The sequence below is a fragment of the Oncorhynchus masou genome, unplaced genomic scaffold, assembly GCF_036934945.1.
Source record: "Oncorhynchus masou masou isolate Uvic2021 unplaced genomic scaffold, UVic_Omas_1.1 unplaced_scaffold_1184, whole genome shotgun sequence".
NCBI classification, from domain to species: domain Eukaryota; kingdom Metazoa; phylum Chordata; class Actinopteri; order Salmoniformes; family Salmonidae; genus Oncorhynchus; species Oncorhynchus masou.
In genome coordinates this window covers 78,328-150,416 of record NW_027001609.1, presented here as the reverse complement: position 1 = coordinate 150,416, position 72,089 = coordinate 78,328, and the positions used below count along the sequence as shown (strand labels likewise).

The 72,089-nt window shown below is 44.3% G+C and overlaps 2 protein-coding genes and 1 pseudogene across 3 annotated transcripts; 1 reads left to right on the top strand and 2 right to left on the bottom strand.

Annotated features, from left to right (window-relative positions):
• Positions 1-11,689, bottom strand: part of LOC135529564 (uncharacterized) — a 13,552-nt pseudogene extending 1,863 nt beyond the window's left edge.
• Positions 11,690-23,589: 11,900 nt separating this feature from the next.
• On the bottom strand, positions 23,590-41,026 carry LOC135529563 (uncharacterized). Its single transcript, XM_064958237.1, has 13 exons — positions 40,859-41,026; positions 35,834-36,051; positions 35,313-35,456; positions 34,912-35,026; positions 31,250-31,451; positions 29,679-29,820; positions 29,267-29,422; positions 29,130-29,185; positions 28,826-29,001; positions 28,306-28,706; positions 27,361-27,457; positions 26,887-27,097; positions 23,590-23,831 (listed from the first exon to the last, which is right to left on the bottom strand). The coding sequence occupies exons 1-13, from the start codon at positions 40,991-40,993 to the stop codon at positions 23,665-23,667; spliced, it is 2,220 nt and encodes a 739-aa protein (XP_064814309.1). The 5' UTR covers positions 40,994-41,026; the 3' UTR covers positions 23,590-23,664.
• A 2,247-nt stretch (positions 41,027-43,273) lies between these two features.
• arfgap2 (ADP-ribosylation factor GTPase activating protein 2) lies at positions 43,274-66,369 on the top strand. 2 transcript variants are annotated; one of them, XM_064958235.1, is made up of 15 exons: positions 43,274-43,388; positions 46,561-46,679; positions 46,980-47,052; positions 47,163-47,294; positions 48,868-48,951; positions 49,087-49,195; positions 49,392-49,454; positions 49,795-49,839; positions 52,596-52,648; positions 52,971-53,107; positions 53,535-53,666; positions 56,354-56,482; positions 57,781-58,057; positions 64,608-64,697; positions 66,283-66,369. In XM_064958235.1, the coding sequence occupies exons 1-15, from the start codon at positions 43,317-43,319 to the stop codon at positions 66,346-66,348; spliced, it is 1,581 nt and encodes a 526-aa protein (XP_064814307.1). In that variant the 5' UTR covers positions 43,274-43,316; the 3' UTR covers positions 66,349-66,369. The 2 variants fall into 2 exon arrangements, with proteins under 2 accessions (XP_064814307.1, XP_064814308.1); XM_064958236.1 differs by lacking the exon at positions 49,795-49,839 and having other exon boundaries at positions 43,275-43,388.
• The last annotated feature ends 5,720 nt before the right edge of the window (positions 66,370-72,089 follow it).

The following is a 72,089-nucleotide window of genomic DNA, read 5'->3' as shown; positions in this document are numbered from 1 at the left end:
TGGGGTAGGTGGGATGGTAGTCGGGGTTGTCGTACGGCGCCGCTCTGCAGGACTCCACGAAGAGCTCAGTGTTGTTCACAGTGGACACGGCCTCGATGTCCATGTAGATCATCTGCTTCACCTCCACGTCTATCGGGTAGTCACGGGGATCCACCATGTTGGCGAACTGGCTGGTCTGGTAGAACTCGAACTGGTAGGTGAACGTGCCGAAGCCTTTCTCCAGCACTGTGATGCTGTCCCTGTGTGCAGTGAAGCCCAGGGACACGTTGCCACGTTTGGCGTACTGGCAGTAGAACTGAAACTCCACCTGGTGGTGCCTGGTGATGATGTCGTTGGGGTTGTCGAAGGTGGTGATTTGGTTCTTGAAGATGAGGTTGTCGTCGTCTTCCTGGATTGAGAGAGATGGAGAGGAAAATCATCTAGACAGTTACATTTGTGGGCACTGAACTTTACACACATCACCAAGATCAATCGTTTCAGTTTTGATATTGCCGTGAACCTCTTGGGGTTATGAGTGAGCATGTTGGTTTCTCTTTTGATGCAAAACTGTTCTGAGGGAAGATCTTCCCACAGGCAGCATAAATCCACCCCTCACCAAAACACTACATCTTGACCGTCTCTCTGAGGAAACCAATTCAAGATCTGTCAGCCTAGCTGGTGCCTTGGGGTGAATATCCCCTCGAACCAGGTTCAATATAGAGAACGCAGACAGACACACAGGAGTGAATGGGTCTCACACAAAGAGGAATACTGTACATGTGTCATCCCACTATAATATTGACATCTCGGAGGCCTCACCTCTATCTGAGTGCCACAGGCATTGAGGGGGATGACTCCAATGATGTGGGTGCTGTTAGAGAGGCGTTGCAGGTCGCAGGCAGAGTTACTGGGATCGTTGAGGCGGAGGTGGTCCTCGTGAATTTCAGTAACAGAGGACTTCTCCACTTCTACCGTCATCTTGGTCTCGTCACACACCACCTTGGCTTTGACTGTCACGGGAGATATTTTCTTATTGTTGTATTTCTTATCTATCTTTTGCATAAATGTCTTAATCAAAACAATCCGACTGTGACCCATGATTTGAGTTGGTTGGGCTCATTTCGAGTTTCATTTTTATCTTTCCTTCATGTTTGGTGATTTCAGATGTGTTGTCTAGGTATAGTATGTATCATACAGTATACACAGCTTCATCTGTTATCAAAGTGCACAATTATACAATCACACGCCACACCATATTGTCCAATCACACACCACAGCATATTGTCCAATCACACGCCACACCATATTGTCCAATCACACACCAGAGCATATTGTCCAATCACACACCACAGCACATAGTCCAATCACACACCACACCATATTGTCCAATCACACACCAGAGCATATTGTCCAATCACACACCACAGCATATTGATAGTGAAAGAATGTACAAACCCTTTCTGCGTCCGACCTCCACCACAACACACCTCATCTCAGATTGATAGACACTAGATCTGAAAGTGTTAGAGAAGATCAGGGTGAACAATGGCACAATATTATCATTACATGTATTATTAGTCTCTCTCGCTCATGTGAAATTAAATATCATAAAAAGAGGAAACTCCAGAGGGAAGTAGCACAACATACAGGAAGTAGCAGAACACACAGGAAGTAGCAGAACGCACAGGAAGTAGCAGAACATACAGGAAGTAGCAGAACACACAGGAAGTAGCAGAACACACAGGAAGTAGCAGAACATACAGGAAGTAAAAGAACATACAGGAAGTAGCAGAACATACAGGAAGCAGTAGAACATACAGGAAGTAGCAGGATGTACAGGAAGTAGCAGAACATACAGCAAGTAGCAGAACACACAGGAAGTAGCAGAACATACAGGAAGTAGAAGAACATACAAGAAGTAGCAGAACATACAGGAAGTAGCAGAACATACCGGAAGTAGCAGAACGCACAGGAAGTAGCAGAACATACAGGAAGTAGCAGAACACACAGGAAGTAGCAGAACACACAGGAAGTAGCAGAACATACAGGAAGTAAAAGAACATACAGGAAGTAGCAGAAGGAAGTAGAACGTACAGGAAGTAGCAGAACACACAGGAAGCAGCAGAACATACAGGAAGTAGAAGAACGTACAGGAAGTAGCAGAACATACAGGAAGTAGCAGAACACACAGGAAGTAGCAGAACATACAGGAAGTAGAAGAACATACAGGAAGTAGCAGAACACACAGGAAGTAGCAGAATACACAGGAAGTAGCAGAATATACAGGAAGTAGCAGCACATACAGGAAGTAAGCAGAACACACAGGAAGTAGCAGAACGTACAGGGAGTAGCAGACTCCTGGACCCGTACAGGAAGTCACAGAACATACAGGAAGTAGCAGAACATACAGGAAGTAGTAGAACATACAGGAAGTAGCAGAATTACAGGAAGTAGAAGAGCAGTTCTGGTGATGTTTCTAGCATTATAAAACATAAGACCTACCCAGAAAGCCCCTCAGTGATGAAGCAAATGGGGAAATACTCCCCCAGATTGTCCCGGATGGGTGTCCATTGGAAGATGACAAACTCCCCTGGGTAGTCATGTGATTGGTGATGTTCAGAGGTCCACTGACAATGACATCATTAATCCTAGAAAGGAGATAAAACGTAAAAGGTAAATGCTAAGTGGGATCCTTGGATGACCCAACCCTGAATCCGAACCCTAACCTTAACCTCTCCCCTAACTTAAACTACTGTACACATCAATGATGTCGCTCTTGCTGCTGAGGATTCTCTGATCCACCTCTACCAAAGACGATACCATTCTGTATACTCCTGGACCTTCTTTGCTACTCAAAATGACTCTGTATTAACTAACCTCCAGATGAGCTTAAGAAAAGGCAACGCCATTATTTTCAACTCTCCTTGCTAATGAGTGGCCTCCAACTGCTCTTAAATGCAAGTAAAACTAAGTGCATGCTCTTCAACCGATCGCTACCAGCACCTGCCCACCCGTCCAGCATCACTACTCTGGACGGTTCTGACTTAGAATATGTGGACATCTTCAAATACCTAGGTGTCTGGTTAGACTGTAAACTGTCCTTCCAGACTCACATAAAGCATCTCCAATCCAAAATGAAATCTATAATCAGCTTCCTATTTCGCAACAAAGCATCCTTCACTCATGCTGCCAACCACTGCGACCTGTATGCCCTCATTGGCTGGCCCTCGTTTCATATTTGTCGCCAAACCCACTGGTTCCAGGTCATCTATAAGTCTCTGCTAGGTAAAGCCCCGCCTTATCTCAGCTCACTGGTCACCATAGCAGCACCCACCCGTAGCACGCGCTCCAGCAGGTATATTTCCCTGGTCACCCCCAAAGCCAATTCCTCCTTTGGCCGCCTTTCCTTCCAGTTCTCTGCTGCCAATGACTGGAACGAATTGCAAAAATCACTGAAGCTGAAGACCCATATCTCCCTCACTAACTTTAAGCACCAGCTGTCAGAGCAGCTCACGGATCACTGCACCTTTACATAGCCCATCTGTAAATAGCCCACCCAACTACCTCATCCCCATACGGATATTCATTTCTTGCCCCTTTGCACCCCAGCATCTCTACTTGCACAATCATCTTCTGCACATCTATTAATCCAGTCTCTATCACTCCAGTGTTTAATTGCTATATTGTAATTACTTCACCACCATGGCCTATTTATTGCCTTACCTCCCTTATCTTACCTCATTTGCACACACTGTATATAGACATTTTTATTGTGTTTTTGACTGCATGTTTTGTTTATTCCATGTGTTGTTTGTGTTGCATTGTTTTGCTTTATCTTGGCCAGGTCGCAGTTGTAATTGAGAACTTGTTCTCAACTCGCCTACCTTGTTAAATAAAAGGTGAAATATATGTATATTTTTATTTAAAAAAAAACTTTACCTAACCTTAACCCTTTACCTTAACCGTTTTTAAATTGCAATTTATGTGGGGTGACATCAGAGTTGGACGTCACAAGCATCTCACTTAGCAAAGAGACAGCCACACCAATCCAGATCATTCACAGAAAATACAATATACTCTTAATTGGAAAACTTTTGGTTTTCTTAGAACTTTTGGTGAATTTATACAGTAGGGTGACATAAGCAAAATAATTGATTGCAGAAGAAAATATTTGTAATCGCTGAAAAAGTACTACAGGTGATAACATTTTTAGATATAGCCAGGATGTGTTGTTAAAATCAGGACTAAACTGTTACAGCCAGGATGTGCTGTTAAAATCAGGACTAAACTGTTACAGCCAGGATGCACTGTTATAGCCAGGATGCACTGTTATAGCCAGGATGCACTGTTACAGCCAGGATGCATTGTTACAGCCAGGACTGCACTGTTATAGCCAGGATTCATTGTTACAGCCAGGATGCACTGTTACAGCCAGGATGCATTGTTGACTGTAACAGCCAGGATGCATTGTTACAGCCAGGACGGACTGTTACAGCCAGGATGACCTGTTACAGCCAGGACGGACTGTTACAGCCAGGAGGACTGTTACAGCCAGGATGCATTGTTACAGCCAGGACGGACTGTTACATCCAGGATGACCTGTTACAGACCAGCCAGGACAGACTGTTACAGCCAGGATCTATTGTTAAAATCAGGACTAAACTATTACATCCAGGATCTATTGTTAAAATCAGGACTAAACCGTTACAGCCAGGATGACCTGTTGCAGCCAGGACGCACTGTTACAGCCAGGATGACCTGTTACAGCCAGGACGGACTGTTACAGCCAGGACAGACTGTTACAGCCAGGATCTATTGTTAAAATCAGGACTAAACCGTTACAGCCAGGATGACCTGTTGCAGCCAGGACGCACTGTTACAGCCAGGATGACCTGTTACAGCCAGGACGGACCGTTACAGCCAGGACAGACTGTTACAGCCAGGATCTATTGTTAAAATCAGGACTAAACTGTTACATCCAGGATCTATTGTTAAAATCAGGACTAAACTGTTACAGCCAGGATGACCTGTTGCAGCCAGGACGGACTGTTACAGCCAGGATGACCTGTTACAGCCAGGATCACTGTTACAGCCAGGATGACCTGTTACATCCAGGATGCATTGTTACAGCCAGGATGACCTGTTACAGCCAGGATGAGGACGGACTGTTACAGCCAGGTTACAGCCGGACTGTTACAGCCAGGATGACCTGTTACAGCCAGGACGATGACTGTTACATCCAGGACGGACTGTTACAGCCAGGACGGACTGTTACAGCCAGGATCTATTGTTAAAATCAGGACTAAACTGTTACAGCCAGGATGACCTGTTGCAGCCAGGACGCACTGTTACAGCCAGGATGTTAAAACCTGTTACAGCCAGGATGACCTGTTGCAGCCAGGACAGACTGTTACAGCCAGGATGACCTGTTACAACCAGGAGTTCAAGCACTAGAAATATAATCCTGGGTACAATACTGCATTATAGACTATCATGTCTCTTACGTTGAGTGTGTAGCCTCGGCCTTGACCCTGAACTCCAGCTCTTTGTTGACCTCGGCGTGGAGATGTTCTCCGTTGTGTGGTGTCGGCTGCACGAACCTGGGCAGGTACATACCCTCATCGCAGGACGGAACACTAGAGTCCACTGAAGTGGAAAAGAACACAAACGTACACAAGTAAAGGCCAATACTTCACAAATAAATGCCATGTTTGATGTTGTTTATAGAATAAATATGTCCAATCCTCCATCCAGGGGAGGCAGGTAGCCTAGTGGTTAGAGCGTTGGGCCAGGGGGGGTGGCAGGTAGCCTAGTGGTTAGAGTGTTGGGCCAGGGGGTGGTTGTATAGTGGGCCAGGGGTGGTGGTAGTGGGCCAGGGGAGGTGGTAGTGGGCCAGGGGGTGGCAGGTAGCCTAGTGGTTAGAGCGTTGGGCCAGGGGGTGGTTGTGGTGGTTAGTAGTGGGCCAGGGGGTGGCAGGTAGCCTAGTGGTTAGAGCGTTGGGCCAGTGGGCCAGGGGGGGGTGGCAGGTAGCCTAGTGGTTAGCCAGGGGTGGCGTAGTGGGCCAGGGGGTGGCAGGTAGCCTAGTGGTTAGGCGTTGGGCCAGGGGGTGGTTGTAGTGGGCCAGGGGGTGGTGGTAGTGGGCCAGGGGGTGGTGGTAGTGGGCCAGGGGGTGGTTGTAGTGGGCCAGGGGGTGGTTGTAGTGGGCCAGGGGGTGGCAGGTAGCCTAGTGGTTAGAGCGTTGGGCCAGTGGGTGGTTGTAGTGGGCCAGGGGGTGGGGTGGTGGTAGTGGGCCAGGGGGGGTGGTGGGCCAGGGGGTAGTGGGCCAGGGGGTGGCAGGTAGCCTAGTGGTTAGAGCGTTGGGCCAGGGGGTGGTTGTAGTGGGCCAGGGGGTGGTGGTAGTGGGCCAGGGGGTGGCAGGTAGCCTAGTGGTTAGAGCGTTGGGCCAGGGGGTGGTTGTAGTGGGCCAGTGGGGGGTGGCAGGTAGCCTAGTGGTTAGAGCGTTGGGCCAGTAGTGGGCCAGGGGTGGGGTGGTGGTTAGAGCGTGGGCCAGGGGGGGTGGTTGTAGTGGGCCAGGGGGTGGTTGTAGTGGGCCAGGGGGGGCCAGTGGGCCAGGGGTGGCAGGTAGCCTAGTGGTTAGAGCGTTGGGCCAGGGGGTGGTTGTAGTGGGCCAGGGGGTGGTGGTAGTGGGCCAGGGGGTGGCAGGTAGCCTAGTGGTTAGAGCGTTGGGCCAGGGGGTGGTGGTAGTGGGCCAGGGGGTGGTGGTAGTGGGCCAGGGGATGGTTGTAGTGGGCCAGGGGGTGGTGGTAGTGGGCCAGGGGATGGTTGTAGTGGGCCAGGGGGTGGCATGTAGCCTAGTGGTTAGAACGTTGGGCCAGTAACCAAAAAGTTGCCCTGTTTAATCCCCGAGCTGATTTGCCTAGTTAAATAGGCAAAGGTTCAATAAAAATAAAAAATCCAATGCATTGTTAACCATCAGAAGAGGAGTCTCTCACCCAGAAGAGAGAACTGCAGAGGGAGTTTGCTGAGGGGAGCAGTGGAGGGATACAGGCTTCCTGGGGTGGTGGTGGTCCAGGTGGTGGTGGTAGTGGGCCTGGTGGTGGTGGTAGTGGGCCTAGTGGTGGTGGTAGTGGGCCAGGGGGTGGTGGTTGTAGTGGGCCAGGGGGTGGTGGTAGTAGTGGGCCAGGGGGTGATGGTAGTAGTGGGCCAGGGGGTGGTGGTAGTAGTGGGCCAGGGGGTGGTGGTAGTAGTGGGCCATGGGGTGGTGGTAGTAGTGGGCCAGGGGGTGGTGGTAGTAGTGGGCCAGGGGGTGGTGGTAGTAGTGGGCCATGGGGTGGTGGTAGTAGTGGGCCAGGGGGTGGTGGTAGTAGTGGGCCATGGGGTGGTGGTTGTAGTGGGCCAGGGGGTGGTGGTTGTAGTGGGCCAGGGGTGGTGGTTGTAGTGGGCCAGGGGGTGGTAGTGGGCCAGGGGGTGGTGGTAGTGGGCCAGGGGGTGGTAGTGGGCGGGGTGTTGGTGGTGGTAGTGGGCCAGGGGTGGTTGTAGTGGGCCTGGTGGTGGTAGTGGGCGGGGTGTTGGTGGTGGTAGTGGGCCAGGGGTGGTGGTAGTGGGCCAGGGGGTGGTGGTAGTGGGCGGGGTGTTGGTGGTGGTAGTGGGCCAGGGGGTGGTTGTAGTGGGCCTGGTGGTGGTAGTGGGCGGGGTGTTGGTGGTGGTAGTGGGCCAGGGGGTGGTTGTAGTGGGCCAGGGGGTGGTGGTAGTGGGCCTGGTGGTGGTAGTGGGCGGGGTGGTGGTGGTTGTAGTGGGCCAAGGGGTGGTTGTAGTGGGCCAGGGGGTGGTTGTAGTGGGCCAGGGGGTGGTTGTAGTGGGCCAGGGGGTGGTTGTAGTGGGCCAGGGGGCGGCGGTGGTGGTTTGGCTCCACCACCAAGGAGAAGGAGCTGTGGTGGTTTGGCTCCACCACCAAGGAGAAGGAGATGTGTTGGTTTGGCTCCACCACCAGGGATAGGAGATGGTTGTTTGGTAGCTGGCGCGTCGGCGTCTCCCTGCATGAAGCGGTGCCCTGGAGGAACTAGAGCCATCGGTGTAGGACAGGGTGATGTGTTGGTTAGGAAAGTCCTCTACAACTAGCTCAAACCCATAGACGCCACTCGTTGAAGTGGAGCCGTATTGTAAGGAGCAAGAGCCCTAACAGTGAAGAGGTTAGAACAGAAATGGAATAGCTGGTTAAGACCAAAGACAATATATCAACAATCACATGAGATTCAAGGTGTTGAAAATAACTGCCCACACCAACCTGATCCAGGTAGAAACCTGGAGGCTGATCACACCTACTGCACTCAGGTCTGACCAATCCGTATCTGCATCTGACACGATCACCGTCAGGGTCAAAGGCCATGAGGTTGTAGGACCTCTGACAGTTCTGGGGAACACTACAATGACAGGAGTCAGAAATACAACATATGAAATGAGTAAATTCTACGGGCTCTATTTGAACAAACCTAACACAATGGTCAGTCTAAGAGCTGGCAGTAGAGCTACAGGTTCGGAGGCGCGTCAGAAATATTTTAGCTATTTTCACCACCACAATTATATGTGCAGTTGCTGGCAGTGGTGCAAAAGGGGCTGAGCCTTGATTTGTATTTATGTATTTTATTTAACCTTTATTTAACTAGGCAAGTCGATGAATAAACCAGTTGTGGGTGTATCGAGGCTTGACCCCTCACTGGCCAATCAGAACGTGTTCCATGGATAAACATGTGGTTGCTTCAAGTTGTGTATTTACGGTATTTTATATATTTATTGTGATGTCATCAACTCCAGTTAGAACGTTCGTCCGTTACAGCCTAGTTAGTTAAATAGGCTGATCCATGTTTACAGAAAACAGCATGTTGAACATGTTTACAGTCCACATTGTTCTAATTGTATCGCTTCAGTATGGAAATGAACATAGGCTATAGCATGTGCAGTGATATAGGGGCAAGGCCTACTGTAAATTGCAGTCTGGACATGGAAATGCCAAACGAAGTCAATTAGCGAGATCAATTTAACTAGGCTATTGATAAGGCCTGAAAAGACAGTGTATATTTCTAATCAAATTCTAATAAAAACAAAACAACAACTTGTTTAAATAGGCTAAATGTCTGAATACAGTTACAGCCACCATAATAAATAGCCCAGAGGGTTTGTTTTTGTTGCACAACATGATAATATCTGGCTAATGATCGGGGCCTGGAGAAAAAAGAATGGACCGGTGTGGGGGCTGCCCCTGGACACACGTCAAATATGGCCCTCCGCCCACTTTAACACAAATGAGCTGAAGTTAAACCGGTCAATTGCTGATGTCAGGGTTGGAAAATGCTATTGCGCTTTTTTTTTACATAACAAAATTGCTAATTAACTTGAGTTTGACACTTGCGCCTCCTTACCGCCAGCCAAGAATGTAGGAATAGTCTAATTAGGATTTCAATAACCTATATTGTATATATAAATAAAACTGATCGGGTCAAAGAGGTAATGTTTTGGGAGTCAGAAGGTTGTTACCGTATGAAAGGAAGAATGGCTGTGACTGGAGATCTGTTGGGTTCACCAGTATCAGATCTTGTTCCCAGATCCACTTGTGTTTCCAGGCTCCAATATCCAAGACTGTTTACTGTTGGGATCCAACAGCAGCTGTTTTGTCTGTTACAACAACAAACCATCTTTAGGTAAGTGGTCACTTGGGATGGAATGTTATCAAACCCAACATAGCAATATCATTTACCGAGTGTCTTCGTCACAGTCTTTGAAAAGAAACTCAGAGGGGAGTCTACCTTGAAGAGGTCATTTTTAACAGTATAGCTAAAACCATTTTACCAGATATGAGTTTAACATGAGTCATTGTGCACAATGCATGTTCAATAAATTGAATACATATATTTCATAACAAACTTGCATCAATTGAAAAGGTTTATCACTGGGGATATTTCTGGTCTCGACTGTTTCAGTTTCACACCACTGGTTGTTGTAACCACTCCGTCCTCTGCTGCTGCTGTCAATTGTGCCTCTGACATCGTTGACAGAAGAGCCGCAGTTCCCCGAGGAACAATACCAGCGAGAGTAATCACACCAATCATGGGTATTCTTGTAGCGTAAATCCACCTGGGGAACAGAAAGTCACATTGTAATGGGGCAATAAAACGTCATTAGACTGATGAAGTTTGATTTAACGCTGTTGTTTTGGAACAGCTTCGGTTAGATTTGAACTTGAAACTGATCGGTTACTAGTTCAATGCTCTAACCACTAGGCTACGCTACCGCCGGTTCTATGAATCCCCTGTTAATTTCTCTAATGGCAAAACGTCTGCAACATGCTTTAATTGAAAAGTAGGTGGGTTGTCATTTTTTCCCCTCTAAAATACAAGAATAAATGTATCTGCAAAGTAGGGAATTGTTATCAAAAACAACCTTAGCTTGTCCGAGTCAAGCGTGGCATTTGTCATGTAATTAAGGAGGTAACGGCTTGGAGATGGTTCTAAGTCCATGTCTAATATGATCTGAGTGGCTGTATGGAGAGAGCGCCAGAAATACACTAACTTACTGCATTGACAGAACCGGTGCACAACGGTTCCTTTCTCTGTCCTACACACATGCACCATATCTGCTCAGAGTTTAGACCAGTGAAACATGTTCACCTGTTATTTTCAGACTGAATAAAACATAACAAATGGAAAAACAAACACATTTAGAAATATTAACTTGTGTTATTTATTCCCTTCTGAAAATACCAGGTGCTCATTTTGCATTGATGCAAAAGCTGACTACATCTCTAATGTATTTATTCTATAGCCTCTTATTTCTCATTCATTTGATAAGAACAAAACTTTGCACACCATGAATTAAAGCATAAATAGTCATATGCTATATAAAACAATACATGGTGATTGAATATAATTGATCTAAAGTCACAATTATTGCAATCACTCTTATTAGTATAACCGTATTACAATGAATTGTATTGGAATAGACGTGATGTGATTCAACATTTCTGAAGAGTCCAACCAAATGCGAATACACTTCAGAATCAAATCAAATAAAAACATTTGTAATTATTTGTCACCTGTGCTGAATGCAACAGGTGTAGGAGTCCTTACCGTGAAATGCTGAGTGACGAGCCCTTAACCAACAACGCAGAGTTTTAAACAAGTAAGAACAATTTGCTTAATTAACTGAAGGAAAAATTGTAACCCAATAAAATAACAACAACGAGGCGATATATAAGGAGTACCGGTACTGAGTCAATGTGCAGCGGTACGGGGTAGTCGAGGTAATTGAGGTAATATGCACATGTAGGTACTAGGGATAAAAGAGACTATGCATTGAGAATTAACAGATAGTAGCAGCATATGTGAAGGTGTGTGTGTGTGTGCGTGCGTGCGCGTGCGCGTGCGTGTGTGTGCGCGTGCGTGCGTAAAAGATCAGAATTGGGAGCAGACAATGATCCCCTGAATATCTCTCACCTTGAATGTTCCGTCAGTGTTCCTCCCTTTGGGGGTGACAGACATGGAGCCTCCATAGAAGTGTGCCGCTGAAGCCAGGGAGACCAGTAGCAGCAGATGCAACAATACCGGTGTGGAGGAGGACATGATGCCTGGTTCTCTCTGGAGGATTCCTCTCTACCTGTCTGCCTCCAGCATCAACCTCCAAACCTTTATACCTTCTCATTCCTCCATTCAGGAGGAATGTCAGAGCAGATGCCAAAATTGTTTCCTTTGTATCTCACCCTGGACATGTTCTCTTCATGACAGGTGTAACTAGTTTTATTGAACAGGGAAACAAAGATTAAAATACCTTTACATAATAACCTAAAACGAAAGGGGAAATAAAGTTGTGAGTTAGAGTAATTCTGTATATCTTGAACTTGTCTCTGCTAGTCTCGTACATTGGCCTGATTTACATTTTCTATTTGCATGTTAGTCATTTAGCAGACACTCTGATCCAGAGCCACTTACAGGAGCCATTAGGGTGAAGTGCCTTGCTCAAGGGCACATCGACAGATTGTTCACCCGGTCGGCTAGTAAGCATTTGCACCAGTATTATGCACTTACAACACATGAAAGGTATTTAAATTAAATACAAATACATGATGAGACTAAATAATCAAGATTAAATTAAGAAAGATTAAGGTTAATACAAGTATTTCACACCAGAATGTTGGTTCATTTCAATGACATGTATTTCACAACTAGTGTTGTTACCACTGTAGATAATGGTGAGTTTATTGATTCATGAGTAGGTTTTCATTATGTGTTTGGTTTGGGTTATTGTGTCTGTGGGGAAACGGCCACAGAAATTCAAAATGAATGGTACATGATGCATACGGATCATAACGGTGCAAAACTTACCTATGAAATGATAATGAATTGGTCCTGCTACAGATTACTTTGTAAATACATCCTTCATTCCCTCCTTGGTAGGCTGGCTAGGTGAAAACAGCCATCCACTACCCTTTCACCAATACAATCCATATTCACCCATGGTATTGCTCCTTGAGGTGTTCTAATTCTCTTTCCACGCCTGTTACCATGGTGAGGATTACACAAACACAAAAAGGATGCTTTTCACGGTAATTCATGACAATCCCCTTTAAATCAACGTGTGAGTCAAAACAATGTTTTTATACTTCTGCTCTGTCCCTATCAGATGTTTTTCTGTTTTACATCGTTTAACTGGCGTGGGTCTGTTGGAATCCACCTGACTGACATTAAGACAGGTGATTTATTATCTAAGCTCTTTTGTCAAACATCATGCGAGGTGAAAATTGCTTCTTGAATGAAATAACACATGAACAATAGGTCAAAGGTGATTTTTTTTTCATACCCTGCCCCATTGTTTTCATTAAATGTATGATGCTTCAGGAATGTTCCACAGGACTTGTTTGAGATGACACCGATAGCATGCAGACAAATGGCTTCCAAAGAGACGCTTAATCTGTTGGACAATACCACCTCAAAATAAACCTCTACATAACCACTTGACCTTACAATACTAATACTAAATACTTACAATAGCAAAGGTTGATCTGCACGATAGAGACATCAACTCAACCAGACACTATGTGTTTTATAGATATTGAAGTGAACTAATTAATTCATACTACAGATTGCAATTGGAGGTAAATACACCTGTCTCCTTATATCTGAGTGAATTCAGTAGCTTTTCACACTCATGCACATTAACACAGATCATCACCAATCACCCAAACACGGAGTGTCATGTGGACTTCAGTTGAAATAACAAGGGTGTTTCTCGGAACAAAACTCTGTGCCTGTAAACTGGTGACTATCCGTCAAGTTAAGGTTCATTCAATCAATCATTAGTTTGTGCCATACAGTGTGTGTTGGTCGTCCCAGTGTTGGTCTGCTGCTACCCAGGGTCCGTTCTGCCTTACAGTAGACTAGGTGAAGCTCATGACTGAGGAAGTGTTTTGTAACACATTGTTAGCAATTCAATCCCACACAGTCACTCAAGGCATTCATCTGCAGACAATAGGGACCGATCAGAAACGCTGTTTCTGGAAACAGAAACAGCTCGAGCGCAGTGAGGTTGGATGGAGAGCATTTGTGAACAGCAGTTTTCAGTTCTTTCCACAGATTCTCGATTGGATTCAGGTCTGGACTTTGACTTGGCCATTCTAACACCTGGATATGTTTGTTTTTGAACCATTCCATTGTAGATTTTGCTTTATGTTTTGGATCATTGTCTTGTTGGAAGACAAATCTCCGTCCCAGTCTCAGGTCTTTTGCAGACTCCATCAGGTTTTCTTCCAGAATGGTCCTGTATTTGGCTCCATCCATCTTCCCATCAATTTTAACCATCTTCCCTGTCCCTGCTGAAGAAAAGCAGGCCCAAACCATGATGCTGCCACCACCATGTTTGACAGTGGGGATGGGTGTTCAGGGTGATGAGCTGTGTTGCTTTTACGCCAAACATAACGTTTTGCATTGTTGCCAAAAAGTTCAATTTTGGTTTCATCTGACCAGAGCACCTTCTTCCACATGTTTGGTGTGTCTCCCAGGTGGCTTGTGGCAAACTTTAAACAACAGTTTTATGGATATCTTTAAGAAATGGCTTTCTTCTTGCCACTCTTCCATAAAGGCCAGATTTGTGCAATATACGACTGATTGTTGTCCTATGGACAGAGTCTCCCACCTCAGCTGCAGATCTCTGCAGTTCATCCAGAGTGATCATGGGCTTCTTGGCTGCATCTCTGATCAGTCTTTTCCTTGTATGAGCTGAAAGTTTAGAGGGACGGCCAGGTCTTGGTAGATTTGCAGTGGTCTGATACTCCTTCCATTTCAATATTATCGCTTGCACAGTGCTCCTTGGGATGTTTAAAGCTTGGGAAATCTTTTTGTATCCAAATCCAGCTTTAAACTTCTTCACAACAGTATCTCGGACCTGCCTGGTGTGTTCCTTGTTCTTCATGATGCTCTCTGCACTTTTAACGGACCTCTGAGACTATCACAGTGCAGGTGCATTTATACGGAGACTTGATTACACACAGGTGGATTGTATTTATCATCATTAGTCATTTAGGTCAACATTGGATCATTCAGAGATCCTCACTGAACTTCTGGAGAGAGTTTGCTGCACTGAAAGTAAAGGGGCTGAATAATTTTGCAAGCCCAATTTTTCATGTTTTTGATTTGTTAAAAAAGTTTGAAATATCCAATAAATGTCGTTCCACTTCATGATTGTGTCCCACTTGTTGTTGATTCTTCACAAAAAATACAGTTTTATATATTTATGTTTGAAGCCTGAAATGTGGCAAAAGGTTGCAAAGTTCAAGGGGGCCGAATAGTTTCGCAAGGCACTGTACAACATAGAATGCCCACTCAGATCACACCCTGACCAAACAAAACATAGAAACATACAAAGCAAACTATGATCAAGGCGTGACAGTACACCCCCCCCCAAGGTGCGGACTCCGGCCGCAAAACCTGATCCTATAGGGGAGGGTCTGGGTGGGCATCTGTCCGCGGTGGCGGCTCTGGCGCTGGACGTGGCCCCCACTCCAACATAGTCTTAGTCCCCCTTAGTAGCGTCCTTTGAGCGGCGACCCTCGCTGCCGACCTTGGACTGGCAACCCTACTAAAGGGCCCCACTGGACTGAGGGGCAGCTCCAGACTAAAGGGCCCCACTGGACTGAGGGGCAGCTCCGGACTAAAGGGCCCCACTGGACTGAGGGGCAGCTCCGGACTTAAGGGCCCCACTGGACTGAGGGGCAGCTCCGGACTAAAGGGCACTGGACCAGCTGGACTGAGGGGCAGCTCCGGACTGAGGGGCAGCTCCGGACTGAGGGGCAGCTCCGGACTGAGGGGCAGCTCCGGACAGGGGCAGCTCTCCGGACTGAGGGCAGCCGGACTGAAGGGCAGCTCCGGACTGAAGGGCAGCTCCGGACTGAGGGGCAGCTCCGGACTGAAGGGCAGCTCAGGACTCAGGACTGAGGGGCAGCTCAGGACTGAAGGGCAGCTCAGGAGACTCAGGACTGAGGGGCAGCTCCGGACTAAAGGGGACTGACTGAGGGCAGCTCCGGACTAAAGGGCCCCACTGGCAGGGCAGCTCAGGACTGAAGGGCAGCTCACTGGACTGAGGGGCAGCTCAGGACAGGGGACTGAGGGCAGCTCCGGACTAAAGGGCCCCACTGGACTGAGGGGCAGCTCTAAAGGGACTGAGGGGCAGCTCCGGACTGAGGGGCAGCTCCGGACTAAAGGGCCCCACTGGACTGAGGGCAGCTCCGGACAGCTCCAGGACTGAGGGGCAGCTCAGGACTGAGGGGCAGCTGACTGAGGGGCAGCTCAGGACTGGGGGCAGCCGGACTGTGGGGCAGCTCAGGACTGACTGAGGGGCAGCTCAGGACTGAAGGGCAGCTCAGGACTGAGGGGCAGCTCAGGACTGAAGGGCAGCTCAGGACTGAGGGCAGCTCAGGACTGAGGGCAGCTCAGGACTGAAGGGCAGCTCAGGACTGAAGGGCAGCTCAGGACTGAAGGGCAGCTCGGGACTGAGGGGGCAGCTCAGGACTGAAGGGCAGCAGACTGAGGGCAGCTCAGGACTGAGGGGCAGGACTCCAGGACTGAGGGGCAGCTCCAGACTGCTCAGGGAGGGGCAGCTCAGGACTGGGGGCAGCTCCGGACTGAGGGGCAGCTCAGGACTGAGGGGGGCAGCTCTGCACAGATTGAGGGGAGACTGAGGGGCAGCTCTGGACAGACGGGGGAGAGCTCTGGACAGCGCTGGAGAGGAGGAAGGCTCTGGCAGCGCTGGACATGCGTTAACACCTGTAGGCAGAAGACGGAGAGACAGCCTGGTGCGGGGGGCTGCCACCGGAGGGCTGGTGTGTGGAGGTGGCACTGGATAGACCGGACCGTGCAGGCGCACTGGAGCTCTTGAGCACTGAGCCTGCCCAACCTTACCTGGTTGAATGCTCCCGGTCGCCCTGCCAGTGCAGCGAGGTGGAATAGCCCGCACTGTGCTGGCAGACAGACATGGAAAACAGGTGTGGGGAATAAGTCCTGAGGGGAGACATGACGTAGTACCAGGACAGTGGCTGATGGTAAAACAATATGTAACGGACACATTAGGGCCATCGGGACATGCTTACTTTGAGAAATCATGTGAAATATCCATTTCTCTTGAAACAAGGACATGTTACTTTTACTTTTTTGTTTCCTTCGTTACAGGTTATGAGAATCTATCATCTGAAGGTGAAACAATACCTGAAACGATTTAATTTAATTTATTTTTATTTAACCTTTATTTAACCAGGTAGGCAAGTTGAGAACAAGTTCTCATTTACAATTGCGACCTGGCCAAGATAAAGCAAAGCAGTTTGACACAAACAACAACACAGAGTTACACATGGAGAAAAACAAACATACAGTCAATAATACAGTAGAAAAATAAGTCTATATACAATGTGAGCAAATAAGGGAGGTAAGGGAGGTAAAAGGGGGGGAAAAGGAGACATGGTGGCAAAGTAAATATAATATAGCAAGTAAAACACTGGAATGGAATTTGCAGTGGAAGAATGTGCAAAGTAGAAATAGATATAATGGGGTGTTAAGGAGCACAATAGATAAATACAGTAGGGGACGAGGTAGTTGTTTGGGCTAAATTATAGATGCGCTATGTGCAGGTGCAATAATCTGTGAGCTGCTCTGACAGCTGGTGCTTAAAGCTAGTGAGGGAGATAAGTGTTTCCAGTTTCAGAGATTTTTGTAGTTCATTCCAGTCATTGGCAGCAGAGAACTGGAAGGAGAGGGGGCCAAAGGAAGAATTGGTTTTGGGGGTGACCAGAGAGATATACCTGCTGGAGTGTGTGCTACAGGTGGGTGCTGCTATGGTGACCAGCGAGCTGAGATAAGGGGGGACTTTACCTAGCAGGGTCTTGTAGATGACCTGGAGCCAGTGGGTTTGGCGACGAGTATGAAGTGAGGGCCAGCCAACGAGAGCATACAGGTCGCAGTGGTGGGTAGTATATGGGGCTTTGGTGACAAAACGGATGGCACTGTGATAGACGGCATCCAATTTATTGAGTAGGGTATTGGAGGCTATTTTGTAAATGACATCGCCGAAGTCGAGGATTGGTAGGATGGTCAGTTTTACGAGGGTATGTTTGGCAGCATGAGTGAAGGATGCTTTGTTGCGAAATAGGAAGCCGATTCTAGATTTAATTTTGGATTGGAGATGTTTGATGTGAATCTGGAAGGAGAGTTTACAGTCTAACCAGACACCTAGGTATTTGTAGTTGTCCACATATTCTAAGTCAGAACCGTCCAGAGTAGTGATGCTGGACGGGCGGGCAGGTGCAGGCAGCGATCGGTTGAAGAGCATCACCTGTGAAGTGTTCATTAGAGACGTCCTTATCAACTAGTGGAACGGAGGGAGATTTCCTCACTACCAGCAGACTGTCAGAACATCACTTCTATGTGGGACTGATACCAGTGTGGAAGAGCTGGTCACTTTTAAAGGACTTGGTGAATGACTACCTTACCAATAGGACGATTGAATATTATTGTCTTGTAGGTAATAATATGTTGGGTGAGTTTCCTCCTAATACAGGATGTGGTAGGAATCCTAAAGGACATCATTATTACACCTGTTAATACATATGTTCTGTAACTTTGTTCCAAATCGATTTCTTCTTGCAATAGCAAGTAAAATATGCCCTTTTTGTGTTTTATAGAAATGCCAGGTGTTTCATGTGAATGACTATGATTCTAGTGGTCTATTTCCCCGCCAGTGCATTCTTTCAGAACAAATTGGATAAAAATGAGTGAAATTTGTCATGCAATATGTAAGAATTGCCGCAGCAAAAATCATTACTTGTCATGACAAACATTTATGGTATGACAAGGAGTGGCAAGGAGTGGAGTGTTAGCACAAACAGACTGGACTTTCCAGGCTGAAATGTTCTGTTTCCGTGTGAATTGTTGCACGTTATGTTGGCAAGCAACTGATTGTAAAGCATTTAAATGAGTCAACAATACCTGTTCCAGTAAACGCTGTCGAAATACCTTTTCCCGTAAACGATGCAATAGACTGACATGATGGACAACGCTTACCTGAAAATGGATATTGACACCTCACTGCAACAGGAACTTCCTTGTGCAGCCATGAAGAGAAAAGGTTGTGAATTGTGAATTATTGTGTCAAGCGTGTCATGTTGGCTATGAGCCGATCGAATCGGAAAAGGACTTTTCAATGAAAGAATCACTCATATGTCTGGAATTTGTAGGCCTACCTGTGTCTAGTTCGTTAGGACACACCACATCTGTCCGTCTCTCTCTCTGTCTGTCTCTCTCTCTCTCTCTCTGTTCGTCTCTCTCTCTCTCTGTCCATCTCTATCTCTTCTGTCCTCTCTCTGTCCATCTCTATCTGTCCATCTCTCTTGACACCTCACTCTCTCTCTGTCTGTCTCTGGCTAAGCCGATCGAATCGGAAAAGGACTTTTCAATGAAAGAATCACTCATATGTCTGGAATGTAGGTCTACCTGTGTCTAGTTCGTTAGGACACACCACATCTGTCCGTCTCTCTCTCTCTGTCCATCTCTATCTCTCTCTCTCTGTCCATCTCTATCTCTCTCTGTCCGTCACTCTCTCTCTCTCTGTCCATCTCTATCTCTCTCTGTCCGTCACTCTCTCTCTCTGTCCATCTCTATCTATCTCTCTCTGTCTTTCTCTCTCTCTGTCTGTCTGTCTGTCTCTCTCTCTCTCTCTGTCCGTCTCTCTCTCTCTCTCTCTCTGTCCATCTCTATCTCTCTCTGTCCGTCACTCTCTCTCTCTCTGTCCGTCTCTCTCTTTCTCTGTCTGTCTCTCTCTCTCTGTCCGTCTCTCTCTCTCTCTCTGTCCTTCTCTCTCTCTGTCCCTCACTCTCTTTCTGTCTGTCTCGCTCTCTGTCCCTAACTCTCTCTCTGTCCCTCACTCTCTCGCTGTCCCTCACTCTCTCGCTGTCCCTCACTCTCGAAATATCCTAAAACACAAGGTCAAATATACACTGGTGTTGCTTACCAAAACGATCTTGAATGTTCCTGAGTGGCCTAGGGACAGTTTAAAGTGGCTTGAAAATCTATTGCATGACTTAAAAATGTCTGTCTAGCAATGATTAAGAACCAACTTGACCTAGCTTGAATAATTTTTTATTGAATAATGTGCAAATATTGTGCAATCCTAGTGTGCAAAGCTCATAGAGATTTACCCAGAAATACTGTAATCACTGCCAAAGGTAATTCCAACATGTATTGACTCAGTGGTGTGAATACTTATGTAAATGAGATATTTCTGTATTTCATTTTCTATACTTTTGCAAAACTTTTCTAAAAATATGTGACTTTGTCATTATGGGGTATTGTGTGTAAATGGGTGAGAGTGAGAAAACTATTTAATCCATTTTGAATTCAGGCTGTAATGTGGAATAAGTCAAGGGGTTATTGTGATGGAAATATTCAAGGGCTCACATTACTGCAGGTGTATTCATGTACCTATTTTTTGACAGTTTTGGTGAATTAGTGTTTATTCCAGTGGCACTGTAGAATATGTACAGTATTAGCAGACTAGTGGTGGAAAAAGTACACAACAGTTATACTTGAGTAAAAGTAAAGAAACCTTGAGAAAACAACTCAAGTAAAAGTGAAAGTCACCCAGTAAAATACTATTTGAGTAAAAGTCTAAAAGTATTTGGTTTTAAATCAACTTAAGTATCAAAAAAGTAAATGTAATTGCTCAAATATACATTAAGTATCAAAAGTAAAAAATAATTTCAAATTCCTTACATTAAGCAAACCATACAGCACAATTTTCTATGTTTTATTTATTTTACTGATAACAATTTTCCTGTCCTGCTAAGCATTCAAAATGTAACACGTCTTCTGGGTGTCAGGGGGGAAATTCTGGAGTAAAAAGTACAATATTTTCTTTAGGAATGTAGTGAAGTAAAAGTACACGTTGTTAAAAATATGAAGTCAAGTACAGATACCCCCCCAAAACTACTTAAGTTGTACTTCAAAGTATTTTTTACTTCACACCACTTTAGCAGACTCAGAAACTAACCAATAGAGAGAGTGGCAGGTAGTAGAGGTCATGACATAAACTAACCAATAGAGAGAGTGGCAGGTAGTAGAGGTCATGACATAAACTAACCAATGGAGAGAGTGGTCGTAGAGGTCATGACATAAACTAACCAATAGAGTGGCAGGTCATGAGGTCATGACAAACTAACCAATGGAGAGAGTGGCAGGTCGTAGAGGTCATGACATAAACTAACCAATAGAGAGATGGCAGGTAGAGAGTGGCAGGAGTGGCAGGTAGTAGAGGTCATGACATAAACAAACCAATAGAGTGGCAGGAGTAGAGGTCATGACATAAACAAACCAATAGAGAGAGTGGCAGGTAGAGGTCATGACATAAACAAACCAATAGAGAGAGTGGCAGGTAGTAGAGGTCATGACATAAACTAACCAATAGAGAGAGTGGCAGGTAGTAGAGGTCATGACATAAACAAACAGTGGCAGGTAGTAGAGGTCATGACATAAACTAACCAATAGAGAGAGTGGCAGGTCGTAGAGGTCATGACATAAACTAAGAGGTCATGACATAAACTAACCAATAGAGAGAGTGGCAGGTAGTAGAGGTCATGACATAAACAAACCAATAGAGAGAGTGGCAGGTAGTAGAGGTCATGACATAAACTAACCAATAGAGAGAGTGGCAGGTCGTAGAGGTCATGACATAAACTAACCAATAGAGAGAGTGGCAGGTAGTAGAGGTCATGTCATGACATAAACAAACATAAACAAACCAATAGAGAGAGTGGCAGGTAGTAGAGGTCATGACATAAACAAACCAATAGAGAGAGTGGGTCGTAGAGGTCATGACATAAACTAACCAATAGAGAGAGTAGAGGTCATGACATAAACTAACCAATAGAGAGAGTGGCAAGGTCGTAGAGGTCATGACATAACTAACCAATAGAGAGAGTGGCAGGTCGTAGAGGTCATGACATAAACAAACCAATAGAGAGAGTGGCAGGTAGTAGAGGTCATGACATAAACAAACCAATAGAGAGAGTGGCAGGTAGTAGAGGTCATGACATAAACAAACCAATAGAGAGAGTGGCAGGTCGTAGAGGTCATGACATAAACAAACCAATAGAGAGAGGTCATGACATAAACTAACCAGGTAGTAGAGGTCATGACATAAACAATAGAGAGAACCAATATAAACTAACCAATAGAGAGTGGCAGGTAGTAGAGGTCATGACATAAACTAACCAATAGAGAGAGTGGCAGGTAGTAGTCATGGTCAATGACATAGAGGTCAACATAACCAATAGAGAGAGTGGTCATGGTAGAGTAGAGGTCATGACATAAACTAACCAATAGAGAGAGTGGCAGGTAGTAGAGGTCATGACAGAAACAAACACATTTAGTTCTTGGGACCAAAAGGTTCTGTCTGCATAAAGATGCTTCTGAGATAATTGGCTTTACATTTTCCTCGTTGATTTGAACGGTGTCAGCTATTTTTATCTTGTATTCTTCTGAACTTAACATGAATTGGGGTATTTAGAGTAATATATATATAGGTTGAGAACATTGAACAGAACAAGGCTAAATGTCAATAACTCAATTCGGACAAAAATACAGATAGACGCTTAACAAACATTGAAGTAAAACAAGCATATATTTGGGTTTCTGATGGGGGCACAACACTTGAACTAAACTCATGAGGAATTTATAAATATTCAAGAATCAATAAATATCCTACATTTATTACTCATAAAATGATGGCCCCTTTTAAAGCAATGAATCATGTTTGAATGAGTGGTGAGGCAGAGAACAGTATAAAACAGTATTTTTGCCTAAAATGTATTTAATCAATGCAGACTTATTTGCATAGTTAATGTTATTCAGTATTCTAGTGTTAATAGTTCAATTGTATTCAGGATTCTCAACAACAACCAATTTCTTCCACTTTCTTGAGTCAGGTATCAAACAGTTGTATCAAACAGTTGATCTAAAAATGTAGTTCATGTTATTGTATTCAGTATGTAAACTAGTGTTAAAAATGTTGAGTATAAAAGTTAATTTGTGTAGTTAAACCAACTAAACTAGTGTTAATTTGTGTATCTGTGTAGTTCATGTTAATTATTGTATTCAGTATGTAAACTAGTGTTAATTTTGTAGTATGTTAATGTATTAAACTAGTGTTAATTTGTGTAGTTAATGTAAACTAGTCTGTATTCAGTAAACTAGTGTTAATTTGTGTAGTTAATGTTACCGTATTCAGTATGTAAACTAGTGTTAATTTGTGTAGTTAATGTTATTGTATTCAATATGTAAACTAGTGTTAATTTGTGTAGTTAATGTTACCGTATTCAGTATGTAAACTAGTGTTAATTTTTGTATTCAGTATTCATGTTATTGTATCATGTTATTGTATTCAGTATGTAAACTAGTGTTAATTTTATTGTGTAGTGTTAATGTATGTAAATTGTATTAATGTTAGTATTGTAAACTAGTGTTAATTTGTGTAGTTAATGTTGTATTCAGTATCTAAACTAGTGTTAATTTGTGTAGTTCATGTTAGTATTCAGTAAACTAGTGTTAATTTGTGTAGTTAATGTTATTGTATTCAGTATCTAAACTAGTGTTAATTTTGTAGTTCATGTTCTAAACTAGTGTTAATTTGTGTAGTTTGTATTGTAATTGTATTCTAGTGTTAATTTGTTGTTCATGTTATTGTAAACTAGTGTTAAGTTAATGTTACTAGTGTTAATTTGTGTAGTTCATGTTATTGTATTCAGTATCTAAATTTCGTATTTGTATGTCTAGTGTTAATTGTATTGTAAACTAGTTAATGTTACCATGTTATTGTATTCAGTATGTAAACTAATGTTATCTAAACTAGTGTTAATTTGTGTAGTTCATGTTATTGTATTTAAACTAGTGTTAATTTGTGTAGTTCATGTTATTGTATTCAGTATAATTTGTAGTTCATGTTATTGTATTCAGTATCTAAACTAGTGTTAATTTGTGTAGTTAATGATATTGTATTCAGTATCTAAACTAGTGTTAATTTGTGTAGTCTTCATTTGAAAGATGTGCTTTACTTTTGGTAAAACCAGAAGTGACCCTGGTCAGGCACAAATCCAGTTATATTTCTCTAATCATATGCAATGAGAGCCTCGTGTTCTTCAGCTCTGCTCTTCTTCAAAAAATAGACCACGACCACAGTCAACAGAATCAAGGTCATGATGAACAGCCCGGCAAAGACTATGGTTCCCATGTCCGATCTGAGAAAATATGGAGCTTCCACGTCGACAACAGGAGCTGCAATCAACAGCAAAAACAACCAAATGATGTCATCAGAGTAATGGGAGTTTATATTTGTTCATTTAGGAAAAAGCAGGCAAGGAAAAGCAGTCATGAAAAGGTATTGGGACACAGTCCATCCAGTCAGCATGTTCAGGGTTCTGGGTTCTGTTTTAGGTCTGGTTAACCCTATAACCTAATCCTAAATGCTTCAACATAATTGTCTGGGACATACGGGTGTTTTTCTGGTCTAATCCTGATCAGAATGAATCCTTAATAAGAGGGTGAACGTTATTTATAATAGTGGTAACATGGAGAAAGTCAGACCACCCTGAAATGAAAATGGATGGCCCTCCCATCAGCAAGGGATACACTACGAGGCCAAAAGTATGTGGACACCTGCTCATCGAACATCTCATTCCAAAATCATAGGCATTAATATGGAGTTGGTCCCCCATTTGCAGCTATAAATGCCTCCACTCTTCTGGGAAGGATTTCCACTAGATGTTGGATCATTGCTGCGGGGCCTTGCTTTCATTCAGCCACAAGAGCATTAGTGAGGTCGGGCCCTGATGTTGGGCGATTAGGCCTGGCTTGCATTCAGCATTCCAATTCATCCAAAGGTGTTGGATGAGGTTGAGGTCAGGGCTCTGTGCAGGCCAGTCAAGTTTTTCAACACCAATCTTGACAAATCATTTCTGTATGGACCTCACTTTGTGCACGGGGGGCATTGTCGTGATGAAACAGGAAAGAGCCTTCCCCAAACTGTTGCCATAAAGTTGGAAGGACAGAATCGTCTAGAATGTCATTATTCTATGCTGTAGCGTTAAGATTTCCCTTCACTGGAACTAAGGGGCCAAACCATGAAAAACAGCCCCAGACCATTATTTCTCCTACACCAAACTCTACAGTTGGCCCCACGCATTCAGGCAGGTAGCGCTCTTCTGGCATTCGCCAAACTCAGATTCAACCGTCGGACTGACAGATGGTGAAGTGTAATTCATCACTCTAAAGATCGCGTTTCCACTGTTCCAATGGCGGCGAGCTTTACACCACTCCAGCTGACGCTTGGTATTGCACATGGTGATCTGAGGCTTGTGTGCGGCTGCTCAGCCATGGAAACCCATTTCATGAAGCTCCCAAAAAACAGTTCATATCCTGACGTTGCTTCCAGAGGCAGTTTGGATCTCGGTTGTGAGTGTTGCAACTGAGGACGCGCTTCAGCACCCGCTGGTCCGTTCTGTGAGCTTGTTTGGCCTTCCACTTCCCGGCTGAGCCGTTGTTGCTCCTCGGTGTTTCCACTTCACAATAACAGCACCTATAGTTGACCTTTAGCAATGCAGTAACTTGACGGACTGACTTGTTGGAAAGGTGGAGTCCTATGACGGTGCCTCTTCAGTAAGGCCATTCTACTGCCAATGTTTGTCTATGGAGATCGCATGGCTGTGTGCTCAGTTGCATACACCTGTCAGCAACGGTGTGGCTGAAATAGCCTAATCCACTCATTTGAAGGGGTGTCCACATACTTTTGAATATATTGTGTATTTTCAACGATTTCAGTTATTTTACCGAGTTACAGTAAATCAATCAATTTAAATAAATACATTTCCTCCCTAATCTATGGATTTCACAACTGGACAAGGGCAGAATTTCCTTCTCAAGCTGAACAGAACAGAACATAGGCTATAGGCTAGTCTGACCGCAAGTTGGTGCATTTGTTGGACTAGGCCTAATCAAACAAAACATTTCAGAGGAAGCCTTTGACTCTCTTCCTGAACTGCCACCATAGGCCTACAGAGCACAGCCATTGGTTAGGATGGGCCTACAGAGCACAGCCATTGGTTAGGATAGGCCTACAGAGCACAGCCATTGGTTAGGATAGGCCTACAGAGCACAGCCATTTGTTAGGATAGGCCTACAGAGCACAGCCATTTGTTAGGATAGGCCTACAGAGCACAGCCATTGGTTAGGATAGGCCTACAGAGCACAGCCATTTGTTAGGATGGGCCTACAGAGCACAGCCATTGGTTAGGATGGGCCTACAGAGCACAGTCATTGGTTAGGATGGGCCTACAGAGCACAGCCATTGGTTAGGATAGGCCTACAGAGCACAGCCATTGGTTAGGATAGGCCTACAGAGCACAGCCATTGGTTAGGATGGGCCTACAGAGCACAGCCATTGGTTGAGCACAGCCATTGGTTAGGATAGGCCTACAGAGCACAGCCATTGGTTAGGATGGGCCTACAGAGCACAGCCATTGGTTAGGATGGGCCTACAGAGCACAGCCATTGGTTAGGCAGAACACCGTTTTTGGGGGGGAAGGGATGGTCAACAAGAACAGGGTTGGAATATCCATTGCAGTGTGTAATGCAGCGATCTTAGAAATATAACTTTGCTCTGTGCTTCTCCCAGCATGTACTTCGTAGCCAATAGGCTATGGATCATTTGATTGAGACCACTCTAAACAGCCAATAGATCATTTGATTGAGACCACTCTAAACAGCCTATAGATCATTTGATTGAGACCACTCTAAACAGCCTATAGATCATTTGATTGAGACCACTCTAAACAGCCTATAGATCAGCCTAGCCTATAGATCATTTGATTGAGACCACTCTAAACAGCCAATAGATCATTTGATTGAGACCACTCTAAACAGCCTATAGATCATTTGATTGAGACCACTCTAAACAGCCAATAGATCATTTGATTGAGACCACTCTAAACAGCCTATAGGCTCACATTTGATATAAACAGCCAATAGATCATTTGATTGAGTAAACAGCCTATAGATCATTTGTGGAGAATCAGAGATGTTCACTTGATATTGTGTGTCCAGTGGAGAATCAGAGATGAGGGGCGGCATCAGTACACATCGATATATAGCCTAATAAGAAACTAATTCAAAAACACTGAGAAATATTTACATTTCATCAATTACATGACCCTCCCCTGGACTCGACCTCAAAAACCTTCCCCTTGACTGAAATAGAAAAAGCATAACCCTCCCCCTTTTCCTCCAGGTACCAATTCTGTAAATTTCGATTCATCCCTAAGAGTGGGGTAATTACCTGCACGGGTCTTTTCACCTGCCTTCTGGTCTGCACTGGGCTGGGTCTCTCTGACCACACGGAAAGGACCCTGGGTAATGTAGTGCCTGTCTGTCTCTCCGTTGGGGAGATCTCGCCTGCGCCTCCGCGAGGCTTTGTTCAGGCAGCCCTGGTCACACCTAGAGGTGGGGTTTCCTACTTCACACAGGATGACGGTACAGGTGAGGAACACCTGGAGGAGGGTCATGGGATGTGAAAGGGGAGGTGATCATCCATGAAGATGTTCCTAATACTGGATCAACATCCACAATCAACCATATTTGTGAAATAAACATTTAGGTTCAAATCTGTGTCTGAATAAGACCAAACCTGTGCGTCTTGATGTTGTCAGGTAAATTCCACATTGATGCAACATGATTATGCTCGAATAAAGTCAGTAAATATAACAAAGAAAGAAAGGATGTGAAGTCAAGTCATTTTGATGTTGGGTTTTACCTGGTCGTAGCTCCCAGTGAATTTGAAGGCCTGGACCTCAAAGTAGAATTGGGTTGGGTTTCCGGGATAAACCTTGACTGTCTCGTCCTGTAGACACCTTCATTGTAAAAGAAAGAAAGAAAGTACATTTTTACTGAGACAGGATGGAGACAAATTCATTCATGATTACGTTTGTGTAATCTCTCAGTCCCATTTGAAGCTTGCCAATAGCATTATGTGCTTCTCTTAGTCAATAAAGACTGGTAGACAAATAGCAACTGTGGAAAACAAAAAAAATAATTAGGGAAAACAAAACAACATTGTTTACCATTTAGGAAGGTGACATTATGTTGACTGTTACCTGTTGTTTACCATTTAGGAATACAACATTATGTTGATTGTTACCTGTTGTTTACCATTTAGGAAGGTGACATTATGTTGACTGTTACCTGTTGTTTACCATTTAGGAATACAACATTATGTTGACTGTTACCTGTTGTTTACCATTTAGGAAGGTGACATTATGTTGATTGTTACCTGTTGTTTACCATTTAGGAAGGTGACATTATGTTGATTGTTACCTGTTGTTTACCATTTAGGAATAAAACATTATGTTGACTGTTACCTGTTGTTTACCAATTTGGAAGGCGGCATTATGTTGATTGTTACCTGTGGTTCACACATTCTTTACTCTTGCAGGTAAACAAAATAAGTTTTGCTTTTCAGGCCACATAATGCAACAGGGGTGGTAAACAAGGAAACATGTTGTGTATTTCCTATGCTGCCTTGAGTGTGTAATTGTTTGTCATGCAGGGCTCCCTTGTAAAGGAGACCTTGGTCTCACCGGGACCCCACCCTGCCTAAATAAAGGTTCAACATGTAAGAAATACAGCACGACTGCAGATTCCTGCAATTCCACTTTCACAGCTTCAAGCCCACAGCCCTTTTGTGGGACCCCTCCCTCACCCGTCTTTGATGAGGTCGTAGAAGAGACTGCTGCTGGCGCTGTCATCCGGAGTGGCTTTGCATGACTCCACCAACAGCTGTACCTTGGGCAGATCGGCCTGGGCCTGGATGCCCATGTACAGCCTGTCCATTAGCTTCACCTTCACTGGGTAAGCACTGGGATCCACCTTCTGGGTGAACTTACTGTCCTTGAAGACCTCAAAGGTGTAGCCGAAGCTACCAAAGTTGGACTCTGTGAACATGTAGTTGGAGCTGTGGATCTGGTAGTAGTTGGAAATGCTGACGGTCTTGGGATACCGGCAGGAGAAGCCGATGTTGATCCGGTTACGGCGCGTGATGGTCGCGTTGACCGCGTCGAAGGAGTTTATTTCGTTTTTGAACACCATGAAGTCACCTGCATCCTAGATAGAAGCGGAGAGAGAAACCAGATTTAGGAAGATAAGAAACAAAACACAAGAAAGGAGAAAGAGATGGCACACCTCCAAGTATGTGTGTGTGTGTGTTCGAATATTTCTCATACCTCCATCTTTGTGCCACAGGTTTTGAGTGACATGGTGCCCATGATGTGTGTTTGGTTGGAGGTTAGGGAGCAGGATGAGTCGGCGAGACGCAGCCACTTCATGTCCACCCCAGGCAGAGAGGCCTTGCTCACGGCGATGCTGATCCTATTCTCTGTGCACAAAACAGTCGCCTCACCTGTACACAGAGGATATGACGTGTCATGTGTGTGTTTCATCACGTTAGGATTGGATCTTACCCTATAACATACATGGAAGTCTATCTAGCAACAGTGCAATGATTGAAGGGGGTGAAAATCAACTAACCTGTAAGTGCGAGGGCTTTGGCCACCACCACAACCACACATCTCATCTCTGACTGGCTGAAATGAAGAACAAATGAGAACAACAATGACCACAGAACGACAACAACAACAATTACTGTAAATGTCCCTTCAACGAACCTCTCGTTTGTCTCGGCAGTGAAACAGATGGGAATGTTTTGTCTCAGGTGTCTTCCCTGCGGGATCCAGCCCAGGAAGAGCCTCGTGACACCAACGCCCTCATCCCGGATCTTCTTGGTCATGTTGGAAGGGCCGCTGACCTGGAAGTCAAATGTCCTTTGAGGAAACAGAAAGACAGAGAAGTTACAACCCCTGGACAAGTGCGAGGATGCCAAGGAGTATTTTGGTTATATCAAACTCTATTCATCTTTTCATTTTCAGTTTTCATGTGCTGTTTTCAAGCTGGTTAAAAAAAAACGAGCATTGCTAAGTGTTGTGGTCTCTGCAGTCAGTCAGTCCAGAGGTAAAACAACGAGGGAAGTCGATGGAGTTTTGGACAGTAAGGTGATGTAGGTGAGAGAGGTACTCTTACTTGGCATGGGCGGTTTTTACTCGGGCTTCGAGTTGGTACAGGTGACCCACAGCGGCATGATGGACATCCCCATGTGAAGGTGTTGGAGTCAAGAACTGTGGTCGTATGTAGCCAGGGAGACAGTTGGATAGAGCTGGCTGGACTAAAACCACAGAAAGGAGAGGTTTTAGATACAGTACCAGTCAAACATTTAGACACACCTACTCATTCAATTTATACTATTTTCTAAATTGTAGAATAATAGTGAAGACATCAAAACTATGAAATGACACATATGGAGTCATGTAGTAACCAAAAAAAGTGTTAAACAAATCTAAATATATTTTATATTTGAGATTCTTCATAGTAGCCACCCTTTGCCTTGATGACAGCTTTGCACACTCTTGGCATTCTCTATGTAGCCAGGGAGACAGTTGGGCAGAGTTGGCTGGACTAAAACCACAGAAAGGACAGGTTTTAGACATCTAGTGTGTGTGTTAATGAAGGGGCATTCTGGGATTACTACATCCATTATTATACTATTCAATTAATGATATATAGACATTGATTCGTCAAGACTATAGCTTATAGAAATGCCTCGGGAGCATAGTTCAACTGTCTTAATAAATCACTACCTAAAATATAAGCGTGTTTTATTTCATCTAATGTTTGTATAGTTTTATAGCATGGTTAAAGCTATCATTTTGATATCATGGATGGTCAGTCCTTGTATCCATAGCTATCATTTTGATCTCATGGATGGTCAGTCCTTGTATCCATAGCTATCATTTTGATCTCATGGATGGTCAGTCCTTGTATCCATGGTCAGTCCTTGTATCCAATACCGCTATCATTTTGATCTCATGGATGGTCATCCATTAGCTATCATTTTGATCTCATGGATGGTCAATCCTTGTATCCATAGCTATCATTTTGATCTCATGGATGGTCAGTCCTTGTATCCATAGCTATCATTTTGATATCATGGATAGTCAGTCCTTGTATAGACAGGGCTATGGATACATTTGAGAGTGGTTGCATTTCTCCAGACCCATCCCTCAGCTGTTTACCAAAAAAAGTGGCGCGGTGTCTGCTTTGTCATTGTTGGAATCCCAGATTACCCCTTTAGAGGATCCACAGCGACATACATGTCTGTAAACAATGACTGACAATGCTTCGGACTAAATTGTTGTCTGATTATTTTATCAGGGGCAGTAGGGTGTTTGTTTTTAGCTAGATTGATAGCATTTTGTGCCGCTCTCAGTAAATAAAGGTAATTAGTCATGTAATCAGGGAGATTAAAACCATGCAGGTTGCTATTTTGAAACGCACCATCATCTTTACTGTCATTCCACCAGGTGAACATAACATCATTTGCATAAACAAACTACGAGTTAAATTTTGAAACCTACACCACTTTTACCAAAATGCAACTCAAATTCGGTTTTAGTTTTTTGACAAATGACTATGCGTCACTGATCTATACATATTATAGGACGAGACAAAACACTAGACAAATCACATTGAATTTAATGGATTGGTTGGTTCACTATGCCAAAAGGAAGCATTCAACTGTGAGACATGCTACTTACTGTCCACGGCAAACTGCAAGGGCACATGGCTGAACAGGGTCGGAGTCGGGCTTCTGGCATAGGACTCGTTCAGGGCCTTTCTGGTATAATTACATTTATATCCCGTCATGTTGACGTCTACAGTGGGGTGGTCCTGCAGCAGCACCTCAAATACATGCAACCCTACAGCCAACAGGCCCGTGGCATGCAGAGTGCACTGGACCTGGAGGGATGAGATGATAGTGAATTAACTGCAGATCTAGGAACAGTTTCTCCCTGTCCACGGAATCCTATTCATTATGATCTGAAAAGGAAAAGCTGATCCCAGATCAGTGCACCTACGCCATGTTGGATGTTAATTGTGCTCAATTGGATTAAATGTTTATAATAAATAATGATAAACAAGGGTCTTTCACACTTACCCAGGGACCCGTCCCAGGCAAACCAGCAACCCAGGGACCCGTCCCAGGCAAACCAGCAACCCAGGGACCCGTCCCAGGCAAAGCAACCCAGGGACCCCGTCCCAGGCAAACCAGCGACCCAGGGACCCCGTCCCAGGCAAACCAGCAACCCAGGGACCCGTCCCAGGCAAACCAGGGACCCGTCCCAGGCAAACCAGCAACCCAGGGACCCGTCCCAGGCAAAAACCAGGGACCCCGTCCCAGGCAAACCGGCGACGCAGGGACCCCCAGGCAAACCAGCAACCCAGGGACCCGTCCCAGGCAAACCAGCGACCCAGGGACCCCGTCCCAGGCAAACCAGCGACCCAGGGACCCGTCCCAGGCAAACCAGCAACCCAGGGACACGTCCCAGGCAAACCAGCGACCCCGTCCCAGGCAAACCAGCAACGTAGGGACCCGTCCCAGGCAAACCAGCAACCCAGGGACCCGTCCCAGGCAAAAACCCAGGGACCCCAACCCAGGGACCCGTCCCAGGCAAACCAACCCAGGGACACGAGGCAAACCAGCGACCCCGTCCCAGGCAAACCCGTCCCAGGCAAACCAGCGACCCAGGGACCCCGTCCCAGGCAAACCGGCAACCCAGGGATCCCGTCCCAGGGACCCCATCCCAGGGACCCCGTCCCAGGCAAACCGGCGACGTAGGGACCCGTCCCAGGCAAACCAGCAACCCAGGGACCCGTCCCAGGCAAACCAGCAACCCAGGGACCCGTCCCAGGCAAACCCGTCCCAGGCAAACCGGCAACCCAGGGCAGGAGCCCAGGGACCCGTCCCAGGTCCCAGGCAAACCAGCAGGGACCCGTCCCAGGGACCCGTCCCAGGCAAACCAGCAGCAACCCAGGGACCCGTCCCAGGCAAGGGACCCGTCCCCAGGCAGGGACCCGTCCCAGGCAAACAGGGACCCGTCCCAGGCAGGGAAAGCGACCCAGGGACCCCGTCCCAGGGACCCGTCCCAGGCAAACCAGCAACCCAGGGACCCGTCCCAGGCAAACCGGCAACCCAGGGACCCGTCCCAGGCAAACCAGGCAACCCAGGGACCCGTCCCAGGCAAACCCAGGGACCCCGTCCCAGGCAAACCAGACCCAGGGACCCGTCCCAGGCAAACCCGTCCCAGGCAACCCAGGGACCCGTCCCAGGCAAACCAGCAACCCAGGGACCCCGTCCCAGGCAAACCAGCAACCCGTCCCAGGGACCCGTCCCAGGCAAAAGCGACCCCGTCCCAGGCAAACCCAGGGACCCGTCCCAGGCAAGGGACCCGTCCCAGGCAAACCAGCGACCCAGGGGCAAACCAGCAACCCAGGGACCCAGGGACCCGTCCCAGGCAAACCAGCAACCCGTAGGGACCCGGGACCCAGGGACCCGTCCCAGGCAAAAACCCAGGGACCCGTCCCAGGCAACCCAGGGACCCGTCCCAGGCAAACCCAGGGACCCAGGGACCCGTCCCAGGCAAACCAGCAGGGACCCGTCCCAGGGACCCGTCCCAGGCAAACCCGTCCCAGGCAGGGACCCAGGGACCCAGGGACCCGTCCCAGGCAAACCAGGGCAGGGACCCGTCCCAGGGACCCCCGTCCCAGGCAAACCGGCAACCCAGGGACCCGTCCCAGGGAACCCGTCCCAGGCAAAACCCAGGGACCCGTCCCAGGCAAACCAGCAACCCAGGGACCCGTCCCAGGCACCCGTCCCGGCAACCCAGGGACCCGTCCCAGGCAAACCCGTCCCAGGCAAACCGGCAACCCAGGGACCCGTCCCAGGCAAACCGGCAACCCAGGGACCCGTCCCAGGCAAACCGGCGACCCAGGGACCCGTCCCAGGCAAACCGGCAACCCAGGGACCCGTCCCAGGCAAACCCGGCAACCCAGGGACCCGTCCCAGGCAAACCCCAGGGGTCCCAGGCAACCGGCGACCCAGGGACCCGTCCCAGGCAAACCGGCAACCCAGGGACCCGTCCCAGGGGACCCAGGGACCCGTCCCAGGCAAACCGGGACCCAGGGACCCGTCCCAGGCAAAAACCAGGGATCCGTCCCAGGCAAACCGGCAACCCAGGGACCCAGGGACCCGTCCCAGGCAAACCGGCAGGGACCAACATCATACAGGGAGTGAGCAAAAACCCGTCCCAGGCAAACCGGCGACCCAGGGACCCCGTCCCAGGCAAACCGGCGACCCAGGGACCCGTCCCAGGCAAACCGGCGACCAACATCATACAGTGAGCAAAAACGTGTTTTTTCCCCTTCACATCAGGTAAATGATAATGGAAAGGAGAAGTAATCAACATTATAAAATGAAAATATTTTGTAGATAATTTTCATTATTTTGATCTCCCCACATAATAATTGGAAGAGGAAGTGTAAGCCTAAACATAGCCTATTAGCTAGAAAGGTCATTACAAACACATTTTTGCTAACAGCAACTGTTTATCTGGTTAAACAAAGGTCAGCCATGTGTTGGCAAAGCATTATGTCCAAGTCAAGAAAGCTTACCAGCAGCCAGCAGCACTGGTAGCCTGTGCCGTATTCACATGCTATCAGAGTTATCGGAAGTGGGAACGACCTTCTAAGTCGGAGATACAAGTGGGAAGCTTGTTGTTTCCATGTAGCGACGTTTCACCACTGACATTTCAGCTTTTCAATCAAAAAATGACAACAAATCCCTTTTTGACAATTACAACATTATCAAGGAGGATAATGTAGCTAGTTTGACCATATCGTCAATGTTAAGCAAGCTAATTTTATAATTAGCAACGTTAGCTAGCTTATCGAGCTAGCTAAAATCGTATTTGTTAAAGAATCGTTCTAACTTCAAAGGCATGTGAACACATTTATGTCGGACTTACGACTTCCCACCTCCCAGTTTCCCATTTCCCACGAGCACATGAAGCCACCCCTATTCGCGTGTGCTTTTTAAAATCCTAAATCAGATACTCCAGTGAGTGTAATTGGATACCATGAGTGGAATTTGCTCAATGTTCAGAGTTGAGAAATAAAGTTGACATCGTTAGAAATAAGATATTATCCTCTTGTCTACTGTGGGTATGTAATAATAAATGTGTTTATTCTGTTGTTGCTAGCGATATTCATAAAAACATTGAGAGGGGGAACCCCTGCAGTACCTCCGCAGGGATTGTTCACGTGCCTTTGAAGTCGGAACAAACCCGTACTAAACCGTTAATAAACGGGCTTGATTTCATCTACATCAATCTGCAGGGAGGGATATTGTTAATTTTATTACCCTGTCAAGTGTAATGTTGGGGTGTGCGACGTTCACAGGGAAGTGGCACCTCACGTCATCTCCATCCGGGTCATAGGCCAAGAGAGGAAGAGTGGAAAAGCAGTTCTGAGGAACTCTACTCATGACATCACAGAGAGAAACAAAAAAACACTTTCATTAGTAGATAATAATCCCAGATAACAGCGACGTGACTGTAGTGTTATGTAGATGTAGAATAAAACAGAATGTATTGTTTAACCCTTTAGACCACAATAGAATTCTAGAATGCTGCTGTAGAAGACTGAGACGGACCCTATGGGTTCTAAAGGGCTCAGGTTGAAATATGCCACTAAGTTTAGTATGTGGTTATTTGGCAGAAACTCTTTTTTGGTACATTCAGTTTGCTTCCCTCGTGGTCGTACCGCAGGGTTGGGACAGTTGCCGTGACAGGAGGTGTGTTTTGGGTTGGAGGCCCCGGGCTGACCCGTAACCCCAAATCCACCTCGGTGTGTATTGTCCAGTTGGTCTTTCCATTGACATTGGAGCCCCAACAGCAACCTGAGTCACTACAATGAGAGGTTGAATCAGTGCATTGAAGTGGTAGATCAGCATGACATCATTCTGACAGTATTTTCTAGTGATTCCATCCACATCATCAATATAACTGTTATTTCCACGGTGCTCAGATTGCAATGTTATGTCTTTCCAACATTAAAATCCAGCTAAATGTTGTTTGATGGGATCGGAGCACAACAGACACAGCAGCAGTAACTACACAGGGTTTGTGTGTGTGTCGGGGGGGTGAGGGGGTCAAGATGCCTGGCTGAAGTGCTTATTACTCGTCAAAACAGCATTCAACAGATGACTTCCTGTCTCTAACACCCAGAGGCTGACGACAACCCCCCGCCCCTTCCTCCACCACACCCAGAAAATCCAAGTTTACCTCAGGGTGTAGGATTGGGTTTTCTGGTCCCTAGTGAAGTTTCTAGTGAAGTGTCCCTCCGACTGGCACCAGAGGTTTTGGCCGGACTGGTCCTTGTCGGTGGTCTGCACGACAGGTCCTTGTCGGTTGGCACTGCCATTACAGTAGCCGCTGGTGCACTCCCAGGAGAACTGCTGTTCACACCTGTCCCGGCCATTCTCACGGTAGTGGAATTGTACCTGCCAGCACACAGGTTAGGACCCATACTCACAGACAGCCTCAGAGTACAGAGTAGGAGTGCTGATATAGGATCAGTTTTGCCTTTTAGATCATAATGAATACGAGTATACGGACAGGGGGGACCCTGATCCTAGATCAGCTCTACCACTCTGAGAAGCTTTTTGAATATAAGGCCCTGCTAGGGGAGATAGGTCGGGTTGCATTAAGAATGTTTAGAAATGGTTACATCAAGATAGAAAGAATGGTTGCATCAAGATAGAAAGAATGGTTACATCAAGATAGAAAGAATGGTTGCATCAAGACAGAAATAATGGTTACATCAAGATAGAAAGAAGGGTTGTATCAAGATAGAAAGAATAATGGTTGCATCAAGATAGAAAGAAGGGTTGTATCAAGACAGAATGAATAATGGTTACATCAAGATAGAAAGAATGGTTGCATCAAGACAGAACGAAAAATTGTTGCACCAAGATAGAACAAATAAGTAATACATGTTTGATATAATATATTAGTTAATATTGTTGAATAGTTATCAAGAGTGCATTAGATGGTAAATGTACTGTAATATTGTCCCATGACTCAAGCTATTTCTCAACTTGAAGATCTTTCCCCCAAATTCTTCCGCAGTTTATGTAAAAAACTGCTAATTCAATTTCCTCCATCACCTAGTTTATGTAGAAAAGCTGCTAAATCAATTTCTTACTTTCATTGGATGTGGAATTGATTCGGAGTGTTGTTTTCATTTTTTATAAATTGCACTTAAGATTTTCCATTTGCAAATCTACTAACAGGAAATTACTTGGAATTGACCACAAACTACACTGGAAAACCCAAGGCATTTTAACTCAAATACTACTAGTAAGTTGAACTCTATGAAAAGTCATTCGTGCTTTAAATGTTTATGTAGTACTGACTCAAAACTAAATGATAAGTCACATCAACTCCATTTAAAAAAATAATAAATCTGGGAATTTGGGGAAAGTTACCAGAATTTTGCAAATCTACTTGAAGGCCTTATGTGGCCTGTAAACCATGAGTTTCATAATTCATAATAAGTCTTTATGAGATATGTAATGTATTGTCATAATGAGTTTTATTATGATGATAACATTCACCTGGGAACTCACTTGGTGAAGGCCACAGGACTGAAAATGAACGAATTCAACAACCATGTCTCTGTCACTAACAAGTACTGTCATGGGTGGTAACTCTACACTTCACTCTGAAAGGCAAGGGATGCTGGTAAATTATATTGGAGGCGTGGCTTAAGTGGGGGCATTACTCTAAATGTTCAAGTTGATACAACTCAAATCTATTGTCACAGTGACAATGTCACTTTAAGTAACTGTACTGAGATACAGTGGTGGAAAAAGTACTAAATTGTCATACTTGAGTACAAGATACCTTAATAGAAAAGTAAAAGTCACCCAGTAAAATAATGCTTGAGTAAAAATCTACAAGTATTTGGTTTTAAAAATACTTAAGTCAATGGAATTGCTAAAATGTACTAAAGTATCAAAAGTAAAAGTATAAATCATTTCAAATTCCTTATATTAATCAAACCAGACGACACAATTCTCTTTTCGTTTTTAAATGTATGCATAGCCAGGGGCACACATCAAAACACCCAGACATCATTAACAAATGAAGCAGTTGTGTTTAGTGAGTCCGCCAGATCAGAGGGAAAAGGGGATGACCAGAGATGTTCTTTTGACAAGTGTGTGAATTGGACAATTCACCTGTCAAAATTTTCTTTCGGAATGTAGTGAAGTAAAAGTAAAAGTTGCCAAAAATATAAATAGTAAAGTAAAGTACAGATACCCCACAAAATACTTAAGTAGTACTTTAAAGTATTGTTTACTTAAGTACTTTACACCACTGCTCAGATATATTAAGTGCAATGAGTTTCCTCACAAGTTTTGAGTAATGACAGCACATCTGGATTTACATTGTACTGTTATCAACCCTAGCTTTATCTCCTTTCTCTCTTCATCTTCCCCTCTATCTTCCTTTCTCTCTTTCTCCCCCTCCACCTTTCTCTCTTCCTCCCCCTCTATCTTCCTCCCCTTCTATCTTCCTTTCTCTCTTCCTCCCCCTTCTATCTTCCTTTCTCTCTTCCTCCCCCTCTATCTTCCTTTCTCTCTTCCTCCCCTTCTATCTTCCTTTCTCTCTTCCTCCCCCTCTATCTTCCTTTCTCTCTTCCTCCTCCTCTCCCTTCCTCCCCCTCTATCTTCCTTTCTCTCTTCCATTTTCCTTTCTCTCTTCCCCCCCCTCTCCCTTCCTCCCCCTCTATCTTCCTTTCTCTCTTCCATTTTCCTTTCTCTCTTCCTCCCCATTCTATCTTCCTTTCTCTCTTCCTCCCCCTCTATCTTCCTTTCTCTCTTCCTCCTCCTCTCCCTTCCTCCCCCTCTATCTTCCTTTCTCTCTTCCATTTTCCTTTCTCTCTTCCTCCCCATTCTATCTTCCTTTCTCTCCTCCCCTCTATCTTCTATTCTCTCTTCCTCCCCCTCTATCTTCCTTTCTCTCTTCCTCCCCTCTATCTTCTATTCTCTCTTCCTCCCCTCTATCTTCCTTTCTCTCCTCCCCTCTATCTTCTATTCTCTCTTCCTCCCCCTCAATCTTCTTTTCTCTCTTCCTCCCGATTCTATCTTCCTTTCTCTCTTCCTCCCCCTTCTATCTTCCTTTCTCTCTTCCTCCCCTCTATCTTCCTTTCTCTCCTCCCATCTATCTTCCATTCTCTCTTCCTCCCCCTCAATCTTCCTTTCTCTCTTCCTCCTCCTCTATCTTCCTTTCTCTCTTCCTCCTCCTCTATCTTCCTTTCTCTCTTCCTTTCTCTCTTCCTCCCCCTTCTATCTTCCTTTCTCTCTTCCTCCCCTTCTATCTTCCTTTCTCTCTTCCTCCCCTTCTATCTTCCTTCTCTCTTCCTCCCCCTCTATCTTCTATTCTCTCTTCCTCCCCCTCTATCTTCCTTTCTCTCTTCCATTTTCCTTTCTCTCTTCCTCCCCCTCTATCTTCCTTTCTCTCTTCCTCCCCATTCTATCTTCCTTTCTCTCCTCCTCCTTTCTCTCCTCCCCTCTATCTTCTATTCTCTCTTCCTCCCCCTCTATCTTCCTTTCTCTCTTCCTCCCCTCTATCTTCTATTCTCTCTTCCTCCCCCTCAATCTTCATTTCTCTCTTCCTCCCGATTCTATCTTCCTTTCTCTCTTCCTCCCCCTTCTATCTTCCTTTCTCTCTTCTCCTCCCATCTATCTTCCATTCTCTCTTCCTCCCCCTCAATCTTCCTTTCTCTCTTCCTCCTCCTCTATCTTCCTTTCTCTCTTCCTTTCTCTCTTCCTTTCTCTGTTCCTCCCCCTTCTCTCTTCCTCCCCCTTCTATCTTCCTTTCTCTCTTCCTCCCCCTCTCTCTTCCTTTCTCTCTTCCTCCTCCTCTATCTTCCTTTCTCTCTTCCTTTCTCTGTTCCTCCCCCTTCTCTCTTCCTCCCCCTTCTATCTTCCTTTCTCTCTTCCTCCCCCTCTATCTTCCTTTCTCTCTTCCTCCCCCTCTATCTTCCTTTCTCTCTTCCTCCTCCTCTATCTTCCTTTCTCTCTTCCTCCCCCTCTATCTTCCTTTCTCTCTTCCTCCCCCTTCTATCTTCCTTTCTCTCTTCCTCCCCCTCTATCTTCCTTTCTCTCTTCCTCTTCCTATATTTTTCTTCCTTTATTATTTTACCTGATACTCCATCAATCGATAAAGATTGGTCAGACATCTGTTTTTACATGTCTGAACAGTTTTCTTTACCAGTTGCTAAAGAAAAGGCATTGATGAACACCACCTGTGTCATTCAGAATCAGAGCTTGTTTATAGATCAGTGTATTTCTTGGATGTGCATGTCAAACCTGTATGATCACATGATCTCCTGACATTCATTTTCAATTCCATGTTAAAAAAAATATTTAAAAAATCTTCCCCAAAAGTGATAAATTAGGCTACATCATTTCAACAGTTTTATTCCCAAACATAGAAGCAAGACAGAAATTGTTTGTTTCTTTCACTGCCAGAAATGGTAAATGTACCTTGTGAAATTGGTTATGAGCAGTGGTGTGAAGTAACTAAGCAAAAACAATGTTTTGGTTAAAGTGCAGACAGTCAGCTTGAGTGAGAAAGATGCACAAATATCATGATTCATTCAGGATTATCCGTAACCATAGTAGCATCCACAATGTGTTTAGAAACATGTTATATGCTTATTTCAATAAAAGTGACTCCAAAATGACACAATACATTTTTTTTTCCATTTCCCCTGTGAAAAAATATGTACTTTTTACTCGCTGACATTTTCCTTGACACCCAAAAGCACTCATTTCGAATGCTTAGCAGGACAGGAAAATGGTCGGATCGGGAACAAGCGGTCATCACTACTGCCTCTGATCAGACGGACTCCCTAGACGCAAATGCTTCGTTAGTAAATTATGTCTGACTGTTGGAGGTGCCGCTGGCTATTCATAAAAAAAAAAAAAAAAAAAAATGTGCTGTCTGGTTTAAAAAGGAATTTGAAATTATACATAACATTTACTTGTACTTTTGATACTTCAGTATGTTTAAAACCAAATACTTTTAGGACTTTTACTGAAGTAGTATTTTACTGGATTACTTCACTTGAGTCGTTTTCTATGTTTACTATTTACTTAAGTACGACAATTGGGTACTTTTTCCACCACTGGTTATGAGTATTGTAGTATTAAAGGCACTGGCAGGTTTGGCATGTACTTTGTAGACTATTTATTGACTATTTATTGCAAATCAAGTTATGCACTCATAGGAACCTACCTCCCCTGTCCATTTCGAGTCTGGGGGCATGTATCCCGGTACTGTACAGCGCATAGTCCCGCCATAATACGTTGAATCCGCGCTGTGGCAGACTGCACTGCTGAGTACCAGCAGGAGCAGCATACCAAGGTCCATTATGTCTTTCTCTTCTCCTGTCTGTCTGTCTGTCTGTCTAATCATCTCCTTCAAGTTCCTCGTTCCTATTCATTTATATGTTGGAGGCGTGGAGTAATTCAATGACTGGAATAACCGGGTTTGTGATGCACTTCAAAGTATTTGGAGAAAAAAAATCGCATTGTTTGATCCTGTGTTGCCTCACTTCATAATTAGATTGCTATAATATATATATATATATTCCTTAACAATGAAAGGATTGCATTGAGACTGTAATCTTATTGGTGATTTGGTTGTTGTTGTTGCAGTGACCTATGAGCTTCACTTGTTTAGACCGGCTGCAAGGCTGGGCTGGTTAGACCAAACCTACACATTTGAAAAGTATCACCATGCATGTTTTTTAAACGCTAAAGACTTGTTTTTTAAATTGTAATTATGATGAATAATGGCTATGGATATATGATTCGGCTATTGGTATATAGCCTGTACATATATGCCTATTCTTGTGACAATTATTATTTCGGCTTGTACATATATTTGATTTGAAGAATTAGAAATATGGTCCAATTCTTTTTTTTTAAAAACGTACTGCACAAACGCACTCTCTCACCCCAGCCGTTTTCAAAACGAATGCAATCAAGTTTAATCCAGACTAAACTCCTCCCACAGGGTAAACCGGGCGAGCTGAATTGCAACTTCCTCAGAGTTGGCTCGTCGTTAAATACGGCGCTGTTGCTCGGTGTCATGATTGGGCCTTCTGTCGCATTTAAGTACTAGTCGAAACTAGGAAACTCGGAAATTTCCGATTTGCTAACTGGTTGTAGCTAAACACTTGCCGCGATCAACCAGTTAACAAGTCGGACATTTCCGGGTTTCCTAGCATGTGAAAGCAGCTTTAAATCGAAGAGCGGAGTACTCAGTGTTTTCACATTCAACAGTTTTTGCTCTTATAAAAACTTATATAGGCCTATCCCAAGGAAAACTACTTTGAAAATTGTAACATGTGTTACATATGTTTCTGAATTATGTATCATGCTGTTTTGTTGACATTATGGCCCGGTGATGCTCGATTTGAACTGGGCTTACCTTCCTCACCGCTTTTGAACGGTGAAGTGACAGGCCATCGCCCGATTGAAAAGCTATTAGCACGCACCACAGCTAACTAGCTAGCTATTTCACATCTGTTACATGAGCTGACAAGTAAAAAATTAATAATCGGTTGTTCTGCCCCTGAATAAAGCAGTCAAAGAACCTTTTGGGGTTCATTTTTTAACTACACTCCATTTTAATAATAAAATGCATAACAATAACAACAATATTTTAGCTGTCAGTGCTTATTATGATTTCAGTGGCAAAGCAGAATATATATATATATATTTTTAAATGAGGTAAACTCCTAGTAGAGTCAAGTCTTGGTATTTGTTCTTAAATGACTTGCCTAGTTACATAAAATGTAAAAAAATATTCACCACAAAAACCAAGGTATGAATAGTGTCGTGTGGATGTTTAAAAACAAAAAAAATCTGTACAATTACTCTTTTTGGGATATAACAGGAAACCTGTTCAATCACCATGTACTGCAAAACCATTCTGGATATGGAAATGGAGAACATCAACACATGTACATCAACACACCACTGGACTTGGACTTGGCTCTGCTGGGAGTTTACCTCATATTTAGAAAAATTATATATTCTGCTTTGCCACTAAAATCACAAGAAACACTGACAACTAAAATATTGTTATTGTTATTCATTTTATTATTAATAATAACAGGGGAGGGGGGGGGTGTAGTTAGAAATTAATCCCAAAATGTTCTTTGAGGGGCTCCCGAGTGGCGCAGCGGTCTAAGGCACTGCGTCTTAAGGCACTGTTTGATTCCAGGCTGTTTCACAACTGGCCATGAAATGGGAGTCCCATAGGGTGGCGCACAACTGGCCCAGCGGCGTCTGGGTTAGGGTTTGGCTGGGATAGGCCGTCATTGTAAATAAGAATTGACTTGCCTAATTAAATAAAAACATATTTTTAAATCCATTAAAGGAATTCTTCAAAGAACTTATAGGTGTTCCCCCCACCGTTTCAATTTGAAGAACCCCTACGGATAGTCCAGGAACCTTTTCATTTTAGAGTACACCAAACTGGCCAAAATGCGTCGCCAGTGTGTAGAACTGCGGCCAGACAAATAGGCATACAAAAAAGTTTAAACGATCAACGCGCTTACAAAACTGTTTGTTTCCGACGTTACAAGGGGCATATGAACGCAGCATCACCTCTGATCGAACTTCGCGAACAACCCAGTATTTTTTATCCTCACTGGCACCCGTACCTCTAGAAAGGTAGCAAGATGGCTGCGGAGCCGAACAAGACAGAAATTCTGACCATTTTTAAAAGACTACGGTCTATTCCAACTAACAAGGTAACACGAATAGGTGCTTAGTGTCTGTTCACTCGTTTATTGATCCGTTATTGGAGGTGAAACGTAGACCAGAAAAATGATCACGTCCATCCGTCTACGGTAGCAAGCTGGTCTCTGCCTGGGCCTTACGACGGCCAGCAAGAAGCTGACGTTAGCTCACTAGGCTAGCAGAGCAGCTAACTTTGCTTATCTAAATCGGCCACGTATAGTATGCTATGTATCGTCAACGCACCCTGCTTTTCTAACCTAGTTAACCAGTCTGGTGACTTGTTTATTTGAGCCAGAACGAGTAGGGACGGGGCCAATGTCTGAAAGAGATTGTCTAACGTTAGCACCAAAGCCAACACAATTGGATTCCTAACAAACGTTAGCTAGCCAGCCATTAGGTTATTTTCCTTTCAATCCAGATGTCCAGCTAATAAGTTATTACCAAAATGCAAAGTTGCCGAACTTAAACGTACCAAGTTAAATTCCCGGGGTCGACTAACGTTGCCTCATCCATAGCCGAGAACGACCTTTTGCGACGGATGTTATCGTCTTCCCAGGGGAACTTTAAGAGCCCGGACGCTCCGTATGAACTTAACGCATCACTTGCGCTACGGTTTTTGGAAATAAGGAGCCTGTCTTTCATATCAGCGAGAAATAATTTTCAAAAAGGTAACGTACTATACACCTTTTTATATTCGTGTCCCCACACGGCCATATCTCCGTGTTACAGCGTGTGTTGACGGAAGACTGAGGCGACCACCTGTGCTATTTAGCAATCTAACACAAATCGTGTGTAATGGAAGAAGTCCACCAGAAACACTGTCGGCAGCAACTGTGAAGCCGGTTGAAACGGTGTATGTGTATATTTTGCAGATGTGTTATGAACTTAAGGGATTTATGTTTCTAGAACCGTATCGCAATTGAGAATCAATTCCTGTTTAGTCGGAGTATTTTGCTGTTCTGGCTGCCAGAGCCAGTTTACCTCTGAAAATAACCTACACTGAACAAAAATATAAACGCAACGTAAAGTGTTGGTCCCATGATTCATGAGCGGAAATAAAACAATCACAGACATTTTTCATGTACACAAAGCTTTTCTCTTTTTTGGCACACGTTTGTTTTTATCTCTATTGGGGAGCATTTCTCCTTTGCCAAGATAATCCACCAACCTGACAGGTGTGACATATCAAGAAGCTGATTAAACAGCATGACTACTGCACAGGTGCATCTTGTGCTTAGGACAATAAAAGGCCACTTGAAAAGGAGCAGTTTTGTCACACAACACAATGCCACATATGTCTCACGTTTTGAGGGAGTGCGCAATTGCCATACTGACTGCAGAAATGAACACCAGAGCTGTTGCAAGAGAATTGAATGTTCATTTCTCTACCATAAGCCGCCTCCAATGTCTTTAAAAAAATAATTTGTCAGTATGTCCAACTGGCCTCAACTGCAGACCACCTGTAACCATGCCAGCCCAGGACCTCCACACCTGGCTTCTTCACCTGTGGGGGAGGGGTGGGGTGCTGAGAAGTATTTCTGTCTGTAATAAAGCCCTTTTGGGTTGGAAAAACTAATTCTGATTGGTTGGGCCGGGCTGCCAAGTGGGTGGACCTATGCCCTCCCAGGTCCACCCATGGCACCACCCCTGCCCAGTCGTGAAATACATTGATTAGGGCCTAATGAATTCATTTAAATTGACTGATTTCCTTAAATGAACTGTAACTCAGTAAAATCTTTGAAATTGTTGTGTTAATATTTTTGTTCAGTATATAAGGTCATTCATTTAGACCTTAAGGACTAACGGTAGGCTTGCCTACACTCCTTAAGAGTACATGCTTGGGCTAGGGGTTGACTGGATCAGAATTGGACCGTACAGGAGATGTTGATATGGCGAATCTCCTTTAAGCCTATTCAACTTGCCATTATTGACTATTACAACTATTATACTATTATAACTATTATTGACTATTACAATATAGCGGCTACCAGAGGTTACAGACATTACTCTGGTTCTATGAGTGAAGCGCAATTTTGTTGTCGTTTCTCGCTCGACCCCATTTTTAAAAAATCAAGCAACCCCTAGTTTGGGAAACGCTGCATTATGTTGACCAGATGGTCAAGTGGTCGCTCTGTCAATGGAAATACAGTCGTGAGGAGGCGCAATGAGGTGGGACCATTCTAGCCAATGGGGGCGGCAGGGTAGCCTAGTGGTTGCAAGTTCGAATCCCCAAGCTGACAAGGTCGTTCTGCCCCTGAACAAGGTAGTTAACCCACTAGGCCATCATTGAAAATAAGAATTTGTTCTTAACTGACTTGCCTAGTTAAATAAAGGTAAAAAAATAAAATATGAGAGAGGGCAGATGGTCTTTGCTATCTGGGATCATTGGGACGTCCCAACTCTGACGTTACTCCATTGAAGTTGACATTAAATAAGGTTAGGGTTTAGGCAGGGATGTCTGGATAGCACTAAACCAAGCAGAACTCCGATATAAAGTGTTTTTTCCCTCAAAGTTGCCGGATGTCACATGTCCTACTTATATCAGTAGCAACTTAAATATTACAAAACGTCAATTAGATCAATTACGGCTCATGTAGCAAATAAGCCATTACATTTTTTGTTGACTCTCATTGACCTTCGACTCTCAACGCCTCGCTTGGTGGGCAAGTTTTTTGTTGAAAATTGCCACCTGATGGAGGAGACAGATTTTGTTTTTAGCAGTTTCTCCTCTCGCGTCGCCTCTTCCTCTGATGGGTTGCATCTCAATAGTCTAAAATATGTTACTTTTCTGTGTAATATTCCTTAATTAAAACAGCTGATTTAAATATGATGGAGCACTATCAGTCGGTCTTCCTCAGCAGTAGAAATAACTACTTATTGAGATGAACTCGCGGCCATTTTTATCTCAGCTGTACGTTCACTGATAGCCAAGTTTAAAAAGCAGGAAAGCTATTGGACATCCAAACCTTGAGGCGGCGATAATATGTAGGACCTGAGATCTTGTGTAAATAACTTTTGAGTTTAGTCATTGACAATGAACAGGGCTTTATGGTTAATGTACGAGTGTGTCCCATGTCTACACAGCTTGTTCTCTTTCCTGTTTAAGACCACATCCAGACGTGTCTGCTGTAGGTATGTAGCTAGCTAACTAGGCAGTGTATTGTGTGTTTGTTTCTGTGCAAGGCGTGCTTTGACTGTGCTGCCAAGAACCCCAGCTGGGCCAGTATACCATATGGAGTGTTCCTGTGCATCGACTGCTCTGGCATTCATCGCTCTCTCGGAGTGCACCTCAGCTTTATCAGGTAGCCTGTCTCTCTGTCTCTCTGTCTGTCTGTCTCTGTCTGTCTGTCTCTCTGTCTCTCTCTCTCTCTCTGTCTCTCTCTCTGTCTCTGTCTGTCTCTCTCTCTGTCTCTGTCTGTCTCTCTCTCTGTCTCTCTGTCTGTCTATCTCTCTGTCTGTCTCTGTGTCTCTGTCTGTCTGTCTGTCTGTCTGTCTCTCTCTCTCTCACACACCATGGCTCGACAATCACACGTTTTACTGTCATACCCGGTCAAGGAGAATGATTTGCTACAATCCCCATGTTGTTTTGTTCTTCACCTCAGATCCACTGAGCTCGACTCCAACTGGAACTGGTTTCAGCTGAGATGTATGCAGGTCGGAGGCAACGCCAACGCGGTACGTCAACACGATAACATTCCATTATATATAGACGTTGAACAACACACAGCTTTAAACGGGGACCTGTCCTGGATCTGACTCTCTCCCTTCTTGTCTGTGTCCTCAAGACGGCCTTCTTCCGTCAGCATGGCTGCTCCACCAACGACACTACCGCCAAGTACAACAGCCGCGCGGCACAGATGTACCGAGAGAAGATCCGACAGCAAGCAAACACGGCACTGTCCAAATATGGGTCTAACGTGAGTGTGGGCTCAGCTTCAACGGCCACCCAAACATACCATACCTTATGTAGCATGTATGCATGTAACAACTCGCCCTTAACCCAGCATTTTAAACCAGGCTCACAGTGATACATCCCTACTCCCAAGTTGTGGTTGTAACCACTATACCACTGAACATTGAGCTTTTGTTTATTTATGTTTATGTTTACATAAAATTAAATTCCTACTGATATTATTATGTCTTATGGTTATCTATATATTATTATGTCTTATGGTTGTCTATATAGATCTATATATTATTATTATGTCTTATGGTTATCTATATAGATCTATATATTATTATTATGTCTTATGGTTATCTATATAGATCTATATATTATGTCTTATGGTTATCTATATTATCTATATATTACTACGGTGATATTATTCCTCCACTGAGAAGGCAACAAACTCCCCCTCTCTCGTCCCTCTCACAGCCACCCATATCAGCTACACATTGGCCTGTTGAGTCACCAGCGAGTGGGCAAACTCCACTTGTGATGTCACCAGCAGCATTAATTCATGTCTTGTGGATAGACCACACAATACATAATTACCCACAAACACCATATCTGTTCTTATTGGTGCAGATGCACTTCCAGGTCCTCACAAGGCTTTTGCAGATACCAAATCAGATTTGAATGTGCTGTGAGTGTGTGGAGGTGTTTCATATTTTAACTCGCTAGTTTCAAATCATCAACTATGGTCTTCAGTTTGGGCCAAACTGTTTAAGCAGGTGTGATAGAGTCGAGCTGTATTTAAAATGGGAAATCAATACGGTCCTGATGACCAGCATATTCCTTTCCCAAATCTAGTGGGTATAGACTCATGACGTCTATATCTATAGAGGCCAGGGGTTGATTTGGCTCTGGGCCATCTAAATCACATGTATTTATAAAGCCCTTCTTACATCATCAGATGTCATAATGTGCTATACAGAAACCCAGCCTAAAACCCCAAACAGCAAGCAATGCAGATGTAGAAGCACGGTGGCTAGAAACAACTCCCTTGAAAGGCAGGAACCTAGGAAGAAACCTAGAGAGGAACCAGGCTCTGAGGGGAGGCAAGTCCTCTTCTGGCTGTGCCGGGTGGAGATTAGAAACCTAGAAAGGAACCAGGCTCTGAGGGGAGGCCAGTCCTCTTCTGGCTGTGCCGGGTGGAGATGAGAAACCTAGAGAGGAACCAGGCTCTGAGGGGAGGCCAGTCCTCTTCTGGCTGTGCCGGGTGGAGATTATAAACCTAGAGAGGAACCAGGCTCTGAGGGGAGGCAAGTCCTCTTCTGGCTGTGCTGGGTGGAGATTAGAAACCTAGAGAGGAACCAGGCTCTGAGGGGAGGCAAGTCCTCTTCTGGCTGTGCCGGGTAGAGATTATAAGAATAAATGGTCATTAAGGCCAGATCATTCTTCAAGATGTTCAAAACGTTCATAGATGACCAGCAGGGTCAAATAATAATCACAGTGGTTGCTGAGGGTGTAGCAGGTCAGCACCTCAGGAGGAAATGTCAGTTGTCGGTGTAAATAGCGTCTGTTAACCCTTCCTCTTTCTCTCTCAGCTGTGGATCGACCAATCCAGTGTGAGCAGCCAGCCTGCCGCCCCAGAGAAGAGACAGGCAGACTTCTTTACTGAGCATACTCAGGTAGGCCTGAGGGCGACTGTTCAAATCACACCAATCACACAAGTGTTTTGTGCTTCTGTGTTCAGTCTGTGGGTGCAGTAGTGTTGGTTCTGTGTGTATGTGTTATTTAATGTGACTGAATTGGTGTGTTTGCAGCCTTCAAACAGCTGGGACGCGACGGCTCCTTCCCTGACAGAACACAATGGAACCCTCACTCCTCAACTATTGGAGGACACACCCAAAGCCCCCCACACCGCCAGCACTCGTGAGTCTCTCTCTCACACACACACACACACACACACACACACACACACACACACACACACACACACACACACACACACACACACACACACACACACACACAGTCCCCCCTCTCCTATCCTTTCGTCTGGAGCTTTCCCATATGTTTCTGAGGTTGAATTAGACAGTTGATCTGTGATTGTATTTGACATTCTCAGAGCTGGAGGAAGGACCAAGCATTGAGGGACTGAGCACTGAGCAATCTCCCAAAGTCACTATGGGTAAGTCATCAGCCAACATCCTGTTCCTCCTCTGCCTCCTTTCACATGACAACAGCTCCTCCCCTCACCTCTCAATGATCTTTGCTGACATTAAAAACAAGGAATAGGTGATGGTTACAGCCATTTACAGACCTCCACATCCACAGTAACCCCCCTGATATTCTGGCAAGGCTGCTCTTGTTGGCTCTTCCCAGAATTGGAGACCCCCCTTAGACGTTTGGACCAGGCACCAAATTGTCCCTACCCCTCCTATACATAGCCCACCCTGTAATACAGTCACTGGAGGTTTTCCATATGACCGTGGAGCCCTCAGTAACACCTTTGTCTGCTTTGTCCGTAGAGGACTCCATGCGTTTGTCGTCAGATCAACCACAGCTACCCAAAGGTGATTGGAACGCCTTTTTAAAAGCAGCCGTTAGCCCATTGGCTGGCCAGATTTTCAGGAAGCATGGTTGGTTCTGTGCTTGACTGACACCTCACCTGATTGTGACACGCAAGCTTAAGCCCCTCCCAGCTCAAACTAAAATGTGTGACTGCCAAGGCTTTCTTCGTTCTTCCAGTCTCCTAACATGAATACAACAGTCAGACAACCCCTATTCAACATGTAGCCTCGGTCCCAGACCTAGCAGACTAACAGTGTCTTTCATTCAACATGTAGCCTCGGTCACAGACCTAGCAGACTAACAGTGTCTTTCATTCAACATGTAGCCTCGGTCACAGACCTAGCAGACTAACAGTGTCTTTCATTCAACATGTAGCCTCGGTCACAGACCAAGCAGACTAACAGTGCCTTTCATTCAACATGTAGCCTCGGTCCCAGACCTAGCAGACTAACAGTGCCTTTCATTCAACATGTAGCCTCGGTCACAGACCTAGCAGACTAACAGTGCCTTTCATTCAACATGTAGCCTCGGTCCCAGACCTAGCAGACTTAGTGCCTTTCATTCAACATGTAGCCTCGGTCACAGACCAAGCAGACTAACAGTGCCTTTCATTCAACATGTAGCCTCGGTCACAGACCTAGCAGACTAACAGTGCCTTTCATTCAACATGTAGCCTCGGTCCCAGACCTAGCAGACTAACAGTGCCTTTCATTCAACATGTAGCCTCGGTCACAGACCTAGCAGACTAACAGTGCCTTTCATTCAACATGTAGCCTCGGTCACAGACCTAGCAGACTAACAGTGCCTTTCATTCAACATGTAGCCTCGGCCTTTCATTCAACATGTAGCCTCGGTCCAGACCTAGCAGACTAACAGTGCCTCTTCATTCAACATGTAGCCTCGGTCCCAGACCAAGCAGACTAACAGTGCCTCTTCATTCAACATGTAGCCTCGGTCACAGACCAAGCAGACTAACAGTGCCTTTCATTCAACATGTAGCCTCGGTCACAGACCAAGCAGACTAACAGTGCAGTGTCTTCATTCAACATGTAGCCTCGGTCACAGACCTAGCAGACTAACAGTGTCTTTCATTCAACATGTAGCCTCGGTCCCAGACCTAGCAGACTAACAGTGTCTATCATTCAACATGTAGCCTCGGTCCCAGACCTAGCAGACTAACAGTGCCTTTCATTCAACATGTAGCCTCGGTCCCAGACCTAGACTAACAGACATTAACAGTGACTAACAGTGTCTTCATTCAACATGTAGCCTCGGTCACAGACCTAGCAGACTAACAGTGCCTTTCATTCAACATGTAGCCTCGGTCACAGACCTAGCAGACTAACAGTGCCTTTCATTCAACATGTAGCCTCGGTCACAGACCTAGCAGACTAACAGTGCCTTTCATTCAACATGTAGCCTCGGTCCCAGACCAAGCAGGCTTAGTGTCTATCATAGGTTTTCACTTCCGTTGGACTTCATGTTTTATTGTGTTACAAATTGGGGTTAAAATGTAATTTTTTTCATCGCTGATCCCAGACCACAAAATAGTCTCATGTCAAAGTGAGGGATAAAATACTGTACAGACTTCCTTCTGTTGACTGTCATTTAGATCAGTATTGTGGAGTGACTACAATGTGGTTGAGCCATCCTTAGTTTTGTCCCATCACCGCCGTTAAACCCTGTAGCTGTTTTAAAGTCACAGTAGGACTCATGATGACGTCACTTTCATTCAACTAGCCCGGTCCGGCAGCTCAGTTAGGAAGGACGTCAGTATCTTTCATTCTGGGTCGGATAAACCAGCCAAAGCTTAATTAATAACTTGATATTCAGTACCTGCTTTAAAAAAATATTTATATATATATTTTACCCATCTACCAATCACTGCCCCTTCTTTGAGGCATTTGAAAAGCTCCCTGATCGTTGTTTGAATCTCTGCTTGAAATGCACTACTTCACTGAGGGGAAAGGGGGACACCTAGTCAGTTGTACAACTGAAATGTGTCTGACCTTACAGAGGTTGTATGTTTGGGGTACCAAGAAAGGGTCATTCAACTCATGTTGACCCCTATTATTTCACACACGGAGGCCATGCAACTTATTGTGTGATTTGCTACACAAATGTTTTCTGCATTTAGGCTTGCCTATATCTATACAATGAAGATATTTGAGATATTCATTTTTCTTAATTTGTGAACATTTTATATAATGTTATTTTCAGTTTGACATGGAGTATTTGGTATGGATCAATGATTTGGTGCTTATCATTTCAGTTCTACTTCGTATCAACATGTGAAAGTCCAATGGGGTGAATACCTATTATAGTAACTCTGTCCCATAACTTTAGAATAACGTAAACTAATGAAACTATTTCTGTCAGGTGTATGACAATGGTGCTGTCCTTCAGCTGCAGTGATATAACACTGCTGACTGTAGCACATGGCTTGTCTTGAAACGGCTCTGACTGGATAAAAGGACCGTTGGGATGCTATTTCTCATCTGACTGCGTTGACATGTTCTTTGTGTCGCGTCTGCTAAGGACACTGAATGTTTGCACCTTTTAACAGAGGGGAAACGTACAGTGTTTGTGCGTTCACATGTATGGGGGCACGCCTATCCATTTGTAGGGGTAAACATTGGTGTGTGTGTGTGTGTAGAACTTGCATTCCTTTTTCAAAGTGATGCAGAGCGATTACAACTCGGGAGTCCCTGGCCCTCCGCTGTCCACCAGTGTTCTAATGATGAGCTTTGTGTTACAGATGTGAAGCAATCCATCATTGGGAAAAAGAAGCCCAGCACTACTAAGAAAGGGGTAGGTTACACCCCCTTCAGCACTCAGACAGGGGGCTCTGCGTGAGGAGCAGGGTTTTGGCTGGTCACGTGATCTGATTAGGAAACACGTGGAGCACGAGATCTGGCATGTAGTTAGGGCTCGGTGTTGTTCCTGGATAAGTCACGTTGACCAGAAAAACAAATGTCCCAAATCAGAATCACCAAACCTGGCTAATGAATCAAGAGTGCGTTGAGCAAACCATGAATGTAATACTACCACTTGTCCACTGGGGGGCAGTCATTTCCTCTATCTGTCCCCAGCTGTGTGTAACCATCTCCTCTGTGCTCCTCTCTCCCTCTAGCTGGGTGCTAAGAAGGGCCTGGGGGCCCAGAAGGTGAGCAGTAAGAGCTTCTCAGAGGTGGAGAAACAGGCCCAGGTAGCCGAGAAGCAGAGAGAGGAGCAAGCAGCTGATGCTAAGAAACAGGCAGAGGAGTCCATGTGAGTGAACCACACAGTTTGACAGTCAGAGAGCATGGAAACACCTCCGCACCAGATTCTGCTTTTCCTGCTGTTTTAGTGTTTACACTAAATTAATATTTGCTGTCTTCTCATGGCCAGACTGTTCAGAGGTTGGATAAATAATGCAGCCTACTTCTGCGTACAGAAAGTGAATGGAAGGGATCCTTTAGGACAGCAACTAGTGACATCCGCTGGCTCAATAATCGTATTATCGTGTAACCGACAATTATGGACCATAACCGTGGGAAAAAATGATAATTATTGTCTTAATACATTTTGCACATGGAGGGTAATGTTGGTCATCATTTTACGATGAGAACGACATAGTCGGGAGGAGAATTTCCTAAAATTCCAAAATAGTTGCAAATGAATGTAGAACAATTGGCAAATGTGTCTCTTTTTTCAGTGTGGCCTCCATGCGCCTGGCCTACAAGGAGCTGGAGATTGACAGGAAGATGGAGAACAAGAAGATGCAGAACATGGAGGGTAAGAAGAGAGAGCAGGCTGAGAGACTGGGCATGGGCTTCGGCAACCGCAGGTAATCAAGTTATCAGTGTTTCCATGTTTTCAAAGAACAGTCATGTTTCTCTCATGGAATAAGCGTTCCTTGAGCACTACAAATAGCAAATGAGTGCTGTCTGTTTGCATGTGCTACTGTAGGCTATAGCATTCCTGCTTAAACCATACTTTGGCAATGAGGCCCTTTATCTACTTCCCCAGAGTCAGATGGACTCGTGGACACCATTTTTATAGTCCGTGTCAAGTTTGAAGGAAGTTGGAGAGAGTTTTGTGAGCCAATGCTAACTAGCGTTAGCGCAATGACTGGAAGTTTATGGGTATCTGCTAGCAGAGGTGTCAAACTGCACACAGAGACATAAAAATGGTATCCAGGAGTTGATCTGACTCTGGGGAAGTAGATAAAGGAGTTGATCTGACTTCTGGGAAGAAAGTGAATGGAAGGGATCCTTTAGGACAGCAACTAGGATCCGCTGGCTAGATAAAGGAGTTGATCTGATCTGACAATTATGGGAAGTAGATAAAGGATTATTGATCTTAATACATTTTGCAATCGAGGTGACGACTCTGGGAAATGTTGGTCTGGGGAAGTCGATAAAGGAGTTGATCTGATTCTGGGGAAGGATAAAGGAGTTGATCTGAGATGGGGAAGTAGATAAAGGAGTTGATCTGGGAAGACAGATCGGGAGGAGAATTTCTAAAATTCCAAAATAGATAAATGGAGTTGAACAATTGGCAAATGTGATAAAGGAGTTGATCTGCGCCTGGCCTACAAGGAGCTGGAGATTGACAGGAAGATGGAGAACAAGAAGATGCAGAACATGGAGGGTAGAGAAAGGCAGGCTGAGAGACTGGGCATGGGCTGGGGAAAGATAAAAGTTATCAGTGTTTCCATGTTTTCAAAGAACAGTCATGTTTCTCTTGGATCTGACTCTGGGGAAGTAGATAAAGGAGTTGATCTGACTCTGGGGAGTAGCTATAGATTCCTGCTTAAAAAGGAGTTGATCTACTTCTGGGGAGTCAGATGGACTCGTGGACACCATTTTATAGTCCGTGTCAAGTTTGAAGGAAGTTGGAAAGAGTTTCTGTGGGAAGTAGATAAAGGAGTTGATCTGACTCTGCAGAAGTGATAAAACTGCACACAGAGACATAAAAAGTAGATAAAGGAGTTGATCTGATCTGATCTGACTCTGGGGAAGTAGATAAAGGAGTTGATCTGACTCTGGGGAAGTAGATAAAGGAGTTGATCTGACGACTCTGGGGAAGTAGATAAAGGAGTTGATCTGACGACTCTGGAAGTAGATAAAGGAGTTGATCTGACGACTCTGGGGAAGTCGATAAAGGAGTTGATCTGACTCTGGGGAAGTAGATAAAGGAGTTGATCTGACTCTGGGGAAGTAGATAAAGGAGTTGATCTGACTCTGGGGAAGTAGATAGTTGAAGGAGTTGAGTTGATCTGACGACTCTGGGGAAGTAGATAAAGGAGTTGATCTGACGACTCTGGGGAAGTAGATAAAGGAGTTGATCTGACTCTGGGGAAGTAGATAAAGGAGTTGGACTCTGGGGAAGTAGATAAAGGATCTGATCTGGGGAAGTAGATGACGACTCTGGGGAAGTAGATAAAGGAGTTGATCTGACTGGGGAAGTAGATAAAGGAGTTGATCTGACTGACTCTGGGGAAGTAGATAAAGGAGTTGATCTGACTCTGGGAAGTAGATAAAGGAGTTGATCTGACGACTCTGGGGAAGTAGATAAAGGAGTTGATCTGACGACTCTGGGGAAGGGGAGTTGAGTACTCTGGGGATAAAGGAGTTGATCTGACGACTCTGGGGAAGTAGATAAAGGAGTTGATCTGACGACTCTGGGGAAGTAGATAAAGGAGTAGATAAAGGAGTTGACTCTGGGGAAGTAGATAAAGGAGTTGATCTGACTCTGGGGAAGTAGATAAAGGAGTTGATCTGACGACTCTGGGGAAGTAGATAAAGGAGTTGATCTGACGACTCTGGGGAAGTAGATAAAGGAGTTGATCTGACGACTCTGGGGAAGTAGATAAAGGAGTTGATCTGACGACTCTGGGGAAGTAGATAAAGGAGTTGATCTAAAGGAAGTAGATAAAGGAGTTGATCTGGGGAAGTAGATAAAGGAGTTGATCTGACGACTCTGGGGAAGTAGATAAAGGAGTTGATCTGACTGGGGAAGTAGATAAAGGAGTTGATCTGGGGAAGTAGATAAAGGAGTTGATCTGACTCTGGGGAAGTAGATAAAGGAGTTGATCTGACTCTGGGGAAGTAGATAAAGGAGTTGATCTGACTGGGGAAGTAGATAAAGGAGTTGATCTGACTCTGGGGAAGTAGATAAAGGAGTTGATCTGACGACTCTGGGGAAGTAGATAAAGGAGTTGATCTGACGACTCTGGAAGTAGATAAAGGAGTTGATCTGACGACTCTGGGGAAGTAGATAAAGGAGTTGATCTGACGACTCTGGGGAAGTAGATAAAGGTCCTAATTGCCAAAAATCCCGAAGTATTCCTGTAATTATTTATGCTTTTGGTTGGTGTCCCACTCTTTGATGGGATGCCATGTTACAGAGTGTGGCTTTAACTTCAGTGGTGTTTATGTGTTTACGGTGTCTGTGTGTGTGTAGATTGTGTTGCAGTACATTATTGTGTGCGGACATGACTTAAGTGTGTGTGTATTCTGCGTATTCCAGCACCATATCTCACTCAGTGATGTCAGAGATGCAGGTGATTGAGCAGGAGACGCCCTCAGGGGCCAAGTCCTCGCCTCGCTCCAAACTGGACATGTTGGATGAACCGGGCTTCTCCTCCGGACCCCCTAAGTACGTCACACCCCAAACAGATTGGAATGTCTTCTCCTATGGAGTAGTAGTGGAAAAATGGGTTTCTGTCCAATTCCAAATGGACTTCCAACCCCAAGCTAGCTATCTCCCAGGCACTGGGGCTGTTGTATACAGCTGAAAGGATTGGATTGGTATTAATAATATGGTAATGGATCCAACTTGCCTTCAGATAGGCTTGATATACCTGTCTTCACCTTGCTAAGACACCTATCCAATCCTTTTATAATTATCTAAGAGTCTTGGGTCTGTGGGTTAGGTGTAGAGCCTTGGGTCTATGGGTTAGGTGTAGAGCCTTGGGTAGAGCCTTGGGTCTATGGGTTAGGTGTAGAGCCTTGGGTAGAGCCTTGGGTCTATGGGTTAGGTGTAGAGCCTTGGGTCTATGGGTTAGGTGTAGAGCCTTGGGTCTATGGGTTAGGGTAGAGCCTTGGGTCTATGGGTTAGGGGTAGAGCCTTGGGTCTATGGGTTAGGGGTAGAGCCTTGGGTCTGTGGATTAGGTGTAGAGCCTTGGGTCTATGGGTTAGGGGTAGAGCCTTGGGTCTATGGGTTAGGGGTAGAGCCTTGGGTCTATGGGTTAGGGGTAGAGCCTTGGTTCTATGGGTTAGGGGTAGAGCCTTGGTTCTATGGGTTAGGGGTAGAGCCTTGGGTAGAGCCTTGGGTCTGTGGGTTAGGTGTAGAGCCTTGGGTCTATGGGTTAGGTGTAGAGCCTTGGGTCTATGGGTTAGGTGTAGAGCCTTGGGTCTGTGGGTTAGGGGTAGAGCCTTGGGTCTATGGATTAGGGGTAGAGCCTTGGGTCTGTGGGTTAGGGTTAGATCCTTGGGTCTATGGGTTTGGTGTAGAGCCTTGGGTCTGTGGGTTAGGGGTAGAGCCTTGGGTCTATGGATTAGGGGTAGAGCCTTGGGTCTATGGGTTAGGGTTAGATCCTTGGGTCTATGGGTTAGGGTTAGATCCTTGGGTCTATGGGTTAGGGGTAGATCTTTGCGTCTATGGGTTAGGGGTAGATCCTTGGGTCTATGGGTTAGGGGTAGATCTTTGCGTCTATGGGTTAGGGGTAGATCCTTGGGTCTATGGGTTAGGGTTAGATCCTTGGGTCTATGGGTTAGGGGTAGATCTTTGCGTCTATGGGTTAGGGGTAGAGCCTTGGGTCTGTGTAATATATCCCTTCATCTACCTCTGTTTCCTCAGATCTAATCCATTATGAATGTGTCCTTGTGTATCACTACCTGACCAACAACATTGGATCTACCCCTGCCTCTGTGTGTGTGCTTTGTTGGGACAGGTACAAGGACAACCCGTTCACGGCGGGCGACGGCTTCGGCTCGCGGTGGGACTCTGATGGGGGAGTGGCCTCCTTCACCTCCTCCTGGGCCCTGGAGAATGAGGAGCCTAAAGAGGAGGTGACAATCTCCAGCATCCAGCCTATCGGAGAACGACCCAGTCGGCGGAAGGCGGAGGCGGCGGCGCCCGTGTCCGAGTCGAGCGAGGCCCGGCAGAAGTTTGCCAACGCCAAGGCCATCTCTTCCGACATGTTCTTTGGCCGCGAGAGCTATGCCGAGGTAAAGTTACACCACTGTATTACCAACAAACACCAAGCCACCTGTCAACTGAACGGAAACTTCTAGAGCCAGGCAGGCCACATTTAATAAGACAACTGCTGCTCTGGTCTAGTATGGTGTTGTCTAATATTGTGTTGACTAGTATGATGTTGACTAGTCTAGTATGGTGTTGACTAGTCTAGTAATGCAGAGATGCAAACTAGTCACCTTTCGGCAAAATTTGCCGTTTTGAATTGAAAATAGGTGACTTAAGTGAAGATCCGTGTAGATCCGATGAGACAAGTTTGGGTGTGGAGGTGTCTTGGCTTTGGATCACACTACTGGCTGTAAGCGAACGAGTGATGCGCGTTGGGAGCAATACTAGCTGTACCCAAGACTCAGCCAATCGTTCACACAACAGAATGTAGCACGCGAATGAAGAGACAAGAGACAACCAATTTTTTTAAATTTTTTTTTTAACCTTTATTTACCTAGGCAAGTCGGTTAAGAACAAATTCTTATTTTCAATGACGGCCTAGGAACAGTGGGTTAACTGTCTGTTCAGGGGCAGAACGACAGAACGATTTGTCAGCTCGGGGATTTGAACTTGTAACCTTTCGGTTACTAGTCCAACACTCTAACCACTAGGCTACCTTGCCGCCCCAATTTGGTATTTACATCATGAGCGCCTCATGAGCTGTAACTAAAAAACAACTGGCATTTGGATAGTTTGAGGTGAGGGAGAAAATGTGGTGGAACAAGTATTGTCAGCGTTGCTAAGTAACGTTATCCTGCTAGCTGGATTGAATTCTCCGTTAGCTAGCAAGTCAGAGATATGTTGAGCAACATTATCCAACTAAACTGATCAAATAATTGAGTTTATGAAAATTAGTTGGCTATTAAAGCCAGACAGCTAATGTTCGCTAGCTGACGTTACATCAGATGAGCTAACATTAGTAACCTAACCAATTCGCTATAGTACTTCTTCAGGCTAGGGTCCTTTTTTCTCAATTCCCGCCTGACTGACGTGCCCAAAGTAAACTGCCTGTTACTCAGGCCCTGAAGCCAGGATGTGCATATAATTGGTACCATTGAAAAGAAAATACGTAGAAGTTTGTATAAATGTTAAAATAATGTATGAGACTTTAACACAATAGACATGGTAGGAGAAAATCCAAAGATAAACCAACCAGATTTTTATTTTTGAGAGTCCGTGCTGTTACAATGGAAAGTATAGGGACATACTCAATTCCAGCTCCCATATTGCAATTCCTGTGGCTTCCACTGGGTGTCGATCGTCTTTGTTCAAGGTTACTACAGGGACACAGACTTACAAATTCGTGTATGCGCACGCAATGAAAAGGTCACGTACTTGCAAATATCCTATTGAACATACTTCTTTCTGTATGAAATATTATAGTTTAATTACATTTTAGGGAATCTGAGGATTAAATAGAAACGTATTTTGACTTGTTGAAACAAAGTTTAGGGTTAGATTTTCGGATTCCTGTCTTGGCATGTTGAACGAGTGGATTACTCAAATCGATGGCGCCAACTAAACTGACCTTTCGGGATATAAAGAAGGATTTTATCTAAAAAAAACTACACCGCATGTTATAGCTGGGACCCTTTGGATGACAAATCAGAGGAAAATGTTCAAAAAGTAAGTGAATATTTAATCGCTATTTGTGAATTTGTGAAACCTGTGCCGGTGTAAAATATTTTGATGTGTGGTGCCGTCCTCAAACAATCGCATGACATGCGTTCGCTGTAGAGCCTACTGTAAATCGGACAGTGCCGTTAGATTAACAAGAATTTAAGCTTTCAACCGATATAAGACATTTGTATATACCGAAATGTTTAATATCCATCATTTTTATGATTATTTATTTGAATAGCGCGCCCTCCAGTTTCACCGTAAGTTGTGCCGTTCCTCAAGTTATAACACTTTAGTTGCTTACTGGACTCTGGCAATCTGTGTGAAATGTTGATTAGTTAACTAGCTAACGAACTAACTGCTAATGTTTTCCCTCTACAATATGTGGCTCATTTTCAGAATGAGAGAATTAGGTGAAAATGAGGCGTTGCTTGTTAACCAAGTGTATTCGGGGATCAAGTGTAGCTGGAGTGGGCCTGGCTTAAGCTGGATGCCACTATAGAGGTGAAAGGACCCCCCCCTTCTCACTTTTTCAATACAGTTGATATAAAGGGGTAGGCCAGGTGTTATCTCTGCCTGAAAGGGATCAATTATGCCAACAAAGGGTCTCATGCTCTGCTGGAACATTGTAGAACAGATGTCCACAGGCAGACAGTGTACAATGCAGTAATGTGTAGCCCACAGATATGGCTTAGTTGTGTTGAACTTGACAGTAACACTTGTGTGTAAATGAGGGGAAATTATTACATTTTTTTACTCAGTGAATGTTAGTTTTGCACACATGTCGCCTTGTGCACTTGATCGATTTCTATTATAGTGGCCACTATAATAGAGCAAAAATATAATGCTAGTTTCATTCTATTTCTACTTTTAAGTTGACATGGTGTTGTTGTCTATGGCATTATTAAAACTGAAGACCTATTTATCAAATAACTCTCTAATTATTATTACGTGATTAAACGGATTAGTCATGTAACTGTAATTAACTAGGAAGTCGGGGCACCAAGGAAAATATTCAGATTACAAAGTTATAATTTTCCTAATATAACTTTTCAGATATTTTCATATCTGATCAATAGTCTTCTGATTAATGAATTCTTCTTTACCTCACGTTAGTCTCATTCCAAATTCTGCATGAACCCAGTCTTCACTATGAGTCATCCATATATCAATTGTCTTAAAATCATTTATTTACTAACTAAGTAATTCACAGAAATGCATAAACAAACAGTAGATAGTTAAAAGGAAATGATAACGGAGTTTCCCTAGTGGGATAAACGGGTATCGCGGCTTGGTGGACAAAAGGGGAAGTGGGGGTCAACTGAGATGAGACACTACAAAGTTGATAATTATAACAATTGAAATGCTAATCCTTTGCACATGAATGCTCACTCATTCGTAAATAATTGCAATCAATATATATACAGTGCCTTGCGAAAGTATTCTGCCCCCTTGAACTTTGCGACCTTTTGCCACATTTCAGGCTTCAAACATAAAGATATAAAACTGTATTTTTTTGTGAAGAATCAACAAAAGTGGGACACAATCATGAAGTGGAACGACATTTATTGGATATTTCAAACTTTTTTAACAAATCAAAAATTGAAAAATTGGCGTGCAAAATTACTTTCGCAAGGCACTGTATTTACGCTCTGTGTCGTCGGGATCTCTGTTGAAAAGTTTGTTTCTGTTGGAGTCTGTCCGCTCTCTCTCTCTCTATCGTGGTTAGAATAGATAGTTCAGAGTGACATTCATTCATGTCTTTGTAGAATAGATGTTTCAGCGGTTGTCGTTCTTCGCGTTCAATGATACCGAATTCCTAGCTGCAGACTAGTAATTAATATCAAAGACTTGTTCTTATTCTGTCGGTATCGATAGTCTAAGAGTTTAACAACGTGGTATGGTTAAAAGATTCAGCAGTCTGGTCTCAAACCTTGGCCCTCTCGTTATCGAGGTAAGCTGGTCTGCAACCTTTGTCCTCTCGTAATTGAGAGAAACATGGTCTGTTGAGAAATTCTCAAGGTGGGGTTTTATTCGGAAGAGCAGAAAAGGGCTGTCTCATGACACCAAGTAGTAATTTGCATACCACCCAAACAGATCCACAGATGATGCAATCTCCATTGCACTCCACACTGCCCTTTCCCTCCCGGACAAAAGGAACACCTATGTGAGAATGCTATTCATTGACAACAGCTCAGCGTTCAACACCATAGTGCCCTCAAAGCTCATTACTAAGCTAAGGAACCTGGGACTAAACACCTCCCTTTGCAACTGGATCCTGGACTTCCTGACGGGCTGCCCCCAGGTGGTGAGGGTAGGTAACAACACATCTGCCACACTGATCCTCAACACTGGAGCTCCCCAGGGGTGCGTGCTCAGTCCCCTCCTGTACTCCCTGTTCACCCACGACTGCATGGCCAGGCACGATTCCAACACCATCATTAAGTTTGCTGACAACACAACAGTGGTAGGCCTGATCACCGACAACGATGAGAAAGCCTTTTGGGAGGAGGTCAGAGACCTGGTCGGATGGTGCCAGAATAACAACCTATCCCTCAACGTGACCAAGGAAATGATTGTGGACTACAGGAAAAGGAGCACCTAGCACTTCCCCATTCTCATCGACAGGGCTGTAGTGGAGCAGGTTGAGAGCTTCAAATTCCTTGGTGTCCACATCAACAACAAACTAGAATGGTCCAAACACACCAAGACAGTCGTGAAGAGGGCACGACAAAGCCTATTCCCCCTCAGGAAACTAAAAAGATTTGGCATGGGTCCTGAGATCCTCAAAAGGTTCCACAGTTGCAACATCTGACCGGTTGCATCACTTCCTGGTACGGCATTTGCTTGGCCCCCTGCAAGGCACTTCAGAGGGTAGTGCTTACGGCCCAGTACATCACTGGGGCAGAGCTGCCTGCCGTCCAGGACCTCTACAACAGGCAGTGTCAGAGGAAGGCCCTGAAAATTGTCAAAGACTCCAGCCACCCCAGTCATAGACTGTTCTCTCTATTACCGCATGGCAAGCGCTACCGGAGTGCCAAGTCTAGGACAAAAAGGCTTCTCAACAGTTTTTACCCCCAAGCCATAAGACTCCTGAACAGGTGTTGGCTAGTCTAATGAGATGGTGTTGTCTAGTCTAATGAGATGGTGTTGTCTAGTCTAATGAGGTGGTGTTGTCTAGTCTAATGAGATGGTGTTGTCTAGTCTAATGAGATGGTGTTGTTGGTGTTGACTAGTCTAGCTAATGTAGGGCTGTCCCCGTAAAATAAATTAAAATATTGGTCGACTGAGGGTATTCTGTTCTTTCTACCAAAATATACTTTTTTTTTTAAATGTAGGGGAGTGGATCAGGAAACCAGTCAGTATCTGGTGTGACCACCATTTGCCTCATGCAGCGTGACACCTCACCTTCACATAGAGTTTATCAGGCTGTTGATTGTGGCCTGTGGGATATTGTCCCACTTCTCTTCAACGGTTGTCATTGTTGCTGGATATTGGCGGGAACTGGAACACGCTGCCGTACACATCGATCCATAGCATCCCAAACATGCTCAATGGGCAACATGGAATAAGTGGGAAATTGTCCGCTTCCAGGAATTGTGTACAGATCCTTGCGACATGGGGCTGAGGTGATGGCGGTGGATGAATGGCACAACACCAATATGCTGGGTCTCATCACGTGTCTCTGTGCAGTCAAATTGCCATCGATAAAATGCAATTGTGTTCGTTGTCTGTAGCTTATGCCTGCCCATACCCCCCCATACCATCCCCCCATGGGGCACTCTGTCTACGTTGAAAACATCAGTAAACCTCTCGCCCACAAGACGCCAAGCACGTGGTCTGCGGTTGTGAGGCAGGATGGACGTACTGACAAATTCTCTAAAACGATGTTGGAGGCGACTTATGATAGAGAAATGAACATTCAATTCTCTGGCAACAGCTCTGGTGGACTTTCCTGCAGCTAGTATGCCAATTGCACGCTCCCTCAACTTGAGACATCTGTGGCATTGTGTTGAGTGACAAAACTGCACATTTTAGTGGCCCTTTTATTGTCCCTAGCACAAGGTGCACCTGTGTAATGACTCATGCTGTTTAATCAGCATGAGTCATTATCTTGGCGAAGGAGAAATGGATTATCTTGGCGAAGGAGAAATGCTCACTAACAGGGATGTAAACAAATTTGTGCACACAATTTGAGAGAAGTAAGGTTGCGTATGAAACATTTCTGGGACCTTTTTTTGTCCAGTGTAATACCAGAGGCTCCTCTAATGAAACACATTCTAAATCTTTTGTTAAAGCATACAAATATTTTTTTTATTGCCTAATTTGTGAAATTGCTGTATCCGGCATTTTGTGACTAGGCAATTTAGTCAAGGGCTGTTTCCTCGTCTCCTCACTCCGCCGCTGCCTCCGCCACATTGTTCTCAACACCAATATGCTGGTTAACTCTGCTATTATCCACATGGCAACATGGTCCAGGAAAAGGCACCAATTCAACAGCGCACTGATGTTTCAGAACCGCGGACAGCTATCCAAGAGCATTTGTTATAAAATAATATTTTATATTAGTGTTGCACCATTGTTCTTATGTAATGTAACCATATAGAATTTCAGTAGCACATGTCTTAGTGATGGACTGTTCCATCCCCCACGGCCTCTCCACAATGGATCAGTCCAATCAGACAGGCGCCAATCAGACAGGTGTCTTGTGCACAATTAAAAAATATCTATAATATTGCGACTGACTGCTCAACTAAAGAAATATTGGTCGACCAACCGCATATTGACCAAACAATCGACCAGTCTAAATGGGATCAACCCTAAACTAGTGAGATTGTGTCGTTGGTGTTGCCTCGTCAAGCGAATGCGATGGTGTTGTCTAGTCTAATGAAATGGTGTTCTGTCATTCCCCAGTATGAGGCCAAGACACGTCTGGAGGGCCTGTCTGGCAACACGTCCATCAGCTCTGCTGACCTGTTTGGGGACGGAGTGACCGTGACACAGGTAAGGGTTAATGTTGTGTTTGATCTCTCTCTGTCTCTGTAGGGGCAGCAAGTTATGAGAGTGTGTTTGAGTATTTGTTAATGTTTGTGTTTGTGATAAAATCATTTATATGTTTATAGATAATGATTAAATATTTCTACCCTGAAACTTAACCATTTGGGGTTATAGTTTATGTAGCATGGATAAGGAATAATTAAAGTATTAAACACAAGTCCAACTAGGTTGGACTGGGAGGGAGAGAAATGTGTGTGTATGTGTGGCCTAAGAAAATACAGAGAACAATTACACTGTGTTTGAACAGACCTGGCTAGAACTCTGAGGAACTTATGAGGACAGGGATTACTTCTCAAGGTCTCCCTAATCTGGGGGATGGAACTGTCGGCTGGGTAGTGATACACAGTGGTGAGAACTACGGAGAAGGATACAACTCACCTACTGTTTGTGTGTATGTATGTGCGCAGGATACCTACTGTTTGTGTGAATGTATGTGATTAGGATACCTACTGTTTAGTGTGTATGTATGTGCGTAGGATACCTACTGTTTGTGTGAATGTATAGGATACCTACTGTTTGTGTGATGTATGTGATTAGGATACCTACTGTTTGTGTGTATGTATAGGATACCTACTGTTTGTGTGTATGTATGTGATTAGGATACCTACTGTTTGTGTGTATGTATGTGCGTAGGATACCTACTGTTTTGTGTATGTATGTATAGGATACCTACTGTTTGTGTGAATGTATGTGCGTAGGATACCTACTGTTTTTGTGTGTTTATGTATGTGCGTAGGATACCTACTGTTTTGTGTGGATACCTACTGTTTGTGTATGTGATTAGGATACCTACTGTTTGTGTGAATGTATGTGATTAGGATACCTATGTATGTGTAGGATACCTACTGTTTGTGTGGATGTATGTGTAGGATACCTATGTATATGTGATTAGGATACCTACTGTTTGTGTGTATGTATGTATTAGGATACCTACTGTTTGTGTGTATGTATGTGCGTAGGATACCTACTGTTTGTGTGTATTATGTGTGATACTGTTTGTGTAGGATACCTACTGTTTGTGTGTATGTATGTGATTAGGATACCTACTGTTTGTGTGATACGTAGGATACCTACTGTTTGTGTGTATGTATGTGATTAGGATATACCTACTGTTTGTGTGTATGTATGTGATACCTACTGTTTGTGTAGGATACCTACTACTAGGATACCTTGTTTGTGTATGTATGTGCGTAGGATACCTACTGTTTTTGTATGTGTAGGATACCTATGTTTGTGTGTGTATGTGTAGGATACCTACTGTTTGTGTGGAAGTGTATGTGTAGGTAGGATATCTACTGTTTGTGTGGATGTATGTGCGTAAGTAAGGAGCAAGTATAAAATGGATGTTTTTGTATAATGGACTGGAGAACGTTCCCGTGAATAAACATTTTGACTATTGTAAGTTGGGACTCTTGTCTGTTTCATTCAACCAGAATCTTACAAACTCTGGGTTGCAGACTGAGTAGATTAATTGAAGTTTATGAACATTGATAATAAAATTGTCATACCAGTTTGATCTCTGTCTCTGTAGGGGCAGCAGGTTATGAGAGTGTGCTGCCGACGGGACCGGACATTGCTCAGTTCAAACAGGGGGTGAAGACTGTGGCGGGCAAGATGGCCGTGCATGGCCAACGGCGACCATGAACACCATACAGGTAGAGAAACTCTACAGGACCAGAGACACCTCAACACAATACAATTACACATACAGAGAAACTCTACAGGACCAGAGACACCTCAACACAATACAATTACACATACAGAGAAACTCTACAGGACCAGAGACACTCTCTCAACACAATACAATTACACATACAGAGAAACTCTACAGGACCAGAGACACCATCAACACAATACAATTACACATACAGAGAAACACTACAGGACCAGAAACACAGGACCAGAGACACCTCAACACAATACAATTACACATACAGAGAAACTCTACAGGACCAGAGACACTTCAACACAATACAATTACACATACAGAGAAACTCTACAGAACCAGAGACACTTCAACACAATACAATTACACATACAGAGAAACTCTACCGGACCAGAGACACCTCAACACAATACAATTACACATACAGAGAAACTCTACAGGACCAGAGACACCTCAACACAATACAATACAATTACACATACAGAGAAACTCTACAGGACCAGAGACACCTCAACACAATACAATTACATACATACAGAGAAACTCTACAGGACCAGAGACACCTCAACACAATACAATTACACATACAGAGAAACTCTACAGGACCAGAGACACCTCAACACACAATACAATTACACATACAGAGAAACTCTACAGGACCAGAGACACCTCAACACAATACAATTACACATACAGAGAAACTCTACAGGACCAGAGACACCTCAACACAATACAATACACACACATACAGAGAAACTCTACAGGACCAGGACATACAGAGAAACTCTACAGACCAGAGACACTCTCAACACAATACAATTACACATACAGAGAAACTCTACAGGACCAGAGACAACTCAACACAATACAATTACACATACAGAGAAACTCTACAGGACCAGAGACACCTCAACACAATACAATTACACATACAGAGAAACTCTACAGGACCAGAGACACCTCAACACAATACAATTACACATACAGAGAAACTCTACAGGACCAGAGACACCTCAACACAATACAATTACACATACAGAGAAACTCTACAGGACCAGAGACACCTCAACACAATACAATACAATTACACATACAGAGAAACTCTACAGGACCAGAGACACCTCAACACAATACAATTACACATACAGAGAAACTCTACAGGACCAGAGACACCTCAACACAATACAATTACACATACAGAGAAACTCTACAGGACCAGAGACACCTCAACACAATACAATTACACATACAGAGAAACTCTACAGGACCAGAGACACCTCAACACAACACAATACAATTACACATACAGAGAAACTCTACAGGACCAGAGACACCTCAACACAATACAATTACACATCAACACAGAGAAACTCTACAGGACCAGAGACACCTCAACACAATACAATTACACATACAGAGAAACTCTACAGGACCAGAGACACCTCAACACAACACAATACAATTACACATACAGAGAAACTCTACAGGACCAGAGACACCTCAACACAATACAATTACACATACAGAGAAACTCTACAGGACCAGAGACACCTCAACACAATACAATTACACATACAGAGAAACTCTACAGGACCAGAGACACCTCAACACAATACAATTACACATACAGAGAAACTCTACAGGACCAGAGACACTCAACACAACACAATACAATTACACATACAGAGAAACTCTACAGGACCAGAGACACCTCAACACAATACAATACAATTACACATACAGAGAAACTCTCTACATACAGGAAACCAGAGACACCTCAACACAATACAATACAATTACACATACAGAGAAACTCTACAGGACCAGAGGACCAGAGACAGGACCAGAGACACCTCACACACAATACAATTACACATACAGAGAAACTCTACAGGACCAGAGACACCTCAACACAATACAATTACACATACAGAGAAACTCTACAGGACCAGAGACACCTCAACACAATACAATTACACATACAGAGAAACTCTACTACAGGACACCTCAACACAATACAATACAATTACACATACAGAGAAACTCTACAGGACCACCTCAGAGACAACACAATACAATTACACATACAGAGAAACTCTACAGGACCAGAGACACCTCAACACAATACAATTACACATACAGAGAAACTCTACAGGACCAGAGACACCTCAACACAATACAATTACAATACAGAGAAATTACAGGACCAGAGACATACAGAGAATTACTCTACAGGACCAGAGACACCTCAACACAATACAATTACACATACAGAGAAACTCTACAGGACCAGAGACACCTCAACACAATACAATTAAACTCTACAGGACCAGTGACACCTCAACACAATACAATACAATTACACATACAGAGAAACTCTACAGGACCAGAGACACCTCAACACAATACAATTACACATACAGAGAAACTCTACAGGACCAGAGACACCTCAACACAATACAATTACACATACAGAGAAACTCTACAGGACCAGAGACACCTCAACACAATACAATTACACATACAGAGAAACTCTACAGGACCAGAGACACCTCAACACAATACAATTACACATACAGAGAAACTCTACAGGACCAGAGACACCTCAACACAATACAATTACACATACAGAGAAACTCTACAGGACCAGAGACACAACACAATACAATTACAATTACAGAGAAATACAGGACCAGAGACACCTCAACACAATACAATTACACATACAGGACCAGAGACACCTCAACACAATACAATTACACATACAGAGAAACTCTACAGGACCAGAGACACCTACAGGACCAGAGACACCTCAACACAATACAATTACACATACAGAGAAACTCTACGGGACCAGAGACACCTCAACACAATACAATTACACATACAGAGAAACTCTACAGAACCAGTGACACCTCAACACAATACAATTACACATACAGAGAAACTCTACGGGACCAGAGACACCTCAACACAATACAATTACACATACAGAGAAACTCTACAGGACCAGAGACACCTCAACACAATACAATTACACATACAGAGAAACTCTACAGGACCAGAGACACCTCAACACAATACAATTACACATACAGAGAAACTCTACAGGACCAGAGACACCTCAACACAACACAATACAATTACAGAGAAACATACAGAGAAACTCTACAGGACCAGAGACACCTCAACACAATACAACACAATACAATTACACATACAGAGAAACTCTACAGGACCAGAGACACCTCAACACAATACAATACAGAGAAACTCTACAGGACCAGAGACACCTCAACACAGAGAAACATACAGAGAAACTCTACAGGACCAGAGACACCTCAACACAATTACACATACAATTACACAATTACACATACAGAGAAACTCTACAGGACCAGAGACACCTCAACACAATTACACATACAGAGAAACTCTACAGGACCAGAGACACCTCAACACAACACAATACAATTACACATACAGAGAAACTCTACAGGACCAGAGACACCTCAACACAATTACACATACAGAGAAACTCTACAGGACCAGATACACCTCAACACAACACAATACAATTACACATACAGAGAAACTCTACAGGACCAGAGACACCTCAACACATACAGAGAAACTCTATTGTCCTGTCTAGTAGGACACACAACTGAAAAGGGAAATTGAGCATTTTGTATTGAACAAGTCCAAGGTGTCTCCTCCTGTTTGTCAGTTTTCTTCAGTGTGGTTCTCTAGTATTGGTAGGAAACCATCACTAGATGGATCTTAATGTGCTGACCCAGCTTCTTGTGTTTGTGTTAGGATCGCTATGGCGCTTACTGAAGAGACCAGGACGACCAACACCCAGCTGCAGGGGGAGAGGGAGCCATGACGTCATACTGACAGAGAGTGGAGGGGAGGGGGGACAGAGCACATCACCACTGACTGGTATCTGTAGTGAGAGAAGGGAAGAGAGATTGCATGAATGGAGGGAGACCCTACACCGTGTCTGTTCATCTACCTTTTAGAGTGAGACAAAGTTTTATTTTCAGCGAAGAAAGCTCTGGAAGGTGTAAAGTTTTTTGTTTTTTTTTCGTTCTAACTCGTCTTGTTTTCTATACTGTTTTGGTCTCTGATTTCAAACAAAATATTAATGCTATAAAGTATTCTCTCAGAATGATATGATAACCAATCCTCTCTCTGTTGAACGATGCTTTTTGACATTGTTTTTACTGTGTGTTTTCAACCGTCTGTCGCTGTTTTAACAGACAGAGCCGTTTAACCATTCAGCATTAACATCATCAAAGGGAAGCAGTTGTCCAGTACCGGTTGATTTATCTGTTTTCATTTTAGTTACTGTGACAACGGATGACATTCTCTGGTCTGAATGGAGTCGAGTTAATCACACAAAGTTCCATTTGTAAAGAACGTTTTAACTGAACTCCACACAGCATGAATCAAAACACAACACCTCCACTCTCTGACTGAGTGACGCAATCTACCGAGGTCAGGAGCTGGACGGGGAACGGAGGGGGGGGGGTATATTTTAGAAACGTAATGACCTCGCCCATCTTGCAGTGCAATGTGAGTTCTTCACCAGGGTCTGAAAGGTTTTCAGTTGGGTCAGAAGACAGGTTGGCGTTCAGCCTTTTTCAATAGAAAGAGTTGGATGTGTGTGTTTCTTAGGGATGATCGGGTGCTTTGACTGAATGGACGATGCTGGTAAGAATGTGGATGGTGGTCTCCTTCAGTCCGTGCTTGACCAGTCACTGGGTTTACAGAATCACACCACACTTTGGGAAGCCATATTAACCTCTAATGTTGAGAAACACACTTGTATAGAATACATGAAGACCTGGATCTGAGTTCACACGGTCTTTTGTTTCTAAGTTAAGTTACTTAGACATGGGGGGAATGCAACTCAGCTGTGTTTCTGCTGTGTTTCTGTTCTAAATGGGAGTTTAATTCTGTTCTAAATGTTTGATCCCTCGTTCTGTTCTAAATGGGAGTTTGATCCCTCGTTCTGTTCTAAATGGGAGTTTGATCCCACGTTCTGTTCTAAATGGGAGTTTTCTTCATTCTGTTTAAAAGTTTCTGTTCTAAATGGGAGTTTGATCCCTCATTCTGTTCTAAATGGGAGTTTGATCCCTCATTCTGTTCTAAATGGGAGTTTGATCCCTCGTTCTGTTCTAAATGGGAGTTTTCTTATTCTGTTCTAAATGGGAGTTTGATCCCTCGTTCTGTTCTAAATGGGAGTTTGATTCTGTTCTAAATGGGAGTTTGATCCTGTTCTAAATGGGAGTTTTCTGTTCTGTCTAAATGGGAGTTTGATCCCATTTCTCTCATTCTGTTCTAAATGGGAGTTTGATCCCTTCGTTCTGTTCTAAATGGGAGTTTGATCGTTCTGTTCTAAATGGGAGTTTGATCGTTCTGTTCTAAATGTGAGTTTGATCCCTTCTGTTCTAAATGGGAGTTTGATCCTCGTTCTGTTCTAAATGGGAGTTCTAAATGGGAGTTTGATCCCGTTCTGTTCTGTACCGTCTTGTTGAATGGCAGGAGCAATGACTAATGGAAGATATGCTCATCAGGTTGTTGTGAAACCTGTGACTGGACAGAACCTGGCTGTCACTCGGTCCCTCGTCGTTTGATGTTTATTTCTGGTGACCTGCCCATAAGAA

Excerpts from the sequence above, each read along its gene's own strand:
- arfgap2 (XM_064958235.1), top strand. The coding sequence starts at position 43,317 with ATGGCTGCGGAGCCGAACAAGACAGAAATTCTGACCATTTTTAAAAGA. Across the intron at positions 47,053-47,162 it reads TCGGAGGCAACGCCAACGCG|ACGGCCTTCTTCCGTCAGCA; the intron begins GTACGTCAACAC and ends TGTGTCCTCAAG. Across the intron at positions 58,058-64,607 it reads GCCGCGAGAGCTATGCCGAG|TATGAGGCCAAGACACGTCT; the intron begins GTAAAGTTACAC and ends GTCATTCCCCAG.
- LOC135529563 (XM_064958237.1), bottom strand. The coding sequence starts at position 40,993 with ATGGACCTTGGTATGCTGCTCCTGCTGGTACTCAGCAGTGCAGTCTGC. Across the intron at positions 36,052-40,858 it reads ACTCGAAATGGACAGGGGAG|GTACAATTCCACTACCGTGA; the intron begins GTAGGTTCCTAT and ends GTGTGCTGGCAG. Across the intron at positions 27,458-28,305 it reads TACGACCTCATCAAAGACGG|GTGTCTACAGGACGAGACAG; the intron begins GTGAGGGAGGGG and ends TTTACAATGAAG.